Source organism: Nuphar pumila, chromosome 10, assembly GCF_984573655.1.
Source record: "Nuphar pumila chromosome 10, dmNupPumi1.hap1.1, whole genome shotgun sequence".
NCBI lineage: Eukaryota > Viridiplantae > Streptophyta > Magnoliopsida > Nymphaeales > Nymphaeaceae > Nuphar > Nuphar pumila.
Genome location: NC_143258.1, coordinates 82,965,556 through 83,037,644, shown reverse-complemented (window position 1 = coordinate 83,037,644; position 72,089 = coordinate 82,965,556). Strand labels below are relative to the sequence as shown.

At 37.4% G+C, this 72,089-nt stretch overlaps 1 protein-coding gene across 1 annotated transcript; it reads right to left on the bottom strand.

Moving 5' to 3' along the window:
* Positions 1 to 45,580: 45,580 nt before the first annotated feature.
* On the bottom strand, positions 45,581 to 51,598 carry LOC149827083 (uncharacterized). Its single transcript, XM_090019156.1, has 2 exons — positions 51,255 to 51,598; positions 45,581 to 46,186 (listed from the first exon to the last, which is right to left on the bottom strand). Exons 1-2 carry the CDS (start codon positions 51,527 to 51,529, stop codon positions 45,751 to 45,753), a joined length of 711 nt encoding a protein of 236 aa, XP_089875282.1. The 5' UTR covers positions 51,530 to 51,598; the 3' UTR covers positions 45,581 to 45,750.
* Between the last annotated feature and the right edge of the window lie 20,491 nt (positions 51,599 to 72,089).

Below are 72,089 nucleotides of genomic sequence, written 5' to 3'. Positions count from 1 at the left end.
TGCTAAACTTTGAACATGACATCACTGTCTTTGGGCAGTTCATCATTTCATCAAGTCTAATACAATTCTAATATTGACTCATCCTATTATTGGTACAGAATAACTTAATTAAGCATACATTTGACCACTTTGGTGATTACAAATGCATCTTAATCAATATTCAAATACTATTCTTTATGTCAACATTGTCTATACGATGCACAAAAAATATATATTTCTAAGACATTAATGAAAACATCATGCATCATAACATAACGAGTGAAATAAACTAAGTGTTATACATGTAAAGTGCTTAAAACTCCTTACTTGATTCTAAAACTGAATGAATCAATCACAACGATACTCCAAAATGGTCTAAGAGAGCCCCAAAAACATTGAACTGACACCAAAAACCATTCAAATCGATCATTTAATACATAAAAATATTTGAAAACATGATGAACCAGTGAAAATGGCCTCTGAACTGGTCAAAAAAGCAGTGAACCAGTTCAGAAAACACCTGAATCGGTTTTAAAAAGCTTTAGAATGGTCCAAAATACACTAAAACAACCTAAAACAGACAAAAACTAGTCACAAAAAACTCTAAACTGGCCCTCAAACACCTCGAATCGGTTCTATACTGCCTAGAACTGATCCCAAAATGCAAGGAACCGGTCTAAAACTGATAAAACTGGTCTTAGAACTGGATGAATTGGTTCTGGAACCGATTTTTCCAGTTCTGAACATATTTGTTTTGGAAACGACTTTTCCAGTTTCAGACAGATCGGTTCTGGAACCGATTTGTTCCCTATTATCCGGTAGGGGAACTAGATCGGGTCGTGTTCAATGAGGAACAATATCTAGGATCCAAAATCCAAATGGATCTGGGTATCGGGTCTAAAAAAAATGGGCATCACTCGGGTCTCATGATCTGATACCTCATGGATCTGATTAACAGAACCGAATTCAAGAAATTTGAGGACCTGAGATCCGAAAATCAAATGGATTCGGCTCTTGGATTTGGATCTCGAAATGCTCCGCCAACCCGGGATTCAGAAAATTAATGGATTCAGGTCGGAGACAGTGGCAGACCCGGATCTAGAAAACTTTATTAGATCCAGGTTGCGATTTCGGGTCTTGAACCTGTAGTAATCCCGGATCCAAAACATAAATGGATCCAGGTTACAGGTCCAAAACCCAGACCCCACCATGGGCCGGGTCTGGACCTCCCCAGATCGGGTCTGTCATCTCCAGACCTAATCCAGAATGTAAAATAAAACCCATTACGGTTTTTATTTTTCATTCTTCTCAAAACTTCAGAGAGAAAGGGGGAAATGACGGGCGACGGAAGGACCACCGACGACCGACGGGAGGACAACAGACGATGGGCATCTCTGGTAGCGGGGGGGGGAGCAGAAAACAATGCCATTTCCCAGCGATGCTACTTCAACCTAAAAGGAAAAACGCCGGACAGACCGAAAGTGCAGGCATCGGGTAAACCACCGACGATCGGCGTCTCCAGCAAGGGGGTGCATAACAACACCGGGAAAAGGGGTTTCCCGACATCGCTTCTTGACCCTGACTTGCTGGTGACACCATGGGCCGACGACCTTCCTAATGATAGCAGCATTGGCTTGATCTCCATCGACCGATGATCGCCCATCTCACCCCACGATGATAGACACCGACAGTCGGCGTTTTTCACGGTGACAAACAAGGGTTTCAGCTCCCCGGTGATTACCATCGAAAACCCACTTTCATTCGGTGATGATCCGTCGACAGACTCTGGTGACGACAAAAAAAACTCTCAGATGCCGCATGTTGCCGGATGGTGAAAGCATCCCCCTCCCCGACGTCAACCCGAGGCTCTTTGGATCTGGTGATTCTGGCGGTAAAGCCCTTCCCCTCTCTGATTTTTTTTTAAGCAGTATCCCTGCAACAGATGTCGTCGACCGTGACAGGAGAGAAGGAAAAAGGGAATAGCCGAGTCGCCGACTCGAGTCTTGAACCAAAACGGTTTGATTCTCGAGATGAGCGATTTAACCCAGTTTAGTAGAACCGGGTCTCTGTACAGGTCAGGTCCAACTGAATCTGACTCAGATTCAAAAGGATTTGAGTCAGAGCCGGTTCCAAAAATGGACCTAGCCCAAAAGGCACGCCGGTTCCTATTTTTCTTCTTTCTGTTTTAACATAAATACAGAGGAGAGAAAAACAGGGACTGTATGGAGAAGACCCGGATGGAGAAACTTGTGGCTCTGATACCACAATATGGAGAATCGAAAGAGTAAACACATTATGTATAACACATAGATGAAGGAATATCATCACATACTTGTCCCTGCCATGGCGTTGATGTGAGAGACGTGCGATCTTCTCAGCCGAATTGCTCCTGTTGATGAGTACATACCTTCAAGCAGTGGGTGAGCAGGGATCGATCTTTGTAAGCCTTCAATTTCACGTAACACCGCTGCCCATCATGTGGTGTATATATAGGTATCCAAAGGATACCTTCGAAGGGACCATGCATTATACCAAAAGGTATGGTGCATGGGAAGAGGCACATACGAAGGGACACCTTATTTCCCAACAATGGTGTATGTATCTTTCTTTGCTATCTAACAAAATGTTATGCATTTCAGTGCCGTTTGAGCATCTATTTCTTAATTATATCATGCGTGCATGCAAAATGTTTATTTGAGGTATCAGGCTTTGTGTTGCTGAAAGTATTTTTTTTCATGGGAAAGATATACAGCAAATGTCCTCTTGATCATGAAGCCTATGAATGGTAATGTACATTTTTTCAAAGAATAAAAACAAAGGAAAGAAAAGATGACAATTTCAATATAGGTGCCTGAAGTACAAAAAATTTATAAGTAACAACTTCTAGCTTGAAATATTTAAGACACATGCGTAACATTTAAAAAAGTTACTCAACTGACTCACTGACTTCCTATTAATTTAACTGTCGTTAACCATTAAAAATGACAATTTTAATCTTTTCTTTTTGGTGAATAAGATGTTCGTTTTTGAGACAGTAAAGATAATGGTTTTGTCGGTTTTCTGAGAATTGGTAAATGGAGACGATGGCATGCATTTGGCTTATGTATGTATGCGAGAGAGAGAGAGAGAAATACAATATTACCACTCATGAAGATCAACAAAATGTTGAACCCATGAACTGAACAAGAGCAAAAGCCAAAACAAATAAAAGAACACAAAAGAGAAAAATAACATCAGACAGACAAAACGGGCTCACACAGGAGTCATTGGCCCAAAGGCTGACAAAAGAGGAAGAGCGTCAACAAGAAGGAGCGCAAGATCACTAAGATGCATACGCAGGATCAGATAAACATCCACCAAGATTTTATACACCAGATTATGAATGTTAACCAGAATTTGACAGAAATGAGCATCATTGCATGCCATTCAAACAAACCACCAAGAGGCAAACAACCACGTTCGTCATATCAATCTTCACCTCGTGCTATGCCTAATACAAACCGGGCACAAGATCAGATCGAGCACAAAGAACTCCTCCTTAACAAACACTTCTGGATGCCTCCAGATCCTGTTAAAGAGATTCATAAATATTGGGCAAGACCAGAATAAGTGAAACATAAATTCTTATGCAGTTTGACAAAGCACGCACCAACTCGGGAGCTGAAGGCCCCAATTCTTTAAATTACTATGGGTCTGAATCCTATCATGCAAAATTAACCAAGTCAGGACCCGAGAACGAAGAGAAGGACCCTTCGCCCAAAGCACACTCTCGGGCAACCAATCAGCCCCCGAGGGGAACAACGATCTATAGACTTTGGAGGTGAGGAACTTCCCACTTGGTGCAAGCGCCCAATGCAACCACTGACCAAAATTTTTGGAGTCCTCAAAATGGTCTCTGAAGAAGGCTAAAGCCCTCAATCACGATTTACGCTAATGCGAGAATGCCAAACCTTGGGTACCCAGGTGAACCGGGATAAGAGCAGGAGCCTTATATTTAGCAAGAAGCAAACAAGCACAAGGGTTATCTGGTTGGTGGGCCAACCAACATTGCTTGGCAAGAAGAACAATCCTCTGCAGTCTGGGCGTAGGAACACCTAAGTCAGTCACACGCTGAGGTAAGACCACTGAACGCCAACCAATCAAGTGAGACTTACCCTTGAGTTGACACCCAGACCATAGGAAACCTGCTAGCAAGCGCATCAGTTGCTTCTCTACTCTCATAGGCATCACAAACATAGACATGAAAAATTCTGAAATAGTGGAAAGAACATGTCTGACTAAAGTCAGACAACCAGCGATGGAGAGATAAGATGACTGCCATGATAGTAATTTGTGCTTCACTTTTTGAAGTGTCAGAATCCATGCAGCAGATGAGAGGCGCTTCACTTATAATGCAAGCCTAGGTACATTAAATGCAACTCAAAAATAATGCAATTAAAAATCCTCCTCCCAGTTGCAAGCATAGTGGACTAAACATTGAACATAGTAAGAGAGCATTTGTTCTTATTCGGAGAAAACACAGATAGAGAGAGAGAAAAAACTGAAGGATAAGCTTGGACCTAAGCATATCTGTTGAACATTTGCACGATAAAAAATGATGATATCATCAGTATAAGTAAGAATATGACCTGAGAAGTCCGAAACATACAAAGGATCAATGAATCATGATACTGTGACCTGCTTAAGCAAGACCACAAGACCCTTAGCAACCGCATTGAACAACAAAGGCGAGAGAGGGCACCCTTACCGTAGACCCCGACCCAACTTAAACTGGTCTCCTCTAACACTATTGATATTTAACATGGCCTGGGCATTTGAGATCAACTCCCTCACCTAATCATAAAAATGATGACCAATATCGAAATTTGATAACATGTGAAATAAGAAGTGCCAATGCACAAAATCAAAAGCTTTATGAAAATCTAATTTAAGGACAAAATAAGGTTGGCCGCTATGTTGCAAGGAATAAACAACCTTGGATGCCATGATGAACAAGTGTTGGACCCTCTTATTATGGATGAAGGAAAATTGAGAGTCTGAAAAAATCTGGTGAGCCACTGATTTCAGCCTATTCGCCAAAACCTTGGCAAACATCCGATAGAGAGCACTCATAACCGAGATCGAGATGAACTGAGAAATACTAGAGGCTTCAACATCTTTTGGAATTAGCAAATTAATAGCTAAGTGAAAATGATAAGGCAGACTGGAGTTACGATAGAACTCATCAAACATTCTAACCACGTCTCACTTAACACAATCCCAAAAGATTCTGAAAAAGTCGACATGAAACCTGTCAATACCGGACGCTTGCTAACCTGGCAGATCCTTAATGACCCTAAAAATCTCATCTTCAAAGAACCTCCTTTGCATAGATCTGGCTTGCTCATGCTGAATCAACCCAACTTGGACATTACCAATGACACCCTCCGCAACGAACGAAATAGAATATAAAGCCTTAAAATATAGTGTGACTGCCAGATTAACGTGTTGATTGAGATAGACCCTAGACCTCTGCTTTCAACGAATTTCCTCCTTGACCCTCTAGCTTTTCAAGAGCATAGTTAACTCTAAGGGCCTGGTCTGGAAACTAAGAAGTTGCAAATCAGAGAGAGTCGGGCGAAGACATAGACTAATACAACACAGAAATCTCATTGTCCCATGCAGCCATTTGCTAAAATTTCTCTACATTACAACTATAAAGCCAGACCTTGATATCCTTAGCTAGACGAGAAAGCCTATTTTGAACCCGAAGAGCTACCCAATGCTCATCAAAATGTTTGTTCCAAGAATTAGCAATAACCGTGAGAAAATCTAGCTCCTGGGGCCATCATTCTTCAAACGTAAAGCTCTTGGTGAATTTAAATTCATCCCCCCAATGAGTAATGATCTGCCAATGGTCCAAAATTGAGGGAGCAAGCAACACACACTTAACATCGGGAATGAGGTCCAGTAAATTAGGAGTGACAAAGACCCTGTAAAGGACCCTACAGCAAGGGCAAGACCACCTATTCGACCAAGAGAAACACTCCCCGGTTAGAGTGAGAATTGAACATTAGGCACCTAAACCATTAGATGTGGTTAGCATGATCAATTTAGTGAGAATAGAATCTTGGATCATGTTTTTTTATGAAAATACATGCTTTTATGAGCCAAAAAAATGGGTACATTCATAACCATTGATTTTGGATCACCGGACTTTGAGATCACATGTACGGTGTTAGACATGAAAAAAATACTTAAACTAAATTTTTTAAAGAAACCTAACAAGACCTTACAAAAAAAAGGCCTAAAGAACACATTACTTTATAATAAATTGAGCATGCTAAACACATCTAAGAGTTCAAATGTATCATAAAACACTTAAAACCTATGGGGCAAAATGAGGCAAAACAAGAAATGAGGCCTAATATGTTTAGTTTATATATATACATATATATATATATATATATATATATATATATATATATATATATATATATATATATATATATATATATATATATATATTCAACATGTCTACCTTTTGTTTGGTGCAAATACAGCCAGTGGTAGAGCAAGGAAACTAACTTAGGGTTGGCACAAATATATACTGAAAAGAAAAAATAAATTCTCATAAACTATATAATATACAACAACAACAACAACTACGCCTTCATCCCAAAACAATTGGGGTCAGCGATAAGAACCAAAAAAGAAATTCATTTTGGGTCTTCCACATGAATCCTTTTCCTCCAATCATTTCTATCCAACGCCATGTCCTCGGTGAGGTTCAAAGCATTCATATCCTTTCCTATCATCTCCATCCAAGTCTTCCTAGGCCTACCCCGACCTCTTTTAACTAATATATTTTCCCATTTCTCCAACCTTCTAACTGGAGCATCATTAGGCCTTCGCCGAATATGTCCAAACCACCGTAAATGATTCTCTCGCATCTTATTTTCAATGGGTGCAACACCTACCTTCTTACGTATCTCTTCGTTCCGAATCTTATCTTTTATTGTATTTCCACACATCCATCTAAGCATCCGCATCTCAGCTACACTCATTTTTTGAATATGATGTCTCTTGGCAGCCCAACATTCCGTACCATATAGTAAAGCGGGTCTAATAGTCGTCCTATAAAACTTTCCCTTCAACCGCAATGGCATTCTACGATCGCACAACACTCCAGTAGCACTTTTATAGTAATATTCTAAAGCATACCTTTTATAACTAAATGTTAACTAAAAAATACAAAAATACTTAATTAAATATTAATTTTATTTAAAAATATATAATTAAATATTTATGTTATTTAAAAAATAACTAAAAAACCTCAATCCTAACAACCTAACTAAAATCCCTGATCCTAACAAACAACAAAAAAAACTAATTAACTAAATGATATTTAAAAAAACTAACTAAAAAACCTCAACTCTAACAAATAGTATTCATATATATGCTAGATGAAACAAAGAAAACCAAACTACCAAAATTAAGCATGTGAAATTATGTTTAATATTGATTAAAAACATATATATATATATATAATTAAATATTCACCACATTAAAAAAATAAAATAAAAATGTTAAATGCTAATTAAAAAAAACACAAAAAACCCTAAAACTTAATTAAATATTCATGTTATTAATAAAACGTAAATAAAAAACCTAAATCCTAAGTCCTAACAATAATTTCATATTATATGCTACTTGAAAAAAAAAGAAAACATAGATATAACAATCCTAGTGTTAATTATTTCAATTAAACTTAACTTAATTTTGAATCATGTGGAGTCATGTTTCATGTTAATTGAAAGTAAAAAACACAACAAAAATAAACATTCATGATTCACCTTGAAAAACAAAATAAAAAGGCTAATTGTTAATTGAAAAAAAACCGAAACCCTTAAAAAAAACCAAGAAAAAGAAGAAGAGGAAGGAGGTGTGTTGTCGTGCTCCTTTGCCAGATATGATTGCTAATTTCTGAGATATTTTGCATCTTTCTCAGAGATTGTATTTTTATTATTTTGATTCCATTTTGACATGTGAGGAATCACATTAAACATGTTTTTTTTGTTTTTTTAGGAGCCGAATTTTACGAATCCGGATAGTTCTGGTACCCTGTAGGATATTTTTGTGGTACTAGAGGGTATATGGGTAGATTTTTTTATTTTCGCAAATTCGCTTCTCTAATGTATTTTGGTGCAGGATCCATTTCACTGCTCGATTCGGATCTGGATCGAGATCCGCTTTCAAGGAGGGGTCCTAGTTGGCGTCATATTGGTGTGGTCCATCTTGGACCTCATTCAAATCTAGTTGACCAGCCTAAAGTAAAAAAAATGGGTTGTTGGATATTTAATAGCCCTTGGGAAAAATGAGACTCATGCAAGCACATTTTTGGTGCAAGGCTTAGGAAGGCCCATTGCCCCTTTAATGTGGCCCTTCCCAAGGACCAAGGCCTTTAATTAGGGGAGGTCGACCAAGGGGAGGGAGGCTGCTCCTTCTTTTGAAAATTCATGGGTTCTTGGTTGTGGTTTTTGGCTGGAATTTGTAAGTGAGGTTGCTTGGAGGAAGACGCCTTTATATAAAAGGAGAATCGTGTATCACCTTGTGAGTGTGGAGAGTGAGCTTTTGAGAAGTCATTCTCGTGGTGGTTGTGATAACTTGTTCGTGGTTGCTGGAATCTATTTCTATTGTTCGTGATTCACTTGTGGCGTTGGTTGCTTCCCAATGACGGCCATTATTGATTTCAGCCCGGATATCACCATCGGTTCTTCGTTCTAGTCATTTGCTACTTTTATTCACATTTGTTTTGCGATTGTTCATGATTTATCGTTGCTAAGTTGTATTGGATCTTTAGTGAGTTGCAAATATATGTGAGCAGTGTTTTTATGTTATGATTTGTCTCCATTGATCTTGAGTTTTCTCAGAATATTGATGTGTGTGATTGAAACTCGAATCTTGTCAAAAGACCAAAACGTTGTTATGAGATAACAGAAGTGTCTCTGATAAAACATCCGTGTCAGACTCAATACTAAATGGAGTTTCGCGTTCTTTAGCTTCCTGGAAAGCTAAAACAATTTTCTATAACTTTGTAGTTGAACATTTTTCGAGATTCGTTCATTTGAACTCCTGAAATTTGTTGTCAAGGTGTCAGACTGACGGAAGTCCACTGTTACATTCCTGTTACAGAACTTTTGTAGTAGTGTTCAGTATATTTTAGTTATTTGAAGATTCTCTGCATGAAATATAGATTTTTTTGATTATATGAAAAGCTAAGGTCTAATCCTACATCTTTCGTGTTTTGAGTTTTCAATAAATCATTATCTTTGTTTATCAAAAAGATCTATCTCTTTGTTGTTGTCGTATATCTAAAGTGTTAATTCTTTGACAATATTTTATATCATTTTGTAAATTCAAAAATTCGTAGAGGATTGTAAAAAAATATGAAAATTTCGATTCTTAGTGTTCTAAAAAGGTCTGGATCTGATCTTCATTTTGTTAGTTGAGAGTTTTCACAAACTTTAACGTTTGTGGGTCCAAAAATCTCTTCGGACAGTCTGTCTGTGGAATCCGATAGTCTGTGTTGGACTTGTCTAACAGTCCCAGTTCTAAGTCCGTGAAACAGACATTCCTGCTCTGAATCCGGTATTTCTGAATTTGTTGGAAAGTTGTGCGAGTCGCGCACAACTTTCATTTGGATTGTTTTTGTCGAAGTATAGTGCTCGGGTCCCAAAAACCCGTTACTCAGAGTTTTGTCCAGATTCTCTATCGTTTAAGCTTCCGTGTGCATTTAGATCCGTTTGGATCCTAGATCGTGGATTGGTGTGTACCGAGTCCACACCGTACCATTGCATCTCTCTCTCTCTCTCTCTGTGTGTGTGCCTACCCTAACTTGGATTTCTGTCTCGGCTCCTGGTCTTACCTAGGTACATGTATATTGAAACTTTTAGCTGCTAAGACTTCCAGCATCAATTATAATTACTTGGAAAATCTGATGCATACTTGCTCAATTGATTAATTATGAACAATGGTCGATGGATCGAGGATTCGTGGATCCTAAATTTGTAAAACAAAAATATGGTTATTGGTGGTAGAATAGAAACTTGAAGTATAGCAGTATGTTTTTCAAAGTTTTCTTTTTCTTATTTTAGCCAAACTTGGTGCTCAGGAAGTAGTGTAACTCTAATGGCCTAGCTGTTACATTTTAATATGGTTTAAGGCTCTTAATTATGCCATGTACTTTGGTACTTAATTTCTGCAATATTTATTAAGTTCCTAATATTTAGCATTAAAGAAGACAATATCTTATATCCCAAGTTTTATTAGAATCAGTGGCTGACTGCTTGGTCAGGGTGCGGTGGGAATCAATGCATTTACCGAGTAATTGACACAGTCCTGTAATTATGGCGCCATTTTGTAGAGCGTTTGAATGAGATCATGATTTTCAACCAGTATCACCACTGTTGTCAAAATCAATCTGAATCGACCAATTCAGATCGAATCAGCTGGCCCAAGGATGATTAAAAGGAGGCCGAATCAAGGTCAGCTCAAATTCAATTTTTAATATTTCTTTATCATTTTTAAACCTTTTTATTTTTTATGGCGTCATCTGATGGTAAAAAGTATCCCCTTTGATCATAAACCCGATATGCATGCATTCACACACCCATCCACACACACACACACAGGAACATGCTCTCTCGCTCTCTATCCTTCCCTGTACCTAAATTCAGGTTGGATCAATATAAGGAAAAGAGAGTGCAGATCAAATCAAGCATCATTTGGCCTTGTTTTGGCCACACCGCACAGTAAACAATACCACCAGCCCAGATAGATTTCACAACTGATTTTCATACATTTCTACTGTAATTTGAAATCCTGGAGCCACCTAATATATGCACACTAACGGAGATGAAGCATATGATATTTGACGTATTTACTGCTTTGTGACATCCAAATACATGTTACGTTTACAGATACGACTTATCAGTAAGATCGAGGTCTGACTAACCCCTGTTTCACTATCAGGAAAACAAAACCAAAAAGGAACCAAAAACGATCATCTCATGTATACAACCTGTGAGAGTCAATAACACCGGATTGTTCATTGTTCAAACCATCAAGTATGAACAATCCAACGATATATCTCCTGTGATGACGCATGAAAGATAGCAAAAGATCCTTGCAGAGCACCTTCCTTGATAGCAGCGGATTTGTGTGGTTATGGCTGTGGGAAGTTGGGCGGCAGGCCAGATGAATAACCCAGCATATCCCCTTGAAAGTTAATTGCCTTTGTTGCTTTCTCCCTTTGTTCCTTAATTGCCTTCATGTGCTTGTCATTTATAGGAGATCTAACTCCACTTTCAGATGCATGACCTTTCTGTATGGCTATGGTCCGGTGATGAGATGTCCAATCCCAACGACTCCAAAGATAAAGGACTGGTGGAATCACATTCCACTGAGCAATTTTGTTGTTCTCCACATCAGTAGATCCTGGTAGGTAAAAGGACTAGACAGACAAACAGATTAGACAGAAACTCGTCAAAGGCATACTGCATTACAGAATAAAGCCATGGACAAGCAATAAGAATGTAAAATTAATGAGGCCTCTCGAGAAATCTAACCAACTGGGTACTGTTTATCCAGCCTCTGAGCCACTTCCACAACTGATTAGCTAAATAATGGGATCAGGTTTGGGAACTTTCACATCCAAAACAGAGAGAGAGAGAGAGAGAGAGAGAGAGAGAGAGAGAGAGAGAGAGAGAGAGAGAGTCTGATTAACATCTGAAACCCATGTACATATTAGGCTTAAAAGTTGGCCAGATTTGAATCAGTTAGGGGTTGTCTCTACCATGTCCAAACCACAACTCAAATCCAATTAGCCTACAAATATTAATAGCCACAGTCAAATTGAATTCAGCTTATTTATGTCCCCTCCAGAGATCTTGGTTTTTCTTGTATCAGTTTCGATATAGTGGAATGCGAACAGAGAAGAAAGGCTGGGCTCATTAAGAAAGAGATATGGGAATGCCCCAAAAGTAAAGTAATTTAATTGAGTGTGAGAGCCAAATGAATCGAAAGATTCATGTTTGGTTCGGGAAGAGACCGTGGAAGTTGTGGAATTAATGGAGAAATAATCCACTTTAATTAAGTGATTTATTAGATAATTAAAAGCAGAGGATCTTGAGTACTATTCGCAATTCAGAAGAAAAATCTGGAGGAGCCGTTGAGCAGCTTGGAAAAGCACGGGCTCGCTTGCAGAAAGTGGAAAGGGAAGTGGAGTTCTGCCAAAATACCTTTCCGTTTAACTTTTCTACATCCTGCCAAATTAGATCATATGAATCCCTCTTCTTATCTAACCTGTTAAAAAAAGATCACAACAGAATGGCCTTCATAAACACTTACATGAGAGGAGGTTGACAGTCAGCAGATGATACCTTTCTGTTTCAGGAGGAACAATAAGCACAAGGAGCTTGGGCCTGAAGCTGAGCGCTTTATCAATAAATTTGTTTGCTAGAGATGCTCTAACCCCAAAAGGAGGATTAAGCCCCATGATCTTAATGATTTCAAACCAACAAAAGAAGAAAATCAAATCAGGTTTCAAATATAGAAACCAATATATTATAATGATATTCAGAATTACATAGTTATGTGAAAAGGTAAATTTGGCTTTTAGAACCATACCAGATTGGATCCTGTTGGCAATTCCTTCTGGGACACTGTCATCCAATCCCTCTGTTCAAACTCAAAATCATTCTGCAGTAAGGCAACCATAGTATATTTCATAAATGAGTTGTATTGTACCTTGGATAGATTTAAATGAAATATCAGTAAGCCTGTACTACCAGACAAGTTACATCAACCATCAAAACTTCTTGTTTTCAGCTAACACCACACTTTCTATCCTTAAACATCTCTTAAAGATAATAAAGGATTTAACTATTTAGGGTTCACATTTCAGTTTAGAGAACTCTTAAGGATATCAAATTTCCTTGCACAATTGTCACCAGGATAAAATAGAAGTCAGCTATGCTGGAACAGGAGCACAACATGAGCAGAATATCAGACATGATATCACTGGCATCTATGGGATTGAGAATGCTGATCCAATGCGACTGACCAACAATACCAAATCCAGGATCTGAATCTTTCTTACATGATAAGATGATAAAGTAACGCCAATCAATCATGACTATTACTCAGAGAAGCTAAAAAGACGGAAAAAAAAACATTGCATATCATAACCTGTGCTTGTAAGGTACACTACCTTTACTAGAAAGAGATGCACTAGCTTCTAATATTGACTGGTTAAGCAGGTAGAACCAAGATGTCAACACACATGCACGGACAGGCGTGCACCCACACACACACACACACACCCACACCCATGCGCATGCACATGTGCATGCACGCACACACACACACACAGCAAGAATGATATCATCAATGATTTCATGGATAGTTGTCAATCGTGTACCCTAGCCCAAATTTCAAAACAATGCTATGTTCCACAATCATCTCTATTTGGAAAATACAGGAAATAGTAGTACAATTCCAAATCCATTGACGGGTTTTCTTTCATTTTTGGTACCTAACAGAAATATAGTTTACTCCATTCCATTCACAGTATCCTATATCTTGCTTTCTTTCACAAGTTATCCATTTTGTCTTGGATTAAGCATGAAAATGGTGTACACCTAATTTACTAATAAACTAGTAAACAATTTGAGAGTAACCGACTTGTATACGTGCAGCAATAAATATAAATGATTCATTCAGTATAAAAACTAATAGAATCAAATTTGCAACGTACTGTTAATAGGCCAATTTGTTGGAAAAGCTATGCAAATGGCATCATTAGGCCATCTCTATTACTTTCTAATCATCTCAATATTTTCAAGACTTCGACAGAATAATGGCATTGAGGGGGTCATGGCTGTACAGGCCAAAGCACATAATCTGGGTACAGGAATGGGCCTGTTTTACTGTATGTCATCATAACTCAACATATTGAACCAACTAAATATGAATCTGATATAAGGGAAAAAAGAAAAGACAATCAAGGAACCCGCAGATTTGAGCACATTACTTTTTCAACAGATAACTTGCACAGTGATGATCATGTAAACTCATTTGTGTAATCTAGTAGAAGACATTCAGGGATTAGTGATTGAGTAAACATTTCCAAGGTTGTAAGTATCATATCGTTACTCGTATCAGTCAGGCCCAAAATAAGATACATATTGTATTGTAAAAAATCATAACTTTTAAAAACAGAAATTCCAAATTTTTCAAAAAAATCAGAAAAAATAGCAAAAATTATAAAAAAATCATAACACAAGAAACAATGATGAATTGCACAAAATACAACCATAAAATTACATATAAAGCATTTATGTCTCATCTTCATCATTCACATCCTCCCAAGACTGTGCATCTTCGTCATACACATCCTCCTAGGGCTGCGCATTTTCATCATACACTTCCTAGAAGAACTGCGCATACCTCATTTCTGCTTCACTCATCTCTTTTTCTTATTTTTCTCTCAAACAAGTGAATAATTGTTGGCATTGTTATTTCACTGCATCCGGCATATTTCTTGACATGCAGGCCACAACATTGATACGCGTTCCAGCTAAATAATGCTTCAACTGAGAAATACCACCTAAAAAATATTATGGCAATAATTATTGCACTCAATTTTTAATTGATTTTCAGTCATTACTTGAGTGCCCTATTGCCATGCCGGATCATCTGATGTCATCCTCCCTAAAAAAACTCAATAAGAAGCTATGCCACCTGGGTATGGGTACAAAGGATACAACACGTAAATTTCAAAAAATGAGGGTACGGGGACATGACTATATATATATATAGATATAGATATAGATATATAAAGGTTTGGGTATGGAGCATATGTGGATCCATATTAAGGTTTATATTAAAAAAAAAAAAAAATTTGTATGTGTAATTTTCGAAAAAAGGGGGAGGAGAATAAAATTTTAAAAAACAAGGTCTATACCTATGTCACATGGGTGCGGGTGCGACACGGGTGCGGCGCAATTTCAAAATTTTTGGACACGGGGACTCGGCTATATATATATACATATATATATATATATATATATATATAACAATAATTCTAGTAAACAATTAAAATTAAGTAGCCAAAACTATATAAGATAAAAGGATATTATCATTGTACAGATATAATTTAAATTGACTTGTAATAGTAAACTTCAAGTCTGCAGTAAATTAAGTAGCCAAAACTATGACCTTAATTTTTTCGAAAGTTTCAATTTGGCACTCCCATTTCTTTATGGTAGTTCTTAAGCTAGCTTTTCTAATACTTGTGAAACTAGTATTTTTTTAAACTGGAAAAGCATTTATTTAGCTACCTCAAATGGTTGGGTTACCTTTTATCGTGTTTTATACATATTTTTACATAAGTTGTGAAACAGTCACACAGACTGTGCACACAGTCTGTGCAATGCAGTCTGTGACTGTGCAGACTGTGCACAGTCACACAGACTGTGCATAGTCACAGACTGTGTGCAGTGACTGTGCAGTTGCAGTTGCACAGTCTGTGACTGTGCAACTGCATTGCACAGTCTGGTTATATATTAAAAAAAAAGATATATAAAAAATGTTTTTTTTGTCTTAAAAATGGACATTTTTGGACTCGATCAAAGTTGACCGAGTCCAAAATGTGGACGGACTCGGCCTTGACTCGTTGACCGAGTCTGAATCGGCGTTGACCGAGTTCGGGCCGAGTCCGAAGCCGCACCCGTGTCGGGGCGTGTCGACTCGGGTGCGGCACCTCCCTAGCCGAGTCCTTGTGACATAGGTCTATACGTGTAATTTTCAAAAAAATTGAGAGACAATGAAAAGTTTTTATATAAAGAGAAAGGGGTACCTCATAACCCCCTTCCCCACCGTGTGTCTCTCTCTCTCTCTCCTTTTGCCGATGATGGGAAGGGGGAGGTTTGACAAGAAAAAAACAAGTGTGAGTTTTGGGTTGGGTCTTAATTGGACCCAACCCAACCCACATGCCCACATACCCGTGCCACACCCTGTAAAGCTCCAAAATTTCAAACTTGTAAACTTTTAAAAATACTTATAAAACCTTTCATTTTTCAGAGTTTTTTTATCAGCGAAAACAATTTTTTTTAAAATGAAAACAAGTTGACAACTTTGGGCACGCTACCGTAAAAATCCACCATTGAAGCCATCATTATCAAAAGCATTTTTAAAACATTCTAGCAAGACAATTAGTGAGCCAAATATTCATTATAAAAACTATCAAGTGTACAAAAGTTAGGGTTTTCCCTTATACAAAACTCTAACCAAAACAGGTGTCCCAAACACAAAACCGCGAGCAAAAGAGTGAAGTCTCAGGCCATCTCGCACCCCATCATCGGCTGTCTGAAAAACCTACTCGTCACCTGCACCCATAAAATGGGTCAGTTTTGCGAAAAACTGGTAGGTGCGCAAAATAAGACAATAAGGAACAAAAACTAAAGCAAGATAAGCAGTTGAATTTAATAGTTATAGCAAGAATAATTAACTACGCATGCAAGTACTTTATGTACAATTGATTCCACATGCAGAGAGCAGTTAACTAAAACATATAACCAACCCAAGATATGAGCAAACACAGTAAGCAGTTCATGAAACTTAAGAGTGCACAACATTCAGTAATGTGAACAGGATTCTCTAGTTTCAATATTAGCTGGCTTGTGGGTATGCACAGACGCAAAACGTAGAAACAACCGAGACTGATCCGGAGGTTTATTATGCCATGTATTTTTTATAACCCGGACAGTAACTGAGTCCGCTCATAAGGAGATGGCCAGTGACCAAGAGAGAATTCCCCAAAAGTATTTGTGGCCACAGATGCATCCTACTTTTGCAGAAGTCCGTGGGAGCTACTGTTAAATTATGTAATGTAATATATATATTATATATATATAAGGTAATACATATACATATATTAATATATATGTATATGTATCTACTTATTATATATATAAATATATATTTCTATTTGTTTAGCCGTAGGGTAGTTTAGTCTTTTTCACTATTTTACACACATTCACTTTTATGAATGTGATTGTAACTTAATTTTAGTTTTTCTTTTTCACCTAAACATAGAGCTTGTCTAAGCGCCATTCATTCTTACATAGAACCTAGAAACTTCGAGAAAGCACGAAAATGTCATGAATGGATAGTCGCAATGGATAATGAACTCGAAGCTCGAAGAAAAGCCAAGACATGGGAATTTCAAGACCTTCATAAAGGTAAGAAAGCAATAGGGTGTAGATGGGTGTTTAAGGTTAAGACTAGGAGTGATGGGTCCCTCGAGAGATACAAGGCTCGTTTAGTTGCAAAAGGATATAGTCAAGAATATGAGATTGATTATGAAGAAACCTTTTCCCCGGTAGCTCGAATGGTCACCGTCAGATGTCTTATAACCGTTGCCTCGATCAATAAGTGGAACATCTATCAAATGGATGTTAAGAATGCATTTCTAAACAAAGATCTAAATGAAGAAGTGTATATGGATGCTCCTCCTGGAATGGAGTCTCCTAAAAAAAATGTTTCGCCTTCGAAAAGCATTTTATGGTTTGAAACAAGCCCCCAAGGCTTGGTATGATAGGTTTAACTCTGTAATGTTAGAAAATGGTTTTTCATCCTGTTTTACTGATACTGCTTTGTTTGTTAGAAAATCCAATGCAGGGATTGTTATTTTACTTCTTTATGTGGATAACATGCTTATAACCAGAAGTGACTCTAAAGGGATTAAAAGCATAAAAACAATTTTAAAGGATAGGTTTGAAATGTCTGACTTGAGATTTCTAACTTATTTTTTAGGTATTGAAGTAGCATACTCTCATAGAGGGTACTTTTTGTCTCAAACTAAGCTTGCATCTGAGATTATTGACAGGTCAGGTATTATAGATGATAAGGTTTGTGAAACTCCTACTATAGTAGGAGCTAAAATGAAGATTGATGATGGTGTTCTTCTCTTCGATCCTACTCTCTACAGACAACTTGTAGGATCGTTGATGTATCTGAGTATTACTAGACCAGATATCTCTCATGCAGTGCTTACTGCAAGTCAGTTCCAGCATGCACCAACATTTGTCCACTTGAGTGCTATCTTACGAGTTGTAAGATACATTAAGGGTACTCTAAATAAGGAAGTTTTTTTATCCTTTTCGTCTGTTTTAAAATTAATTGCTTATACTGACTCTGATTGGGGAGGTGACCCAAATAACCGTCACTCCACCATTGGTTTTTGTGTGTTCTTAGGAGACTCATTGATTTCATGGAGATGCAAGAAGCAGCAAAAAGTGTCTCTATCATCAACTGAAGCCGAATATCGTGTCATGGCAACTACTACCATGAAAATTGTATGGATTCATCAGTTGCTAGAAGACATGGGGATCACAATTAAAGAGCCTACCAAGCTATGCTTTGACAACAAAAGTGCGATTTAAATGGTTAAAAAAAAGTCACAACTCATACAAAATAAGAAAACTTTATAAGTTTATATCTTTTTGCAGTAAAAAGTTTACAAGAAGGCGATGTTGCACCAGGTGTACTCTCTCTCTCTCTCTCATATATATATATATATATATATATATATATATATATATATATATATACATGATGCCCAGGTGCGATTGGTTTCATTTTAGAAATCTCTTGGACAGTCATTCCTGGGACATGATATAAATATTTAGAAAATGGCACTCTTTGGACATCTTTATTGTGTTGGATGTCCTTGTCCAAGTATCCAAATACTAGCTTAGCACTCGTATAACAAGTTTGTATCACACTGGATTGATACTAAAAGAGTTTCAAAATATAAGCAACTTTAGAGCATCTAGTTGTGAAGTTTGTGTTTCCAACCCTAATTCAACCACCCCCACAAATCGGGAATGCATATAATGTGAATTCCGGCAAGAATGACAAATGAATGGACCACCGTCCACACACCACGCCCCTACACCTTACCCACATTCCACACCCTTGAACCATACATGCTTAAGAAGAAGAAAACTATTGTTTAGAAAAAATCATAGTCACAAATATCGGTATCGGCTATATCTCAGCGAGGCTATTTCTTGTGATATTCTAGGTTTGGTGATAAATCTCGGGAAAATTTTGGGGCTTAGAATTTTTTTTAAATGTATAAAAGTAACAAAAATAAGTAAAAAAAATATCATATTTAGATAATAAATACATACATAATAAAAGAAAATAGTAAAAAATGCAAAATAAAGAACAACACATTTAAGATGTAGAAAATAAATAAAAACAGTAAAAATGATTGATAATATCGTGATATAATCAAATTGTTGATATTTTCAAAATATCACGATATTTTACCTATAGTATTGTTTGCTGAAATACAGTGATAATATCACGATATTTTGAAAACATCGCCGATATCTGTGACAGAGGAAAAAACAAATACAATTAAAGAAAACTAATACTGTGGTTGATTTTTTAAATTGATTATCACATTTATATTCACTGGTAAGCTTTGGATGACATCTATAATTATTATATTTCATTTTTCTGTAAACCTCTCCTACACTTGAGTCATCATCAAAGATCCTCTAATGCTTTTAAGTTTTACCGCTACTCCCAAGTCGACAAATAAAGTGATACAATATTTCCATTCTCAATTCTACCATGAGGTTCATAATCATGACATGGCAGTACATATTCTATGGGACCTCTTTGTTATAATTGAAGACAGCAAATTAGAAGGTAAAGGTGGTCATTGACATATGAAAGTTCCAAAAGAACACCTCCAATATCTACTCCAAAGAAATCAGAGAGGAAAAATGTTGGTGGCTGGAATCATGTGGAATTCAATCATATACAACCAGAAAAGAATGCAAGGCATTTCTTTCATACAAACCTTCGCTTTTGCAAGCATTTCATCTCTGAAAACCATATCACGTATCAGAGATCGATGCTCCCGTAAATCATGATCAGATGGCTCAGGCTCATACATGCTGCCAATTACACAAAATTATTACACCTTTGTGTAATAAAAAAACAAAGAAGGAAAAAATTGGTCACTATAGGCAATACAAATGACGGATATGGGAGGTGTACCATAGTAATTTGAGTAGGTGAATGGGGGAATGACAAGAAATGCAGTTAATTAACGAAGACATGCACATGCAGCATGCACAGAAAAAGCACCAAACCTGAATTTTTCCCGCAAATGTGACCACAAATCTTCTGCTGCAGTTTCTGGATTCACGTAAGCAAAACGAAGGTAATGCACTGTGACCATGACTGCCCTCATAATTTTCTCATAGCATGGACTTGGCTTGAACAGCTCTATCCTGAAACCATTATTTAAGCCAAACAAATCAACAAGCTCTATAAATTGAACTGATGGTCACAAACCACCAAATCATCTTCACTCAGAGAGTAACGGTGACAATGGTATAAGATTCACCATTTTCCATCAGAGGTTAGAGCACAGATGGTAGGTTTCAAATCTGACAGCTCAAACTTCCAAGCAACAACTGGCTCATACATCTTCACTGGACCGCTCACAGCATCCCCTCGCACGAAGATCCTTGTCCCTATGCTTCCTGCCAATTCACTCGTGCGCCATTGAAAAGGTAAGATAGAAAACGAGATAGGCTTTTCATTCTCATCAACAAAATAGTAATTCGACACCTTGTCTGGGATATAACCATCCTCTTCATCAGACGATGACATTTTGGATGAAAGCTCTCAGATTAATGAGCAGAACAGAAATGTATTTGCCTTCCTGATCCTGCTCTACAATAAAACAGATGCAAACTGAATGAAAACATGAAAGTAAATCTTTGATACATTGACTTGGAATGACATCAGTTTTGGATTCCCCAAGCCATTGAATTCTCTAACTTGGGCATCCAACTCAGTTCATTCTTTTACAAACTCCACGATTTCAAACTCCCACATACTTGGCCAGGAATTCAGAACCTGGAATTTGCATATTTTGGAATTTTCCGGACAGAGAACTCCATATATTAAAAACAAAACCAAACACATGATTTCTGGATTGGAACGAGTTCCTTCACATATCTTGAATTCCAGGAAATCCAAAGAAACTTTAACCCACTTATCCAGATAAACGGGATAAGATGGCATATTCTCGTATCTGTAATAATATTACTTCTCAGTTTAACCTATATATCTGTATAAGTGGACTCCAAATTCATCAATGAAAACGAAAAAGAAAAATTCCGGCAGATGAAGATACAGAATCCCGTCACAGGAGGTCAATGCGGTAAAGAAAAACCGAAAATCCGTGCCCTAATTAGCCCATGCAACCACAGAAAGTAGCACGCATACTGAAAATCACTCTGGAAATCGAAAATCCACCCATGAAAAATAAAGGAAAATCTACTCTAAAGCTTCTCGAGCAAGAAACTTGTTGTTTCACAGCGAGACGCGAATCAGGCGAAGAAAAACCACGAAAACAAATCCCAAGTCACTAACTCGACGACGAAACCCTAGCATGCAAACCGAAAACCACACCGAAAATTCAAATTAGACAACGACAATGAATGAAGAAAACAGGAAACAAGAAGAAAAATCCCTCGACGAAGCATCCATGGCTCCGTCGCTAGCGGCAAAGACGATTGCCACGCACCGCGACGAGAAACCGAGAAAACCGCGTCATAATCCGTCGACGGAGCACGGAAGCCCTGACCGCAGAACTCGTGACCAGACATACCCAGAAGAAACAACAAAGAGAGGAGAGATCTCAGGCTACGAACAAGTTAGGGTTTCGAAGAAACGAAAGTCCCGTTCGATGCAGGAACTCGGAGAAAGTAGCTCCCTAAATCGCAGCAGGGCGTCGGAACCCCTAACTTACATAGAGACGACGACGACGACGATGGGAAGGAGAAACCACGAATTCCTGAAGAGGAAGGGAAACGAAGATGGTGTTATGGAGAGTTTACCAGTGCGGAAGGCTCAGAGAGAAAGAGAGAGAGAGAGAGAGTTGCCAAACCGCTCTACTTCTACTTCTACTTCACCACCTGCTACTTCGTCTTCCCACGTACGTCGTGCCGTGTAGGGGAATCCTTGCATGACAACCTTTACATTCCTAGAAAAAAGTCCCACATCTTTTGCATGAAACATTTTCGGTTTTTAACAAATCTATTGTCCCTCTTTCAGTCTATATTTCTTTTGTATCCTCTAGCTTGCAGACGTGGCGTCAATATGTTGCATACTTGATTTTTGGACGCGCTCAGAAGTTACTATGTTGTCCATGCCTTTTTCCTTTTTTTTCATATTTAATATCTTTGGCGGTCTTTTATAGTAGTCAGATAGTTACAGTTACGAAGCGTAGTTAAATAAACGGCTCCGTTAAGTTGAAAATAACGCGTTTGAAGATGAGTTTCTTAGAATAATTAGTAACATCATTTTATCCAAACGTGTAGTTATTAAAGCACTAACCGGATAAATGGATTGTGTTTGGTAGGCCCTCCTGTCATGATCCGAAATATTTTCTTATATGACGATCTTAAAATAAGATTTAACCAAATCAGCTTTCGAACATATATGGGTGGAGCTTTTACTTATTATGGTTTTGGATCACAAAGAACATTTTCTGACAGTTTTTACTTTCAAACCATCTTTTACCTGATCCAGTATTTACCATGTAAGATTTGGATCCAATTCAACTCTAACTTACGTAATTTGGACTGATCCACATTAGGATTTGGATCTATTAGTTGTATTTAAGACTTGCATTTGAAGCATACGTGATCCAGCTCAGGATGTAAATTGGTCGGATCTAGGCATTACCAAGTCCGACTGAATTGGGTTTGGCCTAATCAGATTCAGATAAGGGTTTGGATTCAGATTCAGATGAAAAAATTAAATAAAACCAAACTCAGATCCTACTAGCTTAAATGTCCAATATGATTATACCATTGCCAAGAAGGTAGGAATGCACATACTGGATTGGTACCCCAGAGAGCCGAGGGCTCGACCAGCCTCATTTGGGTTGGATCCACCATATCTAGATCCAACTGGCTTTCAGGGCCAGCGAAGTAAATTCATATCAGGCAAGTTTGAGGGTCACTCATGCCATATCGATAGCCAAATAAGTGCATGGATAAGGATCCATATTTAGGTATCCCTTCAAAGGAGCTATTTATTTCTTTTGTTTCTTTCCATTTTTGTAAGCCAAAACCAGTAGTGTTGTGGTTAGATTTAAACCCAATCCAGATCCAAATTTAAGATGGGATTGGAATGCTCATAAGTCAGTCCCATTTCAAACGGGTTTGTTTATTAGGCTGTCAATTGTTTTGAAGTATGGGTCCTATAGATCGGGATTCAGATTTGATTTGAGGAGTTCTTGAACCATGCCTTGGTATGGGTTCAATCAGACCGGATTTATGCAGGACCAGATCCAAGTCTGTACCATGACAAAACCCAGACCCGGTAAAATTCATATTTTTAAATGGGTAATTTACATATAGGCACCTAGGGTATGGCAAATTTAACATCTAACTCTCTCAATTTTACATATTTAAGATAGGCTCCTATTTTTTCTTGAAATTGTTGTGATGACTTTTGCTCTCTAAAAATACTTATTGGGCTTTAAGTGCAGCTATAAAAATGGCATTCAATACAACAACAACAACAACAACAATTACGCTCTCATCCCAAAACAATTGGGGTCGGCGATATGAACCAACAAAGAAAATCATTCTGGGTCTTCCACATGAATCCTTCTCCTCCAATCATTTCTATCCAATGCCATGTCCTCGGTGAGGTTCAAAGCCTTCATATCCTTTCCTATCATCTCCATCCAAGTCTTCCTAGGCCTACCCCAACCTCTTTTAACTAATATATTTTTTCATTTCTCCATCCTTCTAACTGGAGCATCATTAAGCCTTCGCCGAATATGTCCAAACCACCGTAAACGATTAGCTCTCATCTTATTTTCAATGGGTGCAATGCCTACCTTCTTACGTATCTCCTCATTCTGAATCTTATCTTTTATTGTATTTTCACACATCCATCTAAGTATACGCATCTCAGCTACACTCATTTTTTGAATATGATGTCTCTTGGCAGCCCAACATTTCGTACCATATAGTAAAGCGGGCCTAATAGTCATCCTATAAAACTTTCTCTTCAACTGCAATGGCATTCTACGATCGCACAACACTTCAGTTGCACTTTTCCATTTCATCCACCCAACCTTTATCCTATGATTTATATCTCCATCAATTTCTCAATACTTTTGAATGATAGATCCCAAATATTTGAAACAATCATCCACCAGTATTTCTTGCTCACCAAGCTTCACTACACTTCCATCACTACTTCGTTGCTTACTGAACCGACATTCCATATATTCTGTCTTACTCTTACTCAACTTAAAACACCTTGCTTCCAATGTTTGTCTCCATAATTCTAACTTAGCATTAACCTCAGCTTTAGACTCATCAATCAAAACAATATCATCAGCAAACAACATACACTACGGCACATTTTCTTGAATTGATCTCGTAAGTTCATCCATCACTATAGCAAATAGGAAAGGCCTTAAAGCAGATCCTTGATGTAACCCAACCGTTATAGGAAAATTGGTTGTCACCCCTCCACAAGTGCGGACATTGGTCACTACTCCTTCATACATATCCTTAATTATACTAATGTACTTGAGAGAAACACCTTTCTTCATCATTGTCCACCAGAGAACGTTCCTAGGTACTCTATCATATGCCTTCTCCAAATCAATAAAAAACATATGCAAATATTTGTTCCTCTCTATTTCTCTCAATAAGTTGTCTAAGAAGATGTATAGCTTTCATAGTTGATCTTCCAGGCATAAAACCAAATTGATTCTCCGATATCATGACAACCTTCCTCAACCTAGACTCAATCACCCTCTCCCAAAGTTTCATAGTATGACTCATGAGTTTTATACCACGATAGTTTGTGCAATCTTGTATATCACCCTTATTATTATATAGAGGCACCAAAGCACTTTTTCTCCACTCATTAGGCATCTTATTTGTCGGCCAAATCATGTTAAAAAGATTTGTCAACCATTCTAAACCTTTCTCTCCCAAGCATTTCCAAGCCTCGATAGGTATACCATTTGGGTCAACTGCCCTTCTTGATTTCATTTTCTTCAAAGCCTCTGCAATTTTTTTCTTTTGAATATTGCGCATGAAGTTACAATTCATCTCATGAAAAGGAATTGAGAAGTCTCCAAGATCCTGAGCATGACTTTCATTAAATAGCTTATCAAAATAATCTTTCCATCTCTGCTTAATCTCCTCGTCTTTGACTAAAACCCTTTGTGTTTCATCTTTGATACATCTAACCATACCCAAATCCCTCGATTTCCTATCTCTCATCTTTGCAAGCCTATAAGTATCCTTCTTGCCCTCTTTGGTATCTAACTTGTCATAAACCTCCTTATATACCTTATCCCTCGCGTTTCGAACTACTTTTTTAGCTTCCTTCTTTGCTATCATATACTTCTCCAACTTCTCATTTATCACGACTCTTACTTAGATTTCTATAAACTCTCTTTTAACCTTAATAGCTAATTTGACATCCTCGTTCCACCACGATGTATCCTTACCTAGCGGTGCACCGCCTTTAGACTCACCCAATATCTCCTTAGCCACCTTTCTCATGCCACTCGCTATCTTATTCCACATTGATTCTGATTCCTCCTCGAGACACCAATCAACTTCCTTAACTACCTGCTCTACAAACATTCCTTGTTTAGCTCCTTTCAGTGCCCACCACTTAATTCTAGGATCTATCCTATGTCTATCCCTTTTGCAACATTGTCTAATTCTAAGATCTAAAATTAAGACTCTATGTTGTGTAACTACACTTTCTCCCGGTATAACCTTACAATCGATGCAACAACCCCTATCTCTCTTTCTAAGTAGGAAAAAATTTATCTGACTCGTATTAACCCCACTTTTGAATGTTACTAGGTGAGACTCCCTCTTCCTAAACCAAGTGTTTGCTAAGATCATATCATAGGACAAACCAAAATCTAAAATCCTTTCTCCACTTTGGTTTCTTTCTTCTATACCATAGCCTCCATGGATACTCTCAAATCCATCCCTACTAATGCCTACATGTCCATTAAAGTCACCGCCGATGAAAAGCTTTTCACCATAAGATATCCCTTATACTACTCCATCTAAATCTTCCCAAAATTGATGCTTAATGGAATCATCCAAACCTACTTGAGGTGCATAAATACTAATAATATTAATAATATCCGTACCTAACACTAATTTAATAAGTAAAATCTTATCACCCTTCCTACGGACCTCAACTACATTATCTATAAACTCAGGACTCATAACAATCCCTACTCCATTCCTATTTCTATTTATTCCTGTATACCAAATCTTATATCCCCGAGGTTCTATCACTTTTGCCTTCTCACCTACCAATTTGGTCTTTTGTAGACATAAAATATCAATCTTTCTCCTACACATAACATCTACTAACTCTATCAACTTACCAAAAAATGGCATTCAATAATTATAAAAAAGGTTAAAAGTGTAATTTTAAAGAGTTAATTAAATTTAAGTAGCATAAAAAGCCCCATTGATAGTGGTTGTAAATCTTATAAAACTCACTTGATCCATTTTTTCAAGTGGACAATAAAAGTTAGGCACGCACCCTGCAACTTGAATATGGATCCAAGCTAGAGCAGGTAGTTCTGACCAAGGTCCACTCTTGGGCCTACCAGTGGCTCTAAGGAAAAAAAAATCTGGCCAAGGCTAGGGGTGGATCGGGTACCTGACTTGATACGAGCTACGTGTAGACAGCAGCCCAAAAAAGGTTCCATTTTAGCCTTAACTCAGAATAAATAGTAAATGGATCGGGTAAGGGTAAAGTAGTGCATCAATGAACCCTGGCCCAAATCCCACCAAATTATAATCAGGATTTGGGAAGGCGTGACCGACCTGACCCAAACCCATACTGATAACTTTTGAGCTGAGCCGAAGACAAGGGTTGGGCCGAGCTTTGAGTGGGTCGGGCCAACCCATGACCACTCTTAAGAATGGCCATATGTCACAAAGATACGTCAACATGAGGATACATGATTCGAGTTCGACATGCAAAATTTGAGTTTTTTTTTAGAAACAGGACACAAGGATACAACTTTTTTTTATTTAATAAATAAAAAACTATGTTTTTTGATATTTTAATAACAAAAGATACAAATTTATTGTAATAATATTAAAAATTATTTGTACATCATTGTTTGTGTCTGCGGTGTGCCAGCATGTCTGCTCTTGCCACCAATGATATATACCCAAAATGGTGTGTCCCTGTGACATAGGCAAGGGTGTCAACGGGTCAGGTTTACCTGGACCTTACTTGAACCAAACCCTATAAGGTCAGGGTATGGTGATAAATAAGAAGTCTCGAGTTCGGATTCAAAGGTCCAATTAATAAATGGATCTGGGTATAGTTTATGAAATTTTATACTTGACCTAACAATCTAAAATCCCTAACTTGTAAATTTTAGAAAAAAATTTAAATTTTAAAAGTCAATTCTTTTTCAGAATTATGATGATAGCTCAACAAAAATAATAGTTGCAAGGAACAAGCGGGCAAAAATTCCAACAAACGAATTGGGTCCCTAAATGTCTTAGATTTGAGCCTACATTTTCATACATCCAAAAAACCATGAAGATTCAAAGCAAGGTTTTATATAGAAACAAGGTTACACAAAAATCCTCATACAAAATGTCAAAATATTCTCAGAAGCGAACAACATGGAGAATGAATTCTTGATATCATCGCATCATCATGTCATCGCCTGCAACATTCGTCTAATCATCACTTATATCCTATAAAGTGGGCCAGACTCATGAAAGCCTAGTAAGTGCAACAATATCAGACAAGCAAACAAGTCTAATATTTGCATTAGCATATTTCAAAATGTTGGATCATATATGAATGAACCGCAAATTGGTGTAAGAGTGTATCGTTTCTAGATTGAATAAGCCAAGTAAACATCATAACTTTGTTTTGATAATTTACCTATGGGTACTTACATGGTAAAATTATAGAAACAACTGAGTCCATTCGGGAGTTTATTATTTTATGTGAATTGATAACCTGAATGGCTAATTGAGTCTGATCTAAAGGGCACGGTTTCAGAGACCAAAAGAGAAATTTCTAAAAGTAGGAATAAGTGGGGGATACATCCTAACTTCTGAAGAAGTTGTAAGATCTACCTCCTAGGATAATAATTGGTAGTCATGTCCCCTAACTCTGATAACTAGGGACATCGAGCCATTGCCACTCGAGTAGCGTAGTTGTTAACAAATTTATCCATTGGAGGTTGTACCTCCTATCATCTTTCTTGGTAGAATTGAAAGATGAATGGGTGTGTGAGGTATTCTTTTATACAACAACCTATTCACCATGCTTTGGTCTTTTAAAACAAATCGAGTATCTTGTTTATGAAGGCGATATGTGCAATTATACGAGATTATCTCATAATATTGTGCACTAACATGCATCGAGGTTTGTCATAAACCTTCAATTATTCATTGGCATACGAGCTAGTCATGCATGTCTGATAGTATCACTGTGATGAGAATTAAACTGGTTTCTCAGAAAGAAAACCAACCGAACAATCTGGAAGTTGATGACTTCTCGAACCTCGGGTAGGGGGCATACTCGAGTCATCTCCAAATGCAACCAAAAGTACTTGATGTAAGTACAACCAAGTCTATGTAGTCAAAGTCTCATGTTAACTAGTTTATAGGGTACATTTAGTTGTGAATGTCTAAATCGTGACAACCTCACCCTTTTGAACTTTTAGTGTCTCGAAGGACACTTCAATCACTCAGTGAGTGTCTAATGCATATGGACATGAAAATGTTTGTTTTATTTTGCAAAACCTCAAGGCATGTAGACTTGGAGTCGCGCACGAGAGTAAACAAAAATATCTTGTTTGATTTGAAGGAGTGTTAGGGGCATGCAAACTCAAAATCTCACATGTAAGCCTTTGGAAAATTGATTAAAGTATAAGTACGCAAAACTACATACTCTAAATAAATGCTCGCATAATGTAAATAGAGGAAGTGTATAAAAAACTGCGCATTGTGCATAGATATATATGTATATATTACACATATATGAAAGTATTGTCTGCCAAAAGGCGATCATAAATACAAAACCACGTACCTTAAGTAAATGCTCGTGCAATGTAAATAGAGCAAGAGTACCCAAAATTGTGCACTTTGTATAAATATATATGTATATATTTACACATATATAAAAGCAACATCCATCAAAAAGCCATTGTAAATAAAGCAGAGGTACACGAAACTACGTACCTTAAATAAATGCTCGCATAATGTAAATTAAGAAAGAGTACACAAAATTGCGCACTCAGTGTAAATATATACATATATATGAAAGTATCATCCACCAAAAGGCCATCGTAAACAAAGCAGAGGTACGCAAATCCACGTACTTTAAATAAATACTTATTTATATATGTATATTTGACTTAACTCAACTCAAGACCTAGGGTGCACCTTAGCTCGGGGCACCCTGGTTGGGCTGGTGGGCTCGATTGGGTCAAGCCCAACCCAACCTACCCGAGATCTGACTGAGTTGGGTTGGTGGGCTCGACTGAGTTGAGCTCGACCCACCCCCACTTGAGCCCTTAGCTTGATAGGGGGCAGACTAAGGACGACAGCGCTAGCAATGCCATTGCGAGTCAGAGAGGAAAGGGAGGGGGGAAGGGGGAGGGGGAGGGGGAGGGAGCAAGGTTGGGCAGCTCGTTGGCTTGATTGAGTCGGGCCTAAATCGGCCTCATCTGAGACCTAGGGGCACACTGACTCGGGGGTTGGAGGGCTCGACTGAGTGGAGCCTAGCCAACTTCCCGGGATTCTCCCAACTTGGGTGTGGAAGGGAGCAGGGCGGAAGAGCAATGGAGGCACCCGAGGGTTAGGGTGGCCTCCAACCAACCCTCTCTACCTAGCATGTGGCAGCAGTAGAAGGGTTGATGTTGTTGTCACAGGCCCTTGCCCACCTCAGGCGGTGCAACAAGGCACTTGGAAGAAGGAAATGAAGGAGTGGAAGACTGAGGAACAAGGGAAGGAAATGAAGGGCGACATCAGTTGATGGTTGTTGTTGTTCTCTAAAAAAATTGAAGAAGAAGGTAGAGAAGCCGATGAGGGGGCGGTGCTCACTCGAAGTGTTTTTTTTTGTTGCATTGTATACCCCCGTGTACCCGAAGGGGCTGTAATCCAGAGAAACAAAGACCTTATTTACACAGACTTGAAATGAGAATATGCCTTGATAATACACAATCATATTATGAATAAAGCTGCATGTTACTTCACAATTGTTAATTTTGAAACATGTCATACTGTTTTTTGTTAAACTACTTCATGCCTTGATAAATTATGTTAAATTGTATCATGCCTTGATGAACTGTGATATTTTATATTAAAAATATCATGCCTTGATAAACCATGATATCTTATATGAATATATATATATTTAAATGTTATATAATTACCTGGGATTAGTGTATACCTACCAAGATTTCACAAGTCTAACCCTTTAAAGGGATTTCGAGTGATTAATATGTTGCACAATAGATGACGAGATGCAGGGGCGATGTCAAAAACCAAGACCTCTAAGGAACCAGAGTCAGACTTAGGATTTTGTTTTATTTTGATCATAAGTGCTTGTGTAAGTATAACTTTGACCTTTTTGTCTATCTTACTGCATTTTGTAAATGAGTACTTTTAGAAATTAAATCATTTTGGTTTTCATAAATGATTCATGAATGGTTCTCTAATTATACGATATTGATTCATACCTGTAACACACTAAATTTTTTCAACCCCCGCATAAAAAATATCATTTTTTGTAATTTAAAATTAAAAAGAAAATTTTCAATTTTTTGCTAAAATTTTGGTTAAGATTTTTGGGGTGTCACATTGGGAGAGGATTACAGAGCAGCTGTTACACAACGTGTAATGAGAATTCAAATCACCATTTGTTCAGGGTGGATAGCTGGCCATCATGTTATCAACTCCCTCATTAAGAAAGATGAGGGGCAGGCAGTTACGCAAGGCGTAATTATGAAACTGCCTGCCATCAAAGGTGATTTGTCATGTTTTTCCAATTGGACGATCGGAAGTGAGGTGGCCTTACCCGTAGTTATCACCTCCCTTATTAATAGAGACGTAGGGCATGCTGTTATGATAGGCACATTTTGGGTGTTGGAATCGATCCCACATAGAAATGCACCTCTGATTGTTATTAGAGTTGAGCAGTATCAGACCCTGTGATTCAGGCTATGAAGCTTGCACCCTTTTTGCATCAGACCTAAAAGTCATGCAGTCTTGTGTACATATTGCCATTGAGATGGGGTTGTTGCTTTGACACGAAAATCAATATTTAAAATAACAAACCCAATGTTTGAAGTTGCACTGACCACACCGTTGGTACCAGGGGCGTAGCTAGGATTCATGTGAGGGGGGGGGGCAAACAGGGGTGTAGCAAAAAAAAAAAATTATGTGTGCGATAGTCGGGGGTTCGGGGGCAGCGCCCCCAAAATTTTTTTTTTAGATAAAATAAAAAATGGCTACAATTATTAATAAAAATCTATTTCATATGGACAAATCAAACTATTTGCTGCAGTCAGGGCTGGACTAGGACTGGGATGGGCTACAAAAATGGATAAAAATCTATTTCATATGGAATCAGGGCTGGGCTAGGACTGGGCTTTTAAAAAAAAAAAAATGTAAACTGTTTCGGGAGGTAGGACTGGGCTACAGCCCAGTCCTGCCCCCCCCTAGCTACGCCCCTGGTTGGTACCACCAGTCATCGTGTCGTGCAAGGTATGTGACCAGCTTCTTAAAAATGGCCTAGATTATCCTTTCCTTCATAAATAGCACCATAATTGATGCGTTCTTGTGGGCTTGAATTAGGTTTGAGGTTTAGGTAGGTTAGGTCAAGTTTAGGGTCAAGTATAAAAAGACAAATCAGTAACAAGGGGGTGCTACTTACATAGTTCAGTAAAAAATTTGGTTCACTCGATTTACAATAGATAAAATGCTAAAAGTTTTGGAGGGACTTCGAGACACGTGAAACAAGCTTGAATAAAATTTTTAGGATTTTGAGATCTGTCGTTTGGGAGATAAAAAATTTGGAAAGTTTTGGGATTTTTAGTGACAGGGTTTTGTTTGGATTTTGATAGACCTTGAGAGGTTAATTTATTCATCTTAGAATACCACTCATAAAAATATAAAAAAATTGGGTAAGACTTGGTATAGGCTAGAAAAGATTTGGTTAAAATTTGAGATTTAGAGTCTTTATGGACAGGGAGATAAAAATAAGGGAACACCAAAAATAGGTTTAAGTCTGGACTGAGATTTGGTAAAAAATAGGTTACTATGTCAGATTTATTACTCCTCACTGAGGATGAATTTAGATCTGTTTTTTGATGAGTAGATTAAGGACAGACGGATGGGCTAAACTAGGTTTAAATTTGCAAGGTTGGACTAGCTACAGTTTGAGAGAAACATTGGGTTAAAGTTGAGCAAAATTCTACAAATCTCAGCAACAAAATATTGTTTTCAGGTTTGGGTTTAACGAGTTTATGAGAAGCTAAGCTTGCGAGAGGCTTTAAGAAAATGTTTTTGATGACCCCTACAATTTAGGGAGAGTGTTCTATGGTGGGGAGAGGTTTGGTTCATCTGATGTTGGCCAAGGGTCCATGTACATGCCTTGGTTGATTCGAGTCCTCCACGTTCATTGATGTTGTCTATGAACACTAAGTAGAATTGAGTCTACTTAGTACTTAGGTAATTCCAGTCATACGAAGGGTTGGTACCACTTTATGCTGATCAAGCGAAGAACCCTTATAAAAAGGGTGAACGATTAGGGAGTTGAGACTCGCATGGGTAAGAAAAAGAGAGAGAGCTTTTGATTTATACTCTTCTTCACAAATGAAGTTCCTTTTATAGGTCAAGAGAACTCTCTCTTAATTATAAAATTCAAAGCAAATAAACCTACTAAGATGAGCAATATTCAAATCACTATAATGAGGTCCACTAATACATGAGGCTCTTGGGCTCTAAGGCCACAAAGGAGGGAAGCCCAAGGGTCTATACGTTTTTTAAGGGCCTTGAAGGCCTCTTGGGTAGAGCCAACCAGGTGGGGCCCACTTGGCATGAGAGGCATCTAGAGGGGACACTCCATGTGGGTCCCGTTTGCATGATTCAGACCTTTGAAGTTGGATGGAGCTCACTCAGGACCTTGTCCTCAAGTCATGGTGGACGATCAAGGTATTTGCCAAAGAAAATCTCTGATGGCATTTGCGAACGTTTGCTGCCCACGTATTACTTGTATGAATCCTCCATACCCCCTTACTCGTCAAAGGGAAGAGCCTTCAAAATGGAAAGACCAGGTTGCAATATTTAAATGTATTTTTTTAAATGCTTCACAAATCAACAGCCTATAATGCATCAATCTTTCACAAGCCAAAAAAAACCAAGGGTTTATGCTCGAATAACTTGATCTAAGTATGCTTTTTGAATGAACAAATCATGCTGAACGCTTCTATGAGATCTGATTGAGCAAACAACCTCTCACTTGTAATGTCCTTTTAGATACTATGTATAGTAGTAAGAACATATATAATGAAGTATTATCCCCTCTCTCTTGCCCTGCGTTGTCATGCTCGGCCTGTCCTAGGGTCAGATCAGATCCGGATCCTGAGTTCAATGCCAAGAGCCAAACTCTTCCAAGCTTGTCCAATATGCTTATCAAGTTATGTTATGCAAATCACGAAGCCACATAGACCTGAGTCCAATCGATCTGCTATGTAACTACTTGTTTTGCTTAGAGCAATATATATGGCTGCACATGGACCCAGCCAAGCTCGGTCATGGGTTTAACAAGCTCGACTCATCCAAAATGTAAAAGGCTCGAGCTTGACCAGACTCATGCATGTACACAAATATATACAAATATCCTTAGCTTAATCGGGCTTACTGGGCATAATTGATCCTGGTTACCTGTTCAAGCTCAGCTTGTTTATAATGTGAAGTCCAGGCTCAGCACACTTATTCTATCAAGCAAGCCCGGGCCGAGCTTATATAAACAAGCCAAGCCTGGTTCAATCCCGGGCTTAGCAGGGCGATTGTGCACCCCTATCAAATATATGATACTGGCCTCTGAAATTAAACTAGGATCCGAATCCAAAAACATAGGATCCTATCAAGTCCAAACCCAGATGACTTCTTACTGTGTAGAGATGCTCAGGTTGGCCACTAGACCAAGACGTTCACTTAAGGCTGATTTGGTCATTCTAGATTAGTTCAAGGACATATTAGTAATACAAAAAAGGCGAGAAAAGAAAAGCAGACATATATAATAAGGTTCCGTCTTCGACCTCTTTGATCTCTCTCTCTCTACGATGATGATTCTGATTCATCCCGTTGAACCATATTGCCATCAAGTCTCTCTTTTACCTGCATCCTCTTTTCAACATGAGATCCAAGAATTCAATCTGCTCTAGGAGGGACGCCCTCATGCTACTGTTACTCATCTTCCTCTCTCTCCCTTCTGCTTCTTCGGCAGAAAAGAACATGCGTTCGGGGCTTCCACAGCACGTGATAGACGATCTCAAAGGGTCCAGAGCCAAGAAACCAATACCACCAGGCCAGATGAGTAACGGGTACGTGAGGACGTTCTCAGCCATGCTACCAAAGGGCACCCCCCAGCCCCCCTCTGGTCCATCTCCTAACCACAACAACATCCCCAGCCTCTATCATGCCAAGAGCGCTTCCGCCACGAATCCCTAGCGTTTCCCCACCTCCCCTTCTCTTCCAATTAATTCTTTATATGTTTTTATGCTTTTTCCTCATATTTATTATAGAATACGCAGAAGAAGGCTATATTGGTTATTGTATTCAATAAAGATATAGTGAAAAGATCAGGTGCAATATGATTGCACAAATATTTGTGCATTAAGCACCTGTTCTCCCTCCATCTTGAAGACAACCCTGTCAGTTGTGGGGCTCAAGGCCTGATGGAGGGCAATCAGGTGCATAATGCACAAATTTTGTGCCATGTGATTGTACCCTATCCGGACTCAAAGATATATGTGGTGAGTTTTCCACCTTGTTTAATTTCTTTTTTTTTTCTCGACTACTTTGTAAAGATGTGATGCTCTTACACACTGTTTTCTTGGTCTTCTTTTGTCGTCCGTGATTTCAAATCTCTTTCTCTCTCTCTTGATGTGTTTGGTGGTAGGTGTGAAGAAGGGTTGTTGGGGGTTTAGGGTTAATTTGGTATTAAGGCATGTGCTTGGTGTAGGTGTTTCGTAGCGTATACTCAATGATTAAAGGAGATATTTACGAGGTGATTGATGCCTCCTAGGGTGGTGATTTTGTATATTTTGTGCTTTTTTCATGTATTTACTCAAGGGTAGACTGCGTATATATATATATAAAGCATGCATCATTTTTTTTAAATATGGGGCATGTGTACATGTATGTATGTGTGAACATGGTTAGTGGGGTTCCATCATGCACAAGTGAAGATGGCCTTGTATGCATGCACTTAGGGGAGAAATATTTTTGTATACTTTAATATATATATATATATATATATATATATATATATATATATATATATATATATATATATATATATATATATATATATATATATATATATATATATAATCACTAGAATATAAGAATTAAAATATGAGAACTGTAAATATGGGCATTTCCAACACTTTTTTTGCAAATCCAACCACGTGGATGTGTTTGCCATGATGAATTTGCTAGGAATCAACCATTGGATCATGTATTTTTGATGAAAAAATATGATTTTTGAATGCTTGAATATTTATAAAGAATATGAGCCATTCATAATCTTCATAAATACTCAAGCATTCAAAAATCACATTTTTTCATCGAAAATACATGATCCAATGATTGATTCCTAACAAATTCAACATAGCAAGCACATTCACATGGTTGAAAAACATGTTGGAAATGCCCACATTTCTAGTTCTCATATTCCAATTCTCACTCACACACACACACACACACACACACACATATATATATATATATGAGTCACTAGAATATGAGAACTGAAAATATGAAAACTAATGTATGCACCACAATTTTCATGATTTTTTTATTCTTTTCTCTTGAATCTAATTGTACAAATGTGACCTGCATGCTTGGTTTTATAAGAACCCACTCTTAAATCATTCAATTTTGATGCGTAAACAAGATTTTTTTAAGGCTTTAAAATCAATGACTCGTAATCTTCATAAATATTTAAATATTCAAAAATCGTATTTATTCATCGAAAATACATAATCCAATGGTTGATTCCTAGTAAATTCATCATGCCATGAGAACTAGAAATATGAGCATTTTCAACACTTTTTTTGCAAATCCAACCATGTGGATATGCTTAGCAGGGTGAATTTGCTAGGAATCAACCATTGGATCGCGTATTTTCTATTAAAAAATGCAATTTTGAATGCTTGAAATATTTATGACGATTATGAGCCATTGATTTTAAAGTTTAAAAAAATCCTGTTTATGCATTAAAATCAAATGATTCAAGAGCGTGTTCTTATAAAACCAAGAATATAGATCACATCCATACAATTAGATTCAAGAGAAAAGAACAAAAAAATCCATAAAAATTGTGGTTCACACATTAGTTCTCATATTCTACACTACAAGAAACCTGTGGATTAGCGACGACCTAATCCGATGCTAATCCGTCGCTAAACAACTTAGCGATGGATTAACGTCGGATTAGAGACGGATAGCTTCCATCGCGAAATTTTCGACGCTAATTAGCGTCGAAATATATTTGTCGCCCATTCTGTCGCTAAGTAACGACAGAATGTATCTGTCACCAGTTCCGTCGCTAAATTGCGACGGAATAATGAATGCCAACATCCGTCGCAAGGCCGTCGTTACTATACGGCGATTTTGGATTAGCGACGGATTTATAGTTGTTACTAATCCATCGCAAACAAAGAAAAAAATTTAAAAAAAAATATTTGAAAAATAAATATCGAGAAAAAATTTCTCGTGATACAATTTATATTTCATGTGAATAAAAAACAAAGTACACATCAAAATACATATAAAAGGAAACTAAAACAATTAATCGATCCACTGTAAAATTCACAAGTTCTAATTATTTACAATTCAACATTTATATTTTTGAAACAAAAAGAAGGTAGAACAAATTCAACACATGAATCTAATCATCGCCAAGATTTTGTGCGTCCTCTTGTTCATTGTCTTGATCTGTCTCTTCAGCTCCACTACGCTGATTATCGCCAACAACCTACACGAGAAAAGAAAGGTCCGTATTGATAAACAAAATATACTGAAATAAATTATACTCTATATGTGATTCTATCATGCTCATATGTGTTCTAAGGCAGTAACAAAACTTTATATGTGATTCAATGATTCTCATATGTGTTTTAAAGACAGTAAAAAAACTGTTTTTATGATTCTATCAAACTCATATATATGTGCTCTATGGCAGTAAAAAAAACTGTATATGCGATTTTATCATGCTCATATGTGTTCTAAGGCAGACAAAAAATTGTATATGTGATTATATCATGCTCATATGTGTTCTAAGACAGTTAAAAAACTTTATATGTGATTCTATCATGCTCATATGTGTTCTAAAGGCAGTAAAAAAACTTTATATGTGATTCTACCATGCTCATATGTGCTCTAAGGCAGTAAAAAAACTGTATATGTGATTCTACTATGCTCATATGTGTTCTAAGGCAGTAAAAAAACTTTATATATGATTCTATCATGCTCATATGTGTTCTAAGGCAGACAAAAAACTGTATATGTGATAATATCATGCTCATATGTGTTCTAAAGCAGTCAAAAAAATTATATATATGATTCTATCATGCTCATATGTGTTCTAAGGTAAGCAAAAAACTGTATATGTGATTATATCATGCTCATATGTGCTCTAACGCAGTAAAAAAAACTGTATATGTGATTATATAATGCTCATATGTGTTCTAAGGCAGTAAAAAAAACTGTACATGTGATTCTACCATGCTCATATGTGTTCTAAGGCAGTCAAAAAACTGTATATGTGATTCTATCATGCTCATATGTGTTGTAAGGCAGGCAAAAAACTGTATATATGATTATATCATGCTCATGTGTTCTAAGGCAATTAAAAAAACTTTATATGTGATTCTATCATGCTTGTATGTGCTCTAAGGCAGTAAAAAAACTTTATATGTGATTCTATCATGCTCATATGTGTTCTAAGGTAGTCAAAAAAATTATATATGTGATTATATCATGCTTATATGTGTTCTAAGGCAGTAAAAAAAACTGTATATGTGATTCTATCATGCTCATACGTGTTTTAAGGTAGTCAAAAAACTGTATATGTTATTCTATCATGCTCATATGTGTTCTTAGGCAGACAAAAAACTGTATATGTGATTATATCATGCTCATATGTGCTATAAAATAATCAAAAAAACAGTATATGTGATTCTATCATGCTCATATATGCTCTAAGGCAGTCAAAAAACTGTATATGTGATTCTACCATGCTCATATGTGTTCTAAGGCAGTAAAAAAATTATATATGTGATTCTATCGTGCTCATATGTGTTCAATGGCAGTAAAAAAACTGTATATGTAATTCTATCATGCTCATATGTGTTCTAAGGCAGTAAAAATATTATACTGAAATATTATATGAAAGGTGAGTATTGATAAACAAAATATACTAAAATAAATTATATGCAATGCACCTAAGTTAAGGCAATCAAAGTTATATGAAATCTAACGACATGCAATACATCACATGAAACTTTCATACCTGAGAGGCACCTGCAAATAAAGCTCCCTTGTTCTACAAAAAACTCTTGAACTCATTTCGGAGAACGTCGGCAATTATTTCATGGATGTAGTCACGCATTGTGTCTTTAACAATCTGGCGTACATTATCCCAAGAATCAGTCGTATGCTTGGAGATGATGTTGATGGGAGAAGTCTCTGAGCTGTGACTGGAGGAAGCAACGACTGGTGAGGTGTTCATATTACTCCCGAACCCAAACACACGACCATTTTTGGGATTACCTGCTGCAATCACCTATGCTGCAGGATCAAATGATGGATGTTGAGTAGAGTCATCGCAATATCGCTCTACCATCTGTTGCTCATATGACTCTTACAAAATAATGTTTATAATATGAATTAATAATTAAGAATTATAATATTTATGATAACTTATATATTATAATGATTATTAATACAATAAATACATACCGTTGTCGTTCTCGCCTTTTCCGATATGAACTCTCCCGTGGTCTTACGTTTATGTGTTTGAACAAACACATCCTTGTATGTCACAATGCCTCCCTTTTCTGCTTCCTGCGAACTGAAATGATAAAAGTTTTAGTTTACAGATTTGCAACAATACTTATAAAATTGATTTGTTTATATATTGATGAGTTACCATTTTCTTCAGGTGGCTCCCAAAAGTCCTAGATCCATCTGTGTGTAGATGGGCTTCGGGCATTTTCACTCGATTTTGTGCATCCTTCGCTGAGCGGTTTCGAAATGCATCCCAAGCCCACTTGTCACATATTGCATCCCAAACATCTGACCTAATAGTAGGAGGTTTATGACCCTTCTACTGCAGTGGATCATCTATCCCACCAGATGCTTTTCTTGCTGCAATCTTCATATTGTGCAGCATGTCTGCAAATCGATTGGTAGCCACCTTCTGCCACACCTTTCTTGCATCATGTTCCTCTATCGTAGTCGCGAAGAGCTTCGAAGCCTACAAATATTTTCAGAAAGTTAGTAGACATGACTAAAATAAATAATTAAATATGAAACACATTAACTATGACAAACAACTATATACCGTGAATGAGGACCACAATCTGTCTATCACCTATTTTGGATACTCTTTCCATTGAGCGATCGGTCCTGGTAGATGTTGAAGAAGTGAATTCTTAATCTCGCATACTACTTCTTGTGTCTCAAACCTCGTGTTGCACATAAATTGCTATACAATAAATAACAATATAAAATATTTATAAGATATTTAATAAGTGAAAATGAAATACTTACGGTCGATTATCAATATACACTATTTGAATGAGTCTTTTTGTGCCAGACTGAGAAGACTCTGCATCCTATGTTGGCTTCTGACTTGTATGATCAACTGGTATAGGTGGGTTATGTACAGGCGAAACATCATTTGTAAAAAAATACGTTAGAAATTCTTAGAATGTGTATTTCAACTAATCAAGCATCCAATTAGTTAAATGATATACCTATCAAAGGAGCCCGTGAAGATGAAGGCTGAGACTGACTACTACTGGATGAACGACCACTGTAAGCTCCACGAACCATATTCTAACAAATAAAAAATGTCATGCAATACATTCAAATTGTTTTAAATCATTCACATCAAGTATTTCAATGCATTCAAATAATTCAAATCAAGTATTGCAATACATTCAAATCATTGAAATACTTGTAAATTATTCAAATCATTGCAATACATTTCAATACATTCAAATAATTCAAATCAAGTATTGCAATACATTCAAATCATTTAAATCATTCAAATCATTGCAATACATTTTAATACATTCAAATAATTCAAATCAAGTATTATAATACATTCAAATTATTGGAATACCTGCAAATCATTCAAATCATTACAATACATTCAAATCACTTCTATTGTGAAGTTTTGATGAGTATAATCAAAGTGCTTCCAAGCTTCCGCGTCAACAGGATGCGTGATCTTGTCTTCATTATGTCAAACTTTATTTGCATGCCATGTAATGTGTTTAGCTATCCTTGAAGACATATACAATTGTTGCAATCTATGAGTGATAAGAAAGTAGCAGAGTGACTTGTATGAAACTTCTTTTGATCTCGTGCTACCATTGCCTCTTGTCTTTGGCTTGAACCGAAAATACCCATATGACAGGCCTGATATGTTGTTTTCCTAATCCTTGAAATACAACATGCAGTGATTTGGACAAGCATCTATCTTTTAATACTCCATACCTAGAGTGTTGACCATAACCTTCGCACGATAGAAACTTTGTGACAATTTCTCATCTTTGGGCAACATACTCTTCACAATTATGCACAAACGGTCCAAACAAGATTGACTCAAATTATACTTAGACTTCAAATTCATTAGTTGAAGAACTGCAGATAAGATAGTGTGACTCTCGCAACTGTTCCAAAGTGACTCATCAGCATCTCTAAGTAAATCATAAAATCTACTAGTTGCATCATTTGGTGATTCTTCATCTACTGCAGTTGTTACATCACTAGGACTCATAACAGAATCCACTTCTATTCATGCGACATCAAATATCAAATCCATATATGGATTATTGTGCACCACATTTACCCGTGCATCAAAATTGTTTCTAAATTCTTCACCATGAAACATTCAATTCTGATAATCACTCACAAAACCCTTTTTGTATAGGTGATGTCTAACGCCATGAGGTTTTATAAATCGATTGTTCTTACAAATCTTGCAGAGACATCTAATCCGACTTGTGGGATCCACTATACTAACACTTGCCATTGTAAATTCAATAAAACTTTCAACATCATTTATATATTCATGCTATAACTCATTGTCAACTATCCTATGGTACATCCATTCACGGTTTGCAGTCATTTGTTGTATGATATTACGAATAGTATCTTAACCAGTTAAAAGAGAATCATCAGAATGTTATGATGAAAAAAATATCAAATTTATCATGCAATATATGATGTCATATGATCACAAGAATTATGATACATGTATTGATAACTTAATATCTTCTTGTGCAAACTATTCATAACATGATACATTCATTTGAAGCATGCTTTCATTATACAATTTCACATATAAGTCATAATCAAATTGAAAGTAACTACATGCAAGCATGAATACAATCACATCAAGCATTGCAATACATCGAAAACATTCATATTAAAAAAATGTCAAACATGTACCTGCAACAAACACACTCCAATATCCCGCTAACTACTACCATACCTAGCATGTAATTCGTACTAAAAAAATAAGAATACTTCTATTCTCATGCATTAAAATCATATTCAACATGATCTCCAAATTCCAACAAAGCAGTCCTGGATATCAACAACTAAGTGAGTGTGTGAACAACAAAGTGTTGCATCCAATAAATTAAATAACATGTGATGTGCTTGCATCACTTACTCACTACGGGTATTTACCCGATTTGTATTATTTTTGTCTCTTACTTACCACGGGTGGCGGGGCATAAGCAGGATCCGTTGAGAAATCTGCAAGAGACACTGTGTTAAAATGAAGTCACCCTCTGCCGAAAGGAAAAAAATTAGAATAAATATCGAAGTCGGACGAGATTTCAGTGAGGCGGAACGCCTGCCAGGCGTCTATCACCTCTCTGTTCGGCGAGGCAGGGGGGCGACCCCCTGCCCGAATAAAAAAACAAGGCAGGGGGGGAGGGCGACTCCCTGCCGAAAAAAAAAAATGAGGCAGGGGTTCCCCCCCCCCCCCCCCCAGGAAAAAAAGAGAGGTAAGGGGGCAACCCCCCTTCCCGAAAATAAAGAACGAGGCAGGGGGCCGCCCCCTTGCCCCCCCAAAAAAGATGCAGGGGGCGACCCTCTGCCCGAATAAAAAAATGAGGCAAGGGGGGCGACCCCCTGCCAGAAAAAAAGAGTCTGGGGTCCCCCCCCCGTGCCTGAAAAGCAGCGAGGCGACCCCCTGTCCCTGCTCGAATAAAAAAATGAGGCAGGGGGGGGGGGGGGGGGGCGACCCCTTACCAGAAAAAAAACGAGGCAGGGGTCCCCCCCCCCAAAAAAAAATGAGGCAGGGGGGAGGGGGGCGACCCCCTACCGGAAAAAAAAAGAGGCAGGGGGTCGCCCCCACCCCCCCCCCCCCCCCCCCCCCCTTGCTGGAAAAAAAAATGAGGTATAAGAAACAAACTCTTGTTTATTGGTATGAGCTAGGATTTTCATAGTTTTTTTCTATTTTTTTTTTTAAAATTTCACTGTCGATGTGATCTAGACGCTTGGTTTTATAGAAACAGACTCTTGGATCATCCAATCATGATGTATAAGAAGGATCTTTTAAGGGTTGAAAATTAGCGGCTTATAATTTTCATAAATATTCAAGAATAAAAAATCATATTTGTTAATCCGATTAAGATGATCCAACCGTCTATTTCTAGCAAATGGACCACGTCGAATACATCTATAGGGTTAGATTTGTAAAAAAACCTATAAAAATCTTTATTCATACCAGCAAACATATTTGGTTGGTAAACATATTTCAGTTTCCCTATATATATATATATATATATATATATATATAAACAACAACAACAACTACGCCTTCATCCCAAAACAATTGGGGTCGGCGATATGAACCCAAAAAGAGAATCATTCTGGGTCTTCCACATGAATCCTTCTCCTCCAATCATTTCTATCCAATGTCATGTCCTCGGTGAGGTTCAAAGCATTCATATACATTAATATATATATATATATATATATATATATATATATATATATATATATATATATATATATATAAATGTATGGTTGTGTGAGATGGGCTTATTTACTTGTCAAAGTCAGTATAGAGTAGATCTGGTTATGTGCCAAATCACGAGCATTGGTGTTATGAGATCGTCATTATCAATTCCTTTCACCACTGTTTTTCATTTGCACAAGCAAAGCTTATGTTTACAAGGGCTCCATCAGCTTAAAGACTTCAAGTTGAAGGCAAGAGTTCAGTACTTGGTTCCTTACTACAAGACCAAAGCAGCAGGTTGTGGCTTCAAAGTTCCATGCTGGCAACTGTGGTGACTCTAACTTTGAGTTAGGCTCGAGTGCAATATGATTGCACACTTTTAGTGTGCTGCTGCACCGGATTACCCTCCATCTTTGGGATACAACCTATCAGCTATGGGCTCAACAGCAGATGGTGGGTTATCAGGTGCAGCAGCACACTAGCGTATATTTCTCAGATGTATCATCTCCAATACAAAAAACAGGCAACATTAGCATTTTTGTTTTGTTCACGAAGGGATCTACAACCCCATCAACAACTCCTTGCATTGCACATTGATATATATATCAATGTGAGTCTTTATTATACACATCTGCAGAAGACAAAAATCAATTAAAATGAAATAAAAACAGAAGGGGAAATATTAAATGTAACACCTGAGAATTTAGATAATTTTTGAAAAATAAAAGATAATTTGTTTTTTGTATAGATTTGGATTAGTTAAAGAACATGGTATAATGGAGGTACATATGATCCTTTATCAGATCCATCCTTGTATAATAGATGGCCCAAAGAGTAATTATCTTTATTAGGTCTTATAGAGTTGACTCTTACTAATTTCCTTTATTGGTGAACTAAAATGCTCATGTACTGTTGATTCAAGTTTTCATTTTAGTTATACTTTGTTCTTATTACAGATTATGTCATGAGTTGAGTTACTGTACTCTCAATGGTTAGTTTTTCTAATTTGGGTCGTGATGACACGAGTAGAATTTAGGCTTGGCTTCCCAACGGTTAGTTTTTGTGTAGTTAACATGTACTCTTGCTTTGGCTCTTGTGTGTGTTTGAGAGTTTTTCTTGTGCGCTTAAAAGACTTGCTTTTTGTGTTTAGATAAATCGAGACGCCATCCTGGGAGCCTTTGCTTTTAAGCCCATGACAGAAACAGTCCATTACAACACCATCCATTAGAAAGAGAATTTACTACAATGAGCAAATATCACATTTCTCTTTTTATGGACAAGTGCACATCTATAAACTGTTCTTGAAAACTCTAAACTAAGCCACCTACTTCAACGCTAGGTTATTGAACACTTGGGCACTCATGTACACCACCACCAATTTCTTTAGCTAATTCCTCATTTGCGGAACGAGTTTCCATAATAGACAGGGTCACAGGGCACACCCATAGGAATGGGACCTCACCCACCTCTCTAGCAGCCTAGGTCACCTTCCACTACGCCAAACCCCTTTGGGGTAGACCAAGTGAATGCATGTGAGATCATAACCAGTGCCGAATAGGATTAAGAATTATAAAAATATATATTAAAAAGTTTTAGAATGTCAATCTTGTTATATTATTCAAAAAAAGGTGAAATTTTTAAAAAGCCACAATTTGATCAGTATTTTATCATCATCTCAATATATCACAACAAAATCTCAATACTTTTGCTCACAATGGTCCTGCCTTAGGGGCGACTGTGGTTTATCAAGGGTTTTACCAACTAAAAGCCTGCTAATGTGCGGTCGATGATAAGAGGATTTACTCCGTCTAACCAAAAAAGAAATCACAATATATTCTGATGATATTTGTGATTAAAAGGAAAATCAGAACCTACAATACTATGATTCAAGTGCTTTCAGACAGGATTTATCACTACTTTAGCAACTTCAGCAGCTCGGTCAGTTACCAGAAATTATAAAATCATGAACCATCTCCAGCCTAATACAAATATCAATACTAAAACAAGAAGATTTCTAAGAAAAACCTGGCACTTTTCAACCAAGTCTTACAGCTAAACATACTACATTTTATATAATACGACCTCACAATCCCTATAATTATCAGAGCATGCTCCCTGTTACATTCCATAAGATGCTTCCATGTCAAACAACAACCAGATCTCATTCACTCTGTGATCAAACTCAAAGGGGGAGTTGTACTGAGCCACAGTGTAAATTGTTTTTGTTTCCGCACTTTTCTGGCTCTTTGCAATGGCTTCCGACCAGCTGGACCCGGCGATGCTAGCCTGCAATGCTGCTGCTTCTTCACCAATGTTGTAATCGGTCACGAAGCCACTGAATTGCCGGAGGGCGGCATAACGGACACCCCACCTTTGAACATGGAGAATATCTGCAGGCGGCGGGTCAGCCTGGTTTTTCACCGGAACATAGAAACTCACTGTGAAAGATGATGCACAAAATGGTCCATCGCTTGGTGAAACCTCTGTGATCACTGGAGCAGTCATCTCTATCTTCTCACCATACTTGTTCTTCCCTTGTATGTAATCAAACAGCCTTCACAGAAGTAATCAAGATTATTATATTATTATTAAGATCAATCTATTTATTAAGATACACTAACACCCCATTCTAACTGTCAAATTAATTAAGCAATACTATGCGACATGATTTCTTGACTCAGCCTCAGGTTTGGAAGATGGTCGAATCTCCATATACAGCGCAGTGTATGGTTTTCTCTTAAAATTAGTTCTGCACTTTTATTAATTTTGATGCAAGGCTTTTTCATAAAATTAGTCTTATATTTTTATTAATTTCAAAGTTCCCTTCAATCTGAATAAATGATGGAGGTTCGATGCTTGGCTACTGTATCACTATATTATTATGTGTCTGTAATTTATCAATTTCCCCCCTACCATATGGTATTAAAGAATATTCCCTATAAAAATTCCACAAGTGGTAGTAGTCTACCAAATTGGATTTCGGCAGAGGGATATGGTTAAGAGGGGATCCAGTGATCGGACCGAGTACTTTGCAAGGTACTCGGACTTTTTGAAGAAGTGGGGGAGGTCTGGGACCTCCCTTTTAAAGGATTGGGGCGGTGTGGGATGTGGCAGTCAGTGACTGGGCAGAGTACCTTTGCAGCCGATTACTGAATCTGCTCCGGATATGGTCCCATTCATGTAGTCCTCAAAATCATCCTACCCAGGGGCGTAGCTAGGATTCATGTGAGGGGGGGGCAAACAGGGGTGTAGCAAAAAAAAAAATATTTGTGCGATAGTCGGGGGTTCGTGGGCAGCGCCCCCGAAATTTTTTTTTTAGATAAAATAAAAAATGGCTACAATTATTAATAAAAATCTATTTCATATGGACAAATCAAACTATTTGCTGCAGTCAGGGCTGGGCTAGGACTGGGATGGGCTACAAAAATGGATACAAATCTATTTCATATGGAATCAGGGCTGTGCTAGGACTGGGCTTTTAAATTTTTTTTTTTTTTAACTGTTTGGGGAGGCAGGACTGGGCTACAGCCCAGTCCTGCCCCCCCCTAGCTACGCCCCTGATCCTACCCAATGTTGTCAGTATCTGTGATCGTATAGGCAGAAAATCGATACGACTTCACCCCTGAATCGTTTTTTTTTAATAATATAAAAATACTTAAAAATTGTTTTATAAATATTATTTGAATAGCTTTAACACATGTCACGTTCTGATTGACAAGCAATAATTTTTATTTATTTTTTTGACCGAATTCAGAACGATTCACTTGAGTATCGGTATTGGCCAATTCACCTGAATAATTGGCCAAAACGATAGAGGGCCACGGATGCTAACAACATTGGTCCCACCACCAAAGAAAAGAAAGAAAAAAGAAAAACGAAGCAACAAGAAGCCAGAGAACAGCATCACTTCATTCCATGGACCAAGTTGTGAACTGGATCTATTCTTGATTTGGAATCACTATCATTAGCACACCTGTTCTCTCCCCTCTCCATACATTGAAAACAAGCACGCACACACAACAACAACAACAACTACGCCTTCATCCCAAAACAATTGGGGTCAGTGATATGAACCAAAAAAGAAATTCATTTTGGGTCTTCCACATGAATCCTTTTCCTCCAATCATTTCTATCCAACGCCATGTCCTTGGTGAGGTTCAAAGCATTCATATCCTTTCCTATCATCTCCATCCAAGTCTTCCTAGGCCTACCCCGACCTCTTTTAACTAATATATTTTCCCATTTCTCCAACCTTCTAACTGGAGCATCATTAGGCCTTCGCCGAATATGTCCAAACCACCGTAAACGATTCTCTCGCATCTTATTTTCAATGGGTGCAACACCTACCTTCTTACGTATCTCTTCGTTCCGAATCTTATCTTTTATTGTATTTCCACACATCCATCTAAGCATCCGCATCTCAGCTACACTCATTTTTTGAATATGATGTCTCTTGGCAGCCCAACATTCCGTACCATATAGTAAAGCGGGTCTAATAGTCGTCCTATAAAACTTTCCCTTCAACCGCAATGGCATTCTACGATCGCACAGCACTCCAGTAGCACTTTTCCATTTCATCCACCCAACCTTTATCCTATGATTTACATCTCCATCAATTTCTCCATACTTTTGAATGATGGATCCCAAATATTTGAAATAATCATTCACCGGTATATCTTGCTCACCAAGCTTCACTACACTCCCATCACTACTTCGTTGCTTACTAAACCGACATTCCATATATTCAGTCTTACTCTTACTCAACTTAAAACCTCTAGCTTCCAATGTCTGTCTCCATAATTCTAACTTAGCATTAACCCCAGCTCTAGACTCATCAATCAAAACAATATCATCAGCAAACAACATACACCGCGGTACATTTTCTTGAATTGATCTCGTAAGCTCATCCATCACTATCGCAAATAGGAAAGGGCTTAAAGCAGATCCTTGATGTAACCCAACCGTTATCGGAAAATTGGTTGTCACCCCTCCACAAGTGCGGACATTGGTTACTACTCCTTCATACATATCTTTAATTATACTAATGTACTTGAGAGAAACACCTTTCTTCATCATTGTCCACCAGAGAACGTCCCTAGGTACTCTATCGTATGCCTTCTCTAAATCAATAAAAACCATATGCAAATCTTTGTTCCTCTCTCTATATCTTTCAATAAGTTGTCTAAGAAGATGTATAGCTTCCATAGTTGATCTTCCAGGCATAAAACCAAATTGATTCTCCGATATCATGACAACCTTCCTCAACCTAGACTCAATCACCCTCTCCCAAAGTTTCATAGTATGACTCATGAGTTTTATACCACGATAGTTTGTGCAATCTTGTATATCACCCTTATTCTTATATAAAGGCACCAAAGTACTCTTCCTCCACTCATTAGGCATCTTATTTGTTCGCCAAATCAAGTTAAAAAGATTTGTCAACCATTCTAAACCTTTCTCTCCCAAGCATTTCCAAGCCTCGATAGGTATACCATCTGGGCCAACTGCCCTTCTTGATTTCATTTTCTTCAAAGCCTCTGCAATTTCTTTCTTTTGAATCTTGCGCATGAAGTCACGATTTATCTCATGAAAAGGAATGGAGAAGTCTCCAAGATCTTGAGCATGACTATCATTAAATAGCTTATCAAAATAATCTTTCCATCTCTCCTTAATCTCCTCATCTTTGACTAAAACCCTTTGCGTTTCATCTTTGATACATCTAACCATACCCAAATCCTTCGATTTCCTATCTCTCATCTTTGCAAGCCTATAAATATCCTTCTCGCCTTCTTTGGTATCCAACTTGTCATAAACCTCCTTATATACCTTAGCCCTCGCGTTTCGAACAACTTTTTTAGCTTCCTTCTTTGCTATCATATACTTCTCCAAATTCTCACTATCACGACTCTTACTTAGATTTCTATAACACTCTCTTTTAACCTTAATAGCTAATTTGACATCCTCGTTCCACCATGATGTATCCTTACCTAGTGGTGCACCGCCTTTAGACTCACCCAATACCTCCTTAGCTACTTTTCTCATACCACCCGCTATCTTATTCCACATTGATTCTGAATCCTCCTCGAGACACCAATCAACTTCCTTAACTACCTGCTCTACAAACATTCCTTGTTTAGCTCCTTTCAGTGCCCACCACTTAATTCTAGGATCTATCCTATGTCTATCCCTTTTGCGGCATTGTCTAATTCTAAGATCTAAAATTAAGACTCTATGTTGTGTAGCTACACTTTCTCCTGGTATAACCTTACAATCGATGCAACAACCCCTATCTCTCTTTCTAAGTAGGAAAAAATCTATCTGACTCGTATTAACCCCACTCTTAAATGTTACTAGGTGAGACACCCTCTTCCTAAACCAAGTGTTTGCTAAGCACGCACACACATGCAACTTTAAAAATTGTAGTCCCGCATTTGACCTAAATTTCACCACTCAAAAAATTGTGTTTTTATGTCAAGAAAACACAATCCAAGGTGCAATTCCTACCAAATTGACTACGCTGAATACATCTGTAAGGTCCTATTGGGTTGATACATCCCATAATTTCGAGCTAGACAAGAAAAATGCTATTGGATCATGTTTGTTCAATAAAAAAATATGACAAGAAAAGTCCCAGCCATTGATTTCAAGCCCTAAAGAAACTTTTTATATGTCATAATTGGATGATGTAGGAGCTGATCAGTACAAAATCTAGCATGTAGAACACATTCCTACTGTCAGATTTTCAAAAAATTAGAAAGTGAAAAAAATCTTAGTTCTTGTAGCCATGTTTAGCGTGTTGTATTTATTATTTACGTGTTAAAGTTGGCACCAACATAATGTTTTTTTTTTTTACCATTTTTATACCACCCTTATCTTCATGCATTGTGAGCCATTGATTTTTCACTCTCAAAAAATGAAACCTCATAGTGTATTAGACATGATAAAGCGTCTTAAAAATAGAACAGTAACTAAACAGGCTAAATACATTTGCACCGTTGGATCTCACATTGATAACTAAATCCACAAGAATGCATACCACCATACGATATGATCACAATATCACGGTAGAGAACAATCCTATATATATATATATATATATATATATATATATATATGTCCCATCCGTACGGCCACAGTAATTAATGTAGGAATCACTTGGATGGTATTTGCGAAGCGATGTGGCCGTTGAAAATTTAAAGGCTATATAACTTATAAAAAGATTATGCTAAACACCTCATCTACAAAAAATAGCATACACAAAGCAAAATTTAAATGCAACTAAATGCCTTTGAAATGTTATGTCGATTTTAAAAATGTTTATAAAGAGATAAACTTTTTGTCAAGACTACCCCTGCTTTTGTTTGTCCAGCAATTAGGACATCCAAATCAAAGAGTACTTAACCCGGAAAAACCAACACATATCAACCATGACAACATAGAAAACAATAAGCACATCAAGGGGTACATTCGTCATTAGCAGTAAACAGTAACTACTTAGTCTTGGAAATCTCTAGAGGCACCCAATATCAGGAAAAAAGGAACAAAGACTTTATTAAAACTCAAAAGTAAATAAAAACAAATAAATAACATTAGCCAAAAACCAGAGAGAGAGAGAGGCTTACTGGAAGAACCCTTTTCTGGTGGCGTTGACGAAGGAGATGTCATCGATGGGCGAGGTGGTAATCCAAACAGGGGAATTGTAACGCCGGATCTCGAACCCGTTCCCCTCGTGGACCAGCTCGTAGTTCGGGCACTCTATTCGTTCGCACGAGGGCGGTATAGACCCTGATTTCCTCTTCTTCCAAACGGGATCCCGAGAGGATGAAGAGTGGGTGCAGACAGTGAGGAGGACGAGGACGACGAAGGGCAGAATGGGAAGACGAAAAGCGGACGCCATGAGAGAAACGGATGGCTCAGAAGAAAGGGAAAGTGAGGATAACGAAGGAGAGAGATAGGGGACGGAGATATAATCATATAAGATTGGGTGGAAGGGGGAAATGACCAAAATACCACTTCATTGTATGGCTGCAAACGGTTTCGGATGCGGTCCGGGTCCTGTAAGGTCAGAATCTGAACTCGAATCGGAATTTCGTGCAGTCCATCAGAATTCCAGTCTGAATTCATATAAAATTTGATTATATAGGATTGAATCCGGGTCCGAAATGTTTATGGTGCCATTGGATCCGGTAGGAGAGGACCAAGGGTCCAAGGTCAAGGTTAGTGGATGGGCTTGACCCGGCCATTGATGGGTTAGGCCTGGTCAAGCCCGACCCGTTTACCAACTGGGTCGGGCCTAGGCCCGGTTCGGGTTGGGCCCAGGTCTAACATAAAACCCACGGCCTGCCAGTTAGGCCCATGACCCTAATTCGAACCCGGTCGGTCCGGGTTGTAAGTCATAGTATATTCAAAATATACTATGACTTACAACCCGCGTGTAGCCCATTCTGTCCAAACCCGATCCGAGATCATGTTGGTTCGGGTTGTGCCTTCTTCCAAAAGCTAAGCCCAGGCTCGACCCACTCAGGCCTGGCCACTGACCGCCAGCCTGTTGTCCAGCCCTATGTAAGATATGCAAACAGATTGGATTAAATCCAAATCTGAACATGGATCCAACATGAAACACCAACCCAAATATGAAATTGATCCGGGTGTAAATATGAATCTGATTTGAATAGAATTTTGGATCTTATTTTTGTGATCCGAATGTGAAAATAAAGTGTTGGATTCAGATCAAAGGTCTGACCAAATCTGATCCATTTGCATCCGTACTTCATTGGCCAATTGGATTGAAAATAACAATGTGAACGGGTTGGATAAAGTTAGACGCACCTAGTCCGAAGGAGAAATCCCTTATCCTTATCCAAATTAGAAGTGCGTTTAAATGTAATTGATGTTGGATCTCATCAGATTTAGAGTTGGATTCGGATTCAAATTCAAATGAATATGATTGTTAATCGGGTGCCACTTTCTTTATCGAAACAAAACGATTCGTGTTTGATCAGATATTCAACCCAAACACGAACTAAGCATAGTTTACCACATATTTTTTCAATTGTCATAATTCATCAAGAATGCAGAGGCTGGGATGTTCGGGAAATCCCAGTATGCGTCTTAAACAGGATATTCCCAGAAGTTAGGCTATCAACTGACATCTCGGAGACGGCTACCCAGATGAAAAGCTCCTTCGCCTTCACACCGGTCACCTTCTTCATCCACTATGGCTCGATGAACACCGTGACTTCTGCCGCGAAAGAGACACTCCAGCCAATCTGCACCTTCTTCTTCTTCTTCTTCTTGAGCCATATGAACCCCTGAGACCGAGCGAGCCCAATCTCAACTATATTGTCGAGAGCAGGGGCGTAGCTAGGATTCATGTGAGAAGGGGGGGGGGGGCAAACAGGGGTGTAGCAAAAAAATTTGGTGTGATAGTTGGGGGTTCGGGGGCAGCGCCCCCAAATATTTTTTTTTTAGATAAATAAAAAATGGCTACAATTATTCAAACTATCTGCTGCAGTCTTTCTCAACCTCAATGGAAAGTTCTTAAACATTATTTAATGGCAATATATAACATTAGTGCGATAATTTGAAGTTCATAACAATGCATAAATTTTATTTATGACAAAATAAATCAAAATACAAAAGTACCAACTAAAATAGACCCCGACGGTTACCCGCAGCATAAAATTCATCTATAAGAGAATCTATAACTAAAGTCATAGTATATTCTCGTTTGATGTACAATGTCATACAGTCAACGAGAAAACCGTCATCCATTTTGTTACGAATTTCCGTCTTCACATGCTTCATCATTGAAAATGCTCATTTTGTAGTTGCCGTAGAAATTGGTAATATCAATACAAGACGAAATAATCTAGTTAGCATGACATAACTTTCTGACCTTCCACTTGCAACCAACTTTTGATACAAATCAGGTAGAGTAGGTAGTTCAAATCGATGATAAAAAACCACATCAATCTGATAATGATGTAACTCTGCTTTCAAGTAAAATATATCTTATGGTGAAAAATCTTGAGGATAGAACTTCTCTGCAAGATTGCAAATATCAGCTATATTAAAGGATTCAAATGAGTTTCTAGGATCCAATATCGCTCTGAGAGAAAGAAGTTTGACTGATGTGTTATTAAATCTAGTATTTAACTCCACCAACAAGAAATCTATAACTTTATTGAAAACATCAAAATGATAATGATGCTCAACTGAGGGATACTCACGACCACGGGATCGACCAACTATATATGAACCACTAAAGTCAGGTAAGCAAATATCATTTGTTGAACAAAATGATGTTACCGCTTGAACGAATTCTTCCCAACCATCTTCTCTCAAAGCTTGAAGCACAATCTTTGTAGTGTAGGCAAATCTCATAGCAGTCAAGATATCTTGATTTTTCTTCTGAAGGGCCTGACATAGAATATCAGTAATTGCAAATATTCGATTCATCAAATGCAAGATAAATACAAATTCGAAACTTGGGGGTGGGGGGAGGGGGAAACAGGGGTGTAGCAAAAAAAAAAAATTTTGGTGTGATAGTTGGGGGTTCGGGGGCAACGCCCCCAATTTTTTTTTTAGATAAAATAAAAAATGGATACAATTATTAATAAAAATCTATTTCATATGTACAAATCAAACTATCTGCTGCAGTCTTTCTCAACCTCAATGGAAAGTTTTTAAACATTATTTAATGGCAATATATAACATTAGTGCGATAAATTGAAGTTCATAACAATGCATAAATTTTATTTATGACAAAATAAATCAAAATACAAAAGTACCAGCTAAAATAGACCCCAATAGTTACCCGCATCATAAAATTCATCTATAAGAGAATCTATAACTAAAGTCATAGTATATTCTCGTTTGATGTACAATGTCATACAGTCAACAAGAAAACCGTCATCCATTTTGTTACGAATTTCCGTCTTCACATGCTTCATCATTGAAAATGCTCATTTTGTAGTTGTCGTAGAAATTGGTAATATCAATACAAGACGAAATAATCTAGTTAGCATGACATAACTTTCTGACCTTCCACTTGCAACCAACTTTTGATACAAATCAGGTAGAGTAGGTAGTTGAAATCGTGAATCAAAAACCACATCAATCTGATAATGTTGTAACTCTGCTTTTAAGTAAAATATATCTTATGGTGAAAAATCTTTAGGATAAAACTTCTCTGCAAGATTGCAAATATCAGCTATATTAAAGGATTCAAATGAGTTTCTAGGATCCAATATCGCACTGAGAGAAAGAAGTTTGACTGATGTGTCATTAAATCTAGTATTTAACTCCACCAACAAGAAATCTATAACTTTATTGAAAACATCAAAATGATAGTGATGCTCAACTGAGGGATACTCACGACCACGAGATCGACCAACTATATATGAACCACTGAAGTCAGGTAAGCAAATATCATTTGTTGAACAAAATGATGTTACCTCTTGAACGAATTCTTCCCAACCATCTTCTCTCAAAGCTTGAAGCACAATCTTTGTAGTGTAGACAAATCTCATGGCAGTCAAGATATCTTGATTTTTCTTCTGAAGGGCCTGACATAGAATATCAGTAACTGCAAATATTCGATTCATCAAATGCAAGATAAATACAAATTTGAAACTTGTAATGCAAGTGTATGCACCATTAACTACAACCTGAGATCTAGCACTTGAAGAATTTTCAATCAGGCACTCAAATACTTTACACGTTGCAATGTACATATCCATCAAGCTCTTTACAGATTTATAATGAGAACTCTAACGAGTAGCTCTAGCTCTATGCAAGTTTCCAATCTGATTAGCCCCACTTTCTGTCGACCGTTCTCCAGTTTCTAACAAATGCTCAATTTTTTTTATATGTGCAGCTTTCAACTCACCAACATGCTTAGATGAAGAAGTAATAAGTTTAACAACATTATCCAAATGAGAAAAGAATTGCCAAATGTCACAAACATTCTTAACTGCAGAAACCAATGTTAATTACAAACGATGCGCAAAACAATGGACATAATATGCATAAGGACAATCGTTCAGAAATAAAGCTTAGAGACCATTCCAAGCACTCTGCATATTATTAGCACCATCGTACCCTTGTCCTCGCATATTCTGAATTTGAAGGTTGTGACTACTAAGAATATCAAAAATTTGATTTTTCAGATTCAACGAGGTAGTATCACTAACACTTTTAATTGCAAAAAAATCATTCTCTTAAAATTTTCTCTTCATTGACAAACCTCAATACAATGCACATTTGTTCTCGTTTAGATGCATCTCGTGCTTCATCAACAAGGATACAATACGGTGCATCTCCAACTTCATTATGAATCATACCTTGTACTCGGTTTGCCATAATGTGCAAAATCTCCCTCTGGATATCTGGAGAAGTGTATGTGGCATTTCTTGGAGCATTAGCCAAAACAACTTTACCAACATCTGCATTCATTTTTCCAGAATAATCAACCAGTTCAATAAAATTTTCTCGATTCAATGAAGATAAAGATTCATCATGGCCCCTAAATGCTCAACCTTGGAGAGCTAACAATGAGGTTCTTACTCTCAAACGAGCTTTCTCACGTTCCTCTTGGGATACAACATTCATCACTTTGTCAATGTGATGACCCGGTCTCATCAAAATCTTGTATTTCTGACACATACATTATAATATGAAGACGGTGAAGAACCGACATGGCTAAGAAAAGTATAATTTTCTCTTTGACTAACCCTCTTCCAATTATTAAACCCAATCGTTGCCAATGCTGAGAGATTCGAACACGGGCGCTACCCCAAAAAAAAAATTTTGAGATAAAAAAAAATAACTACAATTATTAATAAAAATCCATTCATATGGACAAATCAAAATATTTGTTGCGGTCAGGGCTGGGCTAAAAAAATGGATAAAAATCTATTTCATATCGAATCAGGGCTGGGCTAGGACTGGGCTTTTAATTTTTTTTAACACTTTCGGGAGGCAGGACTTCTGCCCCCCCCCCCACAGCTCCGCCTCTGCTCTCTCTGTTTATTAATAAAGTATTGTTTGTTGTTCTGAGTACAGTGAGGAAATTGCAGGCGCGTGGCTATATTTATATGCGCCACGATTAACTCTCTCTCTCTCTCTCCAGTAGTCAAGTTGGCAAGAGGCAGATCAGCAACCATTAATTATTTGATTAGTCGGGTGAAATGTATGACTTGGGCAGAAAATGACAGTTTAGCAGTGGTCACAACCACTGCTAAATGCATTGGGTGGAAAATATACATTTAGTGGCGGTTGCAACCGCCACTAAATCTGTATTAATATTGCAGAAAAATGACACTCCACAGCTGAACTTTGTGTGATCAGCTGCAACTAGCAGTCCGATAACACCCTATTATGTACTTTTCTCTCTCTCTATCTATCTATATATATATGAGAATACAAATATTACAATAATAACATGGTAATATCACAATAAAAACATTGCTACTTTCAAAATACGCAATATTTTTCAAAATATTATGTTTTTTTTAGATTGTAACGGTTTTTGAAATCTTGCAACAAAATCAGAAGATTTTTGAAAAATTTGCTAGTATTTGTGACTATGGTCTTTTCATTTCAAAACCTTATTATTTTAAACTAAAGCATTGTAGGTTGAAACGAGCTCACGCTCGGGCTCACACGAGCTTCACTCGATCGAGTCAAGCTTGAAGAAGGTAGCTCAAACTCAAGTTGAACTCAATCCAAAGCTCAAACATGTCTGTGATAAGCCAAGCTTGAACAAACCAATGTCGGCTCAACATGGGCTCGTGTGCTTTTAATATAAGTTTCCCTAACTTGTAGGGTTGTATTTGCTGGTCCATCATTTATTATTCTTGAACCTTGTAAGATCTTTTAATTGATAAATCTGAATTGCCTTTCATCTCAAAAAATATTTGATGGTTCATCGATTCTTCACATGGGCTTGCCAATTATTCTACATGCATCTCTCTTAGTAACATTAAAGTTGGCACGAGGCAAATGCTTTTCCAACAATTTGATGAGTCCAGCGAAATGCATTAGTGGCTTTCAAAGATTGTGACATTCAGCTTGGTTGGTGGCTGTTGTCCTCAGGGCTGGTAAATGATCAGAGCAGCTCGTGACTCACTATAAGAAACCCGTGGATTAGCGTCAACATAAATCTGTTGCTAATCCACTGCTAATCCGTTGCTAAACAACTTAGCAAAAGATTAACGACAGATTAGAGACAAATAACTTATATTGTGAATCTTTTGACGCTAATTCACGATGAAATATATCTGTCACCCATTCCGTCGCTAAGTAGCGACGGAATGTATCTATCGCCAGTTCCGTCGCTAAGTTGCGATGAAATAACGAATGCCAACATTCGTCTCAAGGTCGTCGTTACTATACGACAACATTGGTTTTGCGACAAATTTATAGTCGTTGCTAATCTGTCGATACATTCAATGGTAATAGTAATTAGCAACGGATATATCCGTCGCTAATTCATCACAAACAAGGAATATCGAGAAAAAATTTCTCGTGATACAATTTATATTTCCTGTGAATAAAAAATAAAGTACACATCAAAATACATATAAAAGGAAACTAAAACAATTAACCGATCCACTGTAAAATTCGCAAGTTCGAATTATTTACAATTCAACATTTATATTTTTGAAACAAAAAGAAGGTAGAACAAATTCAACACATTAATCTAATCATCGCCAAGATTTTATGCGTCCTCTTGTTCATTGTCTTGATCTGTCCCTTCAGCTCCACCACGCTGATTATCGCCAGCAACCTACACAAGAAAAGAAAGGTCAGTATTGATAAACATAATATATTGAAATAAATTAAACTCTATATGTGATTCTATCATCCTCATATGTGTTCTAAAGCAGTAAAAAAACTGTATATGTGATTTTATCATGCTCATATGTGTTTTAAGGCAGTAAAAAAACTGTATATGTAATTCTATTATGCTCATATGTGTTTTAAGGCAGTAAAAAAACTGTATATGTGATTCTATCATGCTCATATGTGTTCTTAAGGCAGTAAAAAAAACTTATATGTGATTGAATCATGCTCAAATGTGCTCTAAGGCAGTCAAAAAAAATGTATATGTGATTCTACCATGCACATATGTGTTCTAAGGCAGTAAAAGAACTTTATATGTGATTCAATCATGATCATATGTGTTCTAAAGCAGTAAAAAAACTATATATGTGATTCTATCATGCTCATATGTGTTCTTAAGGCAGTAAAAAAAACTTATATGTGATTCAATCATGCTCATATGTGCTCTAAGGCACTCAAAAAAACTATATATGTGATTCTATCATGCTCATATGTGTTCTAAGGCAGTAAAAAAACTGTATATGTGATTATATCATGCTCATATGTGTTCTAAGGCAGTCAAAAACTCTATATGTGATTCTACCATGCTCATATGTGTTCTAAGGCAGTAAAAAAACTTTATATGTATTTCTATTATGCTCATATGTGTTTTAAGGCAGACAAAAAACTGTATATGTGATTATATTATGCTCATATGTGTTGTAAGACTGTCAAAAAAACTGTATATGTGATTCTATTATGCTCATATGTGCTCTAAGGCAGTCAAAAAACTTTATATGTGATTCTTTCATGCTCATATGTGTTCTAAGGTAGACAAAAAACTATATATGTGATTATATCATGCCCATATGTATTCTAAGGCAGTCAAAAAAACTCTATATGTGATTATACCATGCTCATATGTGCTCTAAGACAGTAAAAAAACTGTATATGTGATTTTATCACGCTCATATGTGTTCTAAGGCAGACAAAAAACTGTATATGTGATTATATCATGCTCTTATATGTTCTAAGGCAGTCAAAAAAACGTTATATGTGATTCTATCATCCTCATATGTGCTCTAAGGCAGTCAAAAAACTTTATATGTGATTCTATCATACTGATATGTGTTTTAAGGCAGGCAAAAAACTATACATGTGATTCTATCATGCTCATATGTGTTCTAAGGGAGTCAAAAAAACTGTATATATGATTCTATTATGCTCATATGTGCTCTAAGGCAGTCAAAAACTGTATATGTGATTCTATCATGCTCATATGTGTTCTAAGGCAGGCAAAAAACTATACGTGTGATTCTATCATGCTCATATGTATTCTAAGGCAGTAAAAAACTGTATATGTGATTCTATCATGCTCATATGTGCTCTAAGGCAGTAAAAAAACTATATATGTGATTCTACTATGCTCATATGTGTTCTAAGGCAGGCAAAAAACTGTATATGCGATTATATCATCCTCATATGTGCTCTAAGGCAGTAAAAAAAACTCTATATGTGATTCTACCATGCTCATATGTACTCTAAGACAGTCAAAAAACTTTATATGTGATTCTATCATGCTCATATATGCTCTAAGGCAGACAAAAAACTGTATATATGATTATATCATGCTCATATATGTTCTAAGGCAGTCAAAAAAACGTTATATGTGATTCTATCTTGCTTATATGTGTTCTAAGGTAGTCAAAAAACTTTATATGTGATTCTATCATGCTCATATGTGTTCTAAGACATGCAAAAAACTGTATATGTGATTATATCATGTTCATATGTGTTCTTAGGCAGTCAAAAAAACTGTATATGTGATTCTATCATGCTCATATGTGCTCTAAGGCAGTAAAAAAGCTTTATATGTGATTCTATCATGCTCATATGTGTTCTAAGGCAGGCAAAAAACTGTATATGTGATTATATCATACTCATATGTGTTCTAAGGCAGTCAAAAAAACTGTATATGTGATTCTATCATGCTCATATGTGCTCTAAGGCAGTCAAAAAACTTTATTTGTTATTTTATCATGTTCATATGTGTTCTAAGGCAGACAAAAAACTATATATGTGATTATATCATGATCATATGTGTTCTAAGGCATTCAAAAACACTCTATATGTGATTCTACCATGCTCATATGTGCTCTAAGGCAGTCAAAGAACTGTATATATGATTCTAGCATGCTCATATGTGTTCTAAGGCAGACAAAAAATTGTATATGTGATTATATCATGCTCATATGTGTTCTAAGGCAGTCAAAAAAACTTTATATGTGATTTTATAATGCTCATATGTGCTCTAAGGCAGTCAAAAAACTGTATATGTGATTCTATCATGTTCATATATGTTTTAAGGTAGGCAAAAAACTGTACATGTAATTATATCATGCTCATATGTGTTCTAAGGTAGTCAAAAAAATTGTATATGTTTTTCTATCATGCTCATATGTGCTCTAAGGCAGTCAAAAAACTGTATATGTGATTTTACCATGCTCATATGTGTTCTAAGGCAGTAAAAAAACTGTATATGTGATTCTATCGTGCTCATATGTGTTCAAAGGCAGTAAAAAAACTGTATATGTGATTCTATCATGCTCATATGTGTTCTAAGGCAGTAAAAAAACTATATATGTGATTCTATCATGCTCGTATGTTTTCAAAGGCAGTAAAAATATTATACTGAAATATTATATAAAAGGTCAGTATTGATAAAAAAAATATACTGAAATAAATTATATCCAATACACCTAAGTTAAGGCAATCAAAGTTATATAAAATCTAACGACATGCAATATATCACATGAAACTTTCATACCTGAGAGACACCTGCAATCGAAGTTCTTCTGTTCTGCAAAAATTTTTTGAACTCATCTCGGAGAACGTCGACAATTGTTTCATGAAAGTAGTCACGCATTGTGTCCTTAACGATCTGACGTACAACATCACCGAAAAAAATAGGATGCTTGGAGCTGATGTTGACGGGAGAAGTGTGTGAGCCGTGACTGAAGGAAGCAACAACAGGTGTGGTGTTCATATTACTCCCAAACCCGAACCCACGACCGTTTTTGGGTTCACCTGCTACAATCACCCATGCTGCAGGATCAAATGATGGATGTTGAGTAGAGTCATTGCCATATCGCTCTATCATCTGTTGCTCATATGCCTCCTACAAAATAATGTTTATAGTATGCATTAATAATTAAGAATTACAATGTTTATGATAACTTGTATATTACAATGATTATTAATACAATAAATAATACTGTTGTCGTTCTCGCCTTCTCTGATACGAACTCTTCTGTGGTCTTATGTTTATGTGTTTCAACAAACGCATCCTTGTATGACATAATGTCTTCTTTTTCTGCTTCCTGCGAAGTGAAATGATAAAAGATTTAGTTAACAGGTTTGCAACAATACTTATAAAATTGACAATATATATTGATGAGTTACCATTTTTTTCAGGTGGCTCCCAAAAGTCCTAGATCCACCTGTGTGTAGATGGGCTTCAAGCATTTTTGCTCGATTTTGTGCAGCCTTCGCTGAGCGGTTTCGAAATGCATCCCCCGCCCACTTGTCGCATATTCCCTCCCAATAATCTGTCCTGACAGTAATAGGGCCATGGCCTTTCCACTGTAGTGGATCATCTATTCCGCTAGATGTTTTTTTTGTTGCAGTCTTCATATTATGCAGCATGTCTGCAAATTGATTGATAGCCACCTTTTGCCACACCTTCCTTGCATCATGTTCCTCCATCATAGTCGCGAAGTGATTCAAAACTTATATATATTTTCAGAAAGTTAGTAGACATAACTAACAAAAAATTAAATATGAAACACACTAACTATGACAAACAACTGTATACCATGAATGATGACCACAATCTGTCTATCACCTCTTTTAGATACTTTTTTCATTGAGCGACCGGTCCTGATAGATGTTGAAGTAGTGAATTCTTCATATCGCGTACTACTTCTTGTGGCTCAAACCTCGTGCTGCACATGATTTGGTATACAATAAATATCAATATACAATATTTATTATATTCAAATAATTCAAATCAAGTATTGCAATACATTCAAATCATTGGAATACCTGCAAATCATTCACATCATTGCAATACATTCAAATCATTCACATCAAGTATTGCAATACATTCAAATCATTCACATCAAGTATTGCAATACATTCAAATCATTCACATCAAGTATTGCAATACATTCAAATAATTCAAATCATTCACATCAAGTATTGCAATATATTCAAATAATTTAAATCATTCACATCAAGTATTGCAATACATTCAAATCATTCAAATAATTGGAATACCTATAAATCATTCACATCATTGTAATACATTCAAATCATACACATCAAGTGTTGCAATACATTCAAATCATTAACATCAAGATTGCAATATATTCAAATAATTCAAATCATTCACATGAAGTATTGCAATACATTCAAATAAAGGTTTGTATTATAAGATTTTACTCACTAGCTGGAAAATTCTTCCTCATCACTTGTTTGACTTTCCTATTCTTCTTCTTCTTCATCTTCTTCTTCATTGTTTGCCCATCCACTTGGTATATCATTTGGATCACATTCTTCTATGAATGTTTCATCGACCAATGGAGATATGAATTTTTCCTTATCACTTGTTTGACTTTCATATTCTTCTTCTTCTTCATTGTTTGCTCATCCACTTGGTATATCATTTGGATCACATTCTTCTATGAATGTTTCATTGACCAATGAAGATATGACTACGAGCATCTGTTAATATATCTGGAAAGTATTGCAATCTTCTTAAAATCTCTATGCCAGACAATCTTGTGGGTGAACCTTCCATTTCAGTTGTGCCTGCTCGAAACACATTCTTTTGTCATCGGAATGGATGGGCGGTGGGTAGAAATCGATGATGACACTCAAACCAGCAAGGCTTCCTTCCATGCGTCAATCTAAAAGTTTTTATATCTTCCATGCAGTACGGACATGCCAACCTCCCATGTGTGCTCCAACCAGATAACATACCATATGCAGGAAAGTCACTGATTGTCCATAGAACAACGACCTTCATATCAAAATTTTGTTTTTTGTGGGCATCATACGTGGTAACACCGTCATCCCATAGTACTTTTAGTTCATCAATCAATGACCTTAAATATACATCAAGATTTTGGCCAGGTGAGGTCGGACCAGGGATCAATAGAGACAAGAAAAGATTTGGACGCTTCATACACAAGCTTGGTGGAAGGTTGTATGAAGTTACAAATACTGGCCAACATGAGTATGGAGCTGATCTACCCCTAAATAGATTAAATCCATTTGTACATAGACCGAGTCTAATATTTCTCACTTTCATTATGAAGTTCTGATGAGTACGATCAAAGTGCTTCCAAGCTTCCGCGTCAACAGAATGCGTGATCTTGTCTTCATCATATCGAACTCTATTTGCATGCCATCTCATGTGTTTAGCTGTCCTTGAAGACATATATAATCATTATAATTTAGGAGTGATAGGAAAGTAGCAGACCGACTTGTATGAAACTTCTTTTGATCTCGTACTACCATTGCCTCTTGTCTTTGGCTTGAACCGAGGATGCCCACATGACGGGCATGATATGTTGTTTTTCTTATCCTTGAAATACAACATGCAGTGATTTAGACAAGCATCTATCTTTTTATACCCCATACCTAGAGCATTGACCATAACCTTCGCACGATAGAAATTTTATGGTAATTTCTCATCTTTGGGCAACATACTCTTCACAATCATCCACAAACAGTCAAAACATGATTGACTCAAATTATACTCGGACTTCAAATTCATTAGTTGAAGAACTGTAGACAAGATAGTGTGACTCTCGCAACCGTTCCAAAGTGACTCATCAGCATCTCTAAGTAAATCATAAAATCTACTAGCTGCATCGTTTGGTGATTCTTCATATACTGCAGTTGTTACATTACTAGGACCCATAGCAGAACCCAGTTCTATTCCTACGGTATTAAATATCAAATCCATATATGGATTATCGTGCACCACATTCACCCGTGCATCAAAATTATTTCTAAATTCTTCACCATGAAACGTTCAATTCTGATAATCGCTCACAAAACCCTTTCTGTATAGGTGATGTCTAACGCTATGAGGTTCTACAAATCGATTGTTCTTACAAATCTTGTAGGGACACCGAATTCGACTTGTAGGATATACTGTACTGACACTTGCAATTGCAAATTCAATAAAACTTTCAACACCATCCATATATTCATGCGATAACTCATTGTCAACTATCCTACGGTACATCCATTTACACTTTGCAGTCATTTTGTCGTATGATGTTACGAATAGTATCCTAACCAGTTAAAAGAGAATTATCAGAATGTTATGATAAAGAGAATATCAAATTTATCATACAATATATGATGTCATACAATCACAAGAATTATGATGCATGCATTAATAACTTAATATTTTCATGTGCAAACTATTGATAACACGATACATTCATTTGAAGCATGCTTTCATTATACAATTTCACATGTAAGTTATAGTCAAATTGAAAGTAACTACATGCAAGCATGGATACAATCACATCAAACATTGCAACATATCAAAAACATTCATATCAAAAAAATGTCAAACATGTACCTATAGCAAACACACTCCAATATCCCGCTAACTACTTCCATGCCTAGCATGAAATCCGTACTCCAAAAATAAGAACACTTTTATTCTCATACATTAAAATCATGCTTAGCATGATTTCCAAATTTCAACAAAGCAGTCATAGATATCAACAACTAAGTGAGTGTGTGAACAGTAAAGTGTTGCATCTAATAAATTAAATAACATGTGATGCACTTGCATCACTTACTACTACGGGTATTTACCCGATTTGCATTGTTTTTGTCACTTACTTACCACGGGTGGCGGGGTACAAGTGAGATTCGTTGAGAAATTTGTAAGAGACACTGTGTTAAAATGAAGTCCCCCTCTGCCGAAAGGAAAAAATTTAAAATAAATATCGAAGTCGGACGGGATTCCGCCGAGGTGGAACGCCTCCCAGGCGTCGACCACCTCTTAGTTTGGCCCAACAAGTTTTCAAGTTCGATCGGCCAGTCAGTAGGCCAGCGATGTACGACCATGGCACGAGGTCTCTGGAGGCAGTGATCATCCATCGGAGCGGCAGGCACGGGATGATGCCGTGGTTCAGGAACCCGGCGATTGCTGGGTGCCCCCTCTGCTGAAAAAAAAATGAGGCAGGAGAGGCGACCCCCTGCCGAAAAAAGAGAGGCAAGGAGTCGCCCACCTGCCCGCCGGGAAAAAAATGAGGCAGGGAGTTGACCCCCTGCCCGAATAAAAAAATGAGGCAAGGGGGGCGACCCCCTACCGAAAAAAAGAGAGGCAGGGGGTCGCCCACCTTCTGCCGGAAAAAAGAGGCAGGGCTCGCCCTGCTGAAAAAGCAGGGGGGCGACCCCTCTGCAGAAAATAAAAAATGAGGCAGGGGGCGACCTCCTGCCGAAAAAAAAATAAGGCAGGGGGTCGCTCCCCCCTGCAAGGAAAAAAAAAGAGATCTGGGGGCGACCCCGTACCGGAAAAGCAGGGGGGCAGCCTCCCCTGTCGGAAATAAAAAACGAGGCAAGGGGGCGACCCCCTGCCGAAAAAAAAAATGAGGCAGGAGTGGCGACCCCCTACCCGAATAAAAAAATGAGGCAAGAGGGGAGACCCCCCCTGCCCAAAAAAAAAGAGGCAGGTGTCGCCCACCCCCTGCCAGAAAAAAAAGAGGCAGGGGGGAGACCCCCCCTGCCGGAAATAAAAAAATAAGGCAGAGGGGCGACCCCCTGCCGAAAAAAAATAAGGCAAAGCCCCCCCCGTTGCCGAAAAACAAAAAGGAGGTTGGGGGGCGACCCCCTACTGGAAAAGCAAGGGGGCGACCCCCCTGTCAGAAATAAAAAATGAGGCAGGGGGGCGACCCCCTGTTGAAAAAAAAATGAGGCTGGTGCCCCCCCTGCCGAAAAAAAAATGAGGTTGGAGGGGCGACCCTCTGCCGAAAAAAAAATGAGGCAGGAGGTCGCCTCTCTGCCCGAAAAAAAAATAGGGGTCCGACCCCCTACAGGAAAGCAGGGGGCAACCCTCTACACGAATAAAAAAATGAGGCAAGGGGGGCGACCCCTTGCCGGAAAAAAAAAGAGGCAGAGGGTCGCCCCCCCCCCCCCCCTCCCCTTCCCCTGCCGAAAAAAAAGAGGCAGGGGTCATCCCCCTTGCCGGATTCTCTGAGCAAAAATAAAAATACACAGACAACGAGGGTTTTACGTCAGGGGTCGCGACGACGATGGTGACAATATACAGAAACCGGGAGAGGGGCCCAAATCCAAGGTAGCCGAAGAGAGGGATGGCGTGGTCGACGGAGAGTGGGAGAGGTGCGGTCACCGATAGCTGGAGAGAAGGATGGGGCGGTCGACGGAGAGCAGAAGGGGGGGGGGGGGGGGTCGTCGGTAGCCGGAGAGAGGGAGGTGTTGGTTGCTGGAGAGCGGACGAAAACCGACACGGTTGTGAACACCCCAAATTTTTCAAAATCTTTTAAATATTCCCTTTTTGCCCCTAATATCATTTTCTGAGCAATTAAGCCACTTTTAAATCTAAATTCATTTCTCAAGTTTTACTGAAATTAAATTTATTTTATATGCTTAAATTGATTTTGGATCCGGATCCATTGTCCAAATCCAAAATTGAGTCTCATTGTCTAATTTTTAAGAAAATACCAAAAATAGTTTTCAAATAGCTCGGACAGTCCATCCGACATCCATTTGGATCCATCATGTTGTATTTCTCGATTCGAATTCTAAAACTCGAACATTTTCTCAAAACTCGAGTCCGAACCCATTCTTCTGAAGAAATTTCCCTGAAATGGTCGGAAATTCTCAGAAAAATACTTTTGTAAATATTTCTCAGAAAAATACAAATTTTTTTTTTATTTAATCTTTGTTTCCTCGAAAAATCTTAGTTTTTCATTCCAAAAATATAAAAAAATAAAAATATTGAAAAAAAGTAGAAAAAGGAAATTCCAAAAAAAAAAATAGTTTTTGGAAACCCGTTTTGGAAAGAAACTTTTTAAAGAGGCCCCTTTTTGTGAAAACTTTATTTTTTTTAAAAGAAAAGCCGCGTTAGGGTTTTTAAAACCCTAACTCTCGCCCTCCTCTCTCTCACTCTCGAGAGGCTTCTCTCCATCGCACCCTCTCCCTCAGCCGCACTCCTCCATGGCCCTCCTTCTCTCCTTCTTCGTCCATCGCAAAAAAATCTCCATTCTCAGCCTCTCCAGCCCCCCATCTTCAACCGCATCCTCCTTTTTCCCCTTTAAAAGAGGCACACAGAACACCCTAAACGCGATCCGTTTCCACCCCCGCACCCTTCTTCACTCTCGATCTGTTTCCACCCTTCTTCCTTTCCTCTTTCCTTCAGATCGCGCTTCACCTCTCTTCGTCCAGCATCAGGTCCATCTTCTGCCTCTCCATCTTCTTCCCCTTTTTGATCGATCGTGTTTCCCTCTTCTTTCTCCTTCCCCTTTCCCTCTGATCTCCCTTGTGTCAAATTCTTCCCACTGGTTCCTTTCTCTGTCGATTGAAAGAAGCAAATCTCTGCAGTAAGGTTACAGGTAAGTCACTATTTTCCCTCATTCAATCTTCGGTAAAAGATTTTCTTTCTTTCCTTTTTTTTTTACTGCTTTTCCTCTATTTTAGACCTTCTCTTTCGTTTATACTTTTCTTTTTATCACAAATAGTGCCAACGATAGGGTCGACCTGCATATAGCAGGACCGACCCATCTATGGCTACAGTAATGAAACTTTCTAGTTTCAACATCTGTTTTCCTTTCCTGCAAAATTTCCTTTGTATTTATAGTAGCTTCTTTTGATTGCAATCTCCGTATCACGGTTAATCCCCATTCCATCGACTTATGTTTTAAATATTTCATAAATTTTGTCATGGCTTACATTTGTTATGTATTTTCCTGGATCCAATGACTCCATCACACCATACAAATACTTTGGTGAGGTACATCAGAGTTCTGGGCTTCCCAACATCATCGATGGCTTCAGATGTTAAAGATCCCTTGCAATAGTTGATAAAGTAAACCCCTGCGATTGTTTAAATATTGCTAATCAGGAGATACCTAGCTACGATATCACTGATTCGCTGGGATATTCCAATCCCCTGTTGCATCCTCCATCTATGTAATCCCCTAAGGGGCGCCGGCTGGACCTCCAGTCATAAGGACCTCATCGGTAGAAGCAAAATTCTCAATTTAGTTCAGTAAGTAGGTGGTGTGCCTTGCAGAAATTCCCACACAATGAAGAAAGATGGATCTGGTGTCTTTTGAACAAAATGATGTTAGAGTTGGTGGAATGGCATCATCTGCGAGTCATTTGTGAAGTCATTTCAAGAAGATAAGAACATATCCAACTTTGAAGAGCCATTTGCATCAAAAACACAAAAGGAGAGTTCAAGCACGACCATTGCTTGATGCTCATTTTAAAGCTGGAAGTAAAATCTCGTGATATGTGTGGTGGTATTGGCCAGGCTGGAAAATTTGTAAGTTTATAAAAATATTGAATATATCTACTGCATTCAAGTTATGTTGGGTTTTGTTCCAGAAAGAATTTTCTTTTATTGCCCCATAGGTGAATATTCTGTAAAGGAAGAGAGTTTGAATTGAGTTTGGAGGTGTTGGGATGATGGCTCTGAACTTACTTTCACAAAACCCCAACACTCAACACATGCACAGAGGTGATCTCCTGTGGCGTGCACATATTCATTTGCCACCCCCATATACTTCTTTATCTCCACCACCATCCACACCTACGGCAGTTGCTGTAATTTCATACAGCCACCTTCATAGTACCCCACATAATATCTACATTTCCTGCACATTATCATGACCATTTTTTTTAGCAAATTGCACAGCCTCTCACTACGAATGTAAATACTTTTATTTCATGTGTTCTCCTGTACACTATTTATGTATAACCATTTGTTCTATAAGTTCCCAGCCGATACAGTGACCATTTGGTGGAAGCAGTCTTATTGTCAAGGAAGAAGTTCATTGGGTCATTGCTGTCAGGAAAAGGGGAATTGCTAAACCGATTTCACAAGAAATTCGATCCCTGGTGTATGATCACCCTGATCCATTGATCGTTTGTTAAGGTTTGTCAGCTAAGGTTTGTTATGTGGGATATGATTATACAGGATTGCAGAAATCCTTTGAGTGATGTTGAAGGCAGCTCACTAAGTCATCGTGCTATTATATGTCGATTTGAGATAAGTGTCACCACTATCTGCAACAACACCCATTCATCCTCCACACTGTCTTCCCCATTTACATCCCCTGCTTCAAGCAAGATCACCAGAATCGCTCTTTATTTGCCAAAGATCCATTGTACTGTCATTGATTCAAAATTTTGCTAAGAATCGCTGGCGCCAGTACTGCAATCACAAGGTTTAGCCACCTATGCCATTCAGCCAACAGAGAGATCACCTCTTTAGATCTCGCTCTCCTCTGAATCCAAGGGTAATGACTGCAAATTTTCACATAATGTCGTTCCCCTGACAAAATCCCAGGTATGATATTTTTTTAGTACAAATATGATCAATCTTAGATTTAATTTTTCACTACACTGTATATTTTGTTAAATAGACTTTGACTATTGCATTTGTCCAGCCATAAGAGTAAGTATAGTTTGTGTGGTTTTAATAGTTGTATGATTGTATCCTTGTGTAAATTTGTTCTTTTTACCCTGTAAGGATAACATCGTGTTTTCTGGTCTGGTGCCTTGCGGAAGTCACACAGCTTTGAAACTAATTATATCTTAGAAATTATTTCATAACATCAGATTTTGTGGTTATATTTTACTATTTTGTCAATGGGGACCCCATCATCCATTGAGTTGTGGCTCAACAAGAACCGGATTGTCCCCATTCTCAGATAGTTTGTCCAAGTCAATTGCGTAAATCTATACTCATCAATGTGTTATTCTTGATTGAAGATCATACTAGCTGTTTGATATTGGTCATCTGGATTCTACTTATATGATGCCTTGAAATCTGTGTATCTCAGGTATTTCACATTTTACCACCACCATATATGATTCTTAGCAAGAACTCCAGAAAAATGTCCATACCATAAGTTGTAGCTGTATTGTGTGTACCCAGAAATTCTATCACTGTACAAGATCTCTTGAATTAGTTCACCTTGTTCCTTGTATCATGATTAATGTTTCCTCTGTAAATTGCTATAGCTCTTGCTGGTTACCTCCAAATTAATTATTGTCATAGAAACTTATTTTTGGCACATATTGTTCTTCAATTAGCTGCAAAAGAAACTTGTACTGCTATGGAGAAAGATCTAAGGTAGTGTATCTGAAACTCGTGCTTTTCCTTGAAAAGAATTTTACCTAAAGTTCCACACAATTTATGGTCCAGGGTGATGCTAGTGGCAGGGTTACCAATAAATTCCTTCCCTTTTAGGTAAGAAAACTAAATAACACAATCAACTGCATGCTAGCATCCAGTTGTAATACATTACTGCGAGCATGCATGTGACTCTCTCTCTCTCTCTCACCCTCTCTCTCCATATATATACATTTCTATATATGTATATATACATATATCTCTATACATGTATATATATGAGTATATATATATAGATATATGTATATACCTATATATACATATGTATGCATATATATGTATATATGTATGTATATACATTGCCTACGTAGATATATATCAATTCTTAATGTAACATCTGCTTATTATATACTCAATATCCCATGCTGACTTTATTTTGCAGGAAGATATAAGAAGTTTGAGTTTCTCTTTTTGACTAGAAATTTTATTTGCAAATTATAATAAATTTGGTATAAATAAGAAATTTACATTTCCTTGTTTTAGATAGAATGGATGAGCATATAAATATCATAGATTGTCTGTTTCATATCATTTTTCATCTTATTTATCAAAATTTTCACAAATGGGAACACGAATGACACGTGCACCATTTCGTAAGAGGTAACTAATCCTAAGTTGATGATTTACATCAATGGTCATAGTTAGGATGTAAACAAAACTTAAGATTTTTATCTTTTATAAAATAACATTTGGATCCACACTGGATCCTCTTCAAAAATCATCATATTTTCAAATATTTCCTTCTTTTATTAGAGTTTAACTTAAAATTAACTCAAAATATATACCAATGGCCATAGTCAGGGTATATTGAGAGTTAATTTCATTCTAAACTCTATAAAAGCACAAAAATATGTTTCATTCTTCACCTGAATTTAAATATAGATTATTATATAATATATTCAATGACCATAGTCAAGGATGTATTATATCTTCAATCTTGTTTTGATTCATTTAAAGAATGGAATAGCTTTTCAAAAATCCAATTTCAAATTCTTTAAATTCATTCATCATTTAGGATAGAACTGCATCATATTTTCAAAATTCTTTTTCATAAATCCAAGTGATTTCCTTCAGATATCTTCTTCACTTCTCAAGTCAATTTTTCAACTCTTATAAATTCAAATATCATTTTTAGATTCTAAATTCGGAG

What these genes read in the sequence shown, in the direction of transcription:
- LOC149827083 (XM_090019156.1), bottom strand. Translation starts at nt 51,529, where the DNA reads ATGGCGTCCGCTTTTCGTCTTCCCATTCTGCCCTTCGTCGTCCTCGTC. An exon ending in ACCAGAAAAGGGTTCTTCCA is followed by an intron (nt 46,187 to 51,254) that starts GTAAGCCTCTCT and finishes ACTTCTGTGAAG; the next exon opens with GCTGTTTGATTACATACAAG.